This window comes from Polyodon spathula, chromosome 26, assembly GCF_017654505.1.
Source record: "Polyodon spathula isolate WHYD16114869_AA chromosome 26, ASM1765450v1, whole genome shotgun sequence".
NCBI classification, from domain to species: domain Eukaryota; kingdom Metazoa; phylum Chordata; class Actinopteri; order Acipenseriformes; family Polyodontidae; genus Polyodon; species Polyodon spathula.
Genome location: NC_054559.1, coordinates 5,212,851 through 5,284,939, shown reverse-complemented (window position 1 = coordinate 5,284,939; position 72,089 = coordinate 5,212,851). Strand labels below are relative to the sequence as shown.

Below are 72,089 nucleotides of genomic sequence, written 5' to 3'. Positions count from 1 at the left end.
TTTAATAACTTTTGTACTTGATAACATAAATAAAAAAAATCCAATTGATGCCTATGATATGATTAATACGTTCAAATTGAATCTATTAATGTGTTTCAGTATTAACTAAATCCAGTTATTAATCAAATTGATTCATCTTGTTACACAATTGAATTATTAAAATATTTGGCTCTACTGTTACTTGACTGATTATGGTACTACCTTGTTCACAGTCATCTTTAAAAAAAAAAAGTTAGAATATGTTTTGTGACCGATTGAGATTTTGTTGCTGATGTATTTATTTAAAATAGTTTTTCTTTAGGTTGTGCTGCAGCAGCACTCTGCTTATTTTTCGGGGAGGGTCTAGTCTTGCACCAGGACCCAGTAAATCATAGTGCCGGCACAGGTAGGGCTAAGATTGTCAGTTAACATACAACTCTCTACAGATAACACAAGAAACATCCATCATCATGGTTCACTAGGTGTATGAGGCCTACTGCCATGCCAGTGTGTTGGGGGGGGGCGTGTATATCTGGTCACTGCTTATGCAGGTCTAGTAGGAGACAGATGCATAATAGTGGCACTAACATCAGAGTGTACCTCTATGAATTCCTCTGCCATGATCAATGTCTAGTGTGGCATCACATGTTTGATGTGTGTCAGTTTGTTGGGTGGGGGGTGGGGAACTGCATGCTGGGCAACATGAGGGGAAGTATATATGTAGGGTAAATTGTGAGAGACAGGAGCATGACAAAAGGACTACCAATATTGCTGTAATATGAATTTATGTCCTTCCATAACTTTCTGTTGTATAGAATTGCAGATGTTCAATGGCGTAATACAGACTTTTGCAAAGGAGGAAGGGATGATGGGCCAGCATTAGCATTCACAATAACCTGGATAGGGGGAATGGGAGCACTTTTAGAACAGGATACACGAGACAGATGTGTGACACAATTATACTATCATACACTAACACTACACTGTTAGTGTATGAGGTATACTGTTATGTTTACATGGGCAAGTGGAATGTACTGTGTTATGTCAGTTTGAGACTCATTCATTGTTATACTAGATGAGCAACAGAATACAGTTTAATGGCCTCACTGTCACAGTTGTGCTGTATACTTTGTGCTGTAATACCAGTATGCTCTGTATTCTCCAGTGGTTTATGACTATGTTGGCAGATAGCACACACATGTGTTCTGTAAATATTCATCCTTATGCAGTGCGTCTTCCCCAACAATCTCAGCAGTCTCTGGTAGGTCTCTAGGGAGCTCTTAGAGGTCATTCACCTAGTGGACCATAATGATGGATGTCTGTTGTGTTATCTGCAGAGAGTTGTATGCTGTTTGTCTTAACTGATGATGGTTGTCTGTGGTTGCCTTGCCCCTTCCACTGCTTGTAAGGGGGTGGGAGGGAATGCAGAGTTATGGTTAAAATCCCTAATATCGCACATCCCTACTTTTGCTGTTTTAATATCAACCCTAACTGACGCATTCACAATGTTTTGCAAATATATATAATCAGTGCCGTGAAAAAGTATTTGCCCCCTGTCTGATTTTCTGCATTTTTGCATATTTTTGACTGTGACTGTTTGAATGTTATCAGATCTTCAACCAAAATCTAATATTAGATAAGAGACTCTGAGTGAACAAATAACACAACAGTTTCATACTTATTTCATTTATTTATTAAAGAAAGTTACGCAACACACAATGCCCCTGTGTGAAAAAGTAATCGCCCCCTTAGACTCAATAACTGGTTACGCCACTTTTAGCAGCAATAACTGCAACCAAACACTTCCTGTAGTTATTGATAAGTCTCTCACAGCACCGTGGAGGAATTTTGGCCCACTCCTTCATGCAGAACTGCTTTAACTCTTGACATTTGTGGGTTTTCGAGCATAAACTGCTCATTTCAGGTCCTGCCACAACATCTCAATGGGGTTTAGGTCTGGACTTTGACTAGGCTATTCCAAAACTTTTAATTTCTTGTTCTTCAACCATTCTGATGTAGACTTACTTGTGTGTTTCGTATCATTGTCTTGCTGCATGACCCAGCTGCGCTTCAAGCTTCAGCTCCAGCTCACGGATGGATGGCCTGACATTCTCCTGTAGAATTCTCTGATACAGAGCAGAATTCATGGTTCCTTCAATGACGGCAAGTCATCCAGGTCCTGATGCAGAAAAGCATCCCCAAATCATGACACTACCACCACTATGCTTGACCGCTGGTATGAGGTTCTTACTGTGGAATGCAGTATTTGGTTTGCACCAGACATAATGGGCCCCATGTTGGCCAAAAAGTTCCACTTTTGACTCATCTGTCCATAGAACACTGTTCCAGAATGCTTGAGGATCATCCAGGTGCTTTTGGGCAAACTTGAGATGAGCATTCATGTTATTCTTAGTTGCAGTGGTTTCCACCTTGCTACTCTACCATGAATCACATTTTTGCCCAGTGTCTTTCTGATGGTGGAGTCATGAACACTGACCTTAGCTGAGGCGAGAGAGGCCTGCAGATCCCTGGATGTTCTAAGGTTCTTTGTGACTTCCTGGACGATTTTACACCTTGCTCTTGGAGAGATTTTGGCAGGAAGGTTCACTACTGAAGAAAAAAAAAACTGAACTGGACTTTCTCTTTCAAGTGAATTAAAAATAAACACCTTACAAATAATAAAAAATACAGGCATTTTACGTTCAGTACATTTATAAATCGGCCAATATACAGTAAGTGGGAGAAGTGGCAGGGCCTCAAGAGCAATACAGAGCAATACAGAGATGCAACGATTTGCATCAGTGAGAACAGAATGCTAATATTAATAATGTTCATCTTGGAGAATGAATATCCGCACACATAATGTGATCTGCAGCTACTTAAGACAGGAAACATTTTAGCTGCATGTGTTGTAAGCCTGACTTGGATCACAGAATTTGACAACTGTAATTGTACCCATTACTAAGCTCTGCACACATAGCTCATTTTAGTGGATCGTGGAATACTGCAATATCTGTCGTGGCCGGGGTTCTGTCCGTTGCACTACCATTGCTTGCAAACTGAAATTTCGTACACACAAGCAGCACAGTACGGTACCATATTGTGTGCTTTCCCTGAGTCAGTAGTACCAACAGTAACACAAATATGCATTGACTTACATAGAGCATTTTATTGTGTTTTACCTGTAATATTTTTTAATAGTCTTGGAAAAGATACTGAACAAAAATGGGTTTTGTAGTACCGGTACTTGTCCTTGTTTACTTGGTCTTTGTGAAGTGTGATTTTCTGAACTCATACTAGAAGATATGAAAATTGTATCTTAATTGTGTATTTAAAAAAAAAAGAAAGGACTAACGATGGTTGTTTTATTAGCCATAAGGGATATGTTGATGCTTACACACTGATTTTCACTTCATTTGAGAGTCTAATACTTTTGACTTGTTGTACATTTTGTTTCATTCATAGCACACACTGTGTATCTACTACTTACTATCACAGTGACACACCTACTGTACCCTCGCACATCACACTATCATAATAGTTCAATAGAAACAATAGGCACTCATTAGTAAAAATGATAGACCACCTTTTTAAATTAGGCATCTTAAATAACTTGTAAAAAGTTGCCTTTCCTTTACTATTTTAAATTGCATGTGTGGCCTATTAAAGTCATCAATTAAATTAGTGTGAAGGATTTTACTTGTTTTTAATGTTCATTTTCCCTTTCAAGCAGACCCAGACATTTTTTTTCAAATTATTTTATAGAGAATTCATGGGTTGCTATAAGTGTTCCATAGTAACTATGGCCCTATCTGCACTCTGTAAGGAGTTATAATCAAGTTTTGCATTTGAACTTTAGAAGAGGTCAGAGGTCACTGGCATGGACATATTTCCATAGAGCATGTATGGCTTACTATATGTCTTACATAGTAACCATGACTCTACCTGCACTCTCTAAGGAGCTATAATCAACACTGGTCCATGTCGGCCATGTTGGATTGACAAGAAATCATCATTTGAATAACTTTTCATGCTCTTGTGTTTAATAAGATCCCTGGAAAGTTTCAGCTCAAACGGTCCAGCGGTTCTGGAGGAGTTACATTTTAAAGTGTGTAATTGCACACCCTTCCTGAACATATGTCAGAAGTTTGAGGGCAATAGCAGCAATAGTTTTTGTTGTTTTAGTGTCTTCAAAATGAGTTAATAAAGATATAAAATCCAATGTGGCTGCCAAACCATGTGACCTATTCGCTCCATTTTTTTTTTTCAGGGTCAACTAGCTATAGCCATGTACCACCATACCAAACTGCAATGGTTTTCATTTTATGGGCTGTTAAAGCCCTTGCCAGACGATAAGAAATAACAGTGTTAATTCTATCATGAGAGGTCAAAGGTCACAGGCAATGACTGTTTTTCATAGAACACATATGGGTTCCTATATGTGTTCCATTGTAACAATGGCCCTATCTGCATTCTATAAGGCCTTATTGACTACTTTCACTTTTGACCTCTGATGTCATAAACATGGCCACCATTAACAAAACCTTTTTCTTTCAATAACTTAAAGATTGACCATTCATAAACATGTACAGCAAGTTTCAGAGCTCTAGCATAAGCAGTTTCAGAAAAGAGTTTTGAAAATGACCAAAATTCTGCAAAACTCCAACATGGCTGCCAAACCATGTGACCTACATGCTACATTTTTCCTCAGGGTTAACTTCCCATAGGTATCTACCAATGTTCGACGAGTCTCTGCGAGCAACGATTTTCATTTTATGAGCTGTTAAAGATTTACCATTGTGGCGGACGGAAAGTATTATATAATAATAATAATAATAATAATAATAATATTTTGAAGAACAATAGGCTTCCAGCCATTCTGCTTGAAAACCTAAAAATCTAAACAAAAAAGCTTATCTCCAACATTAAGTACTAACTAAACTTTTTCTCATGGATCTACTAAAATCGGACAGCTAAGCCGTTTACCCATTAAAAACAACAACAACAACAACAACAAAAACAACATTTTACAAGCACACACAAAGAGGTTTACACGCTGTATTTTTCTTAAGAACCACACTGGTGCAATGACAGCTTCATGCCTTCTCACAGACTGCCTAAAACAAACTTTTGGCCATGTTTAAATAGCTGCCTGCTAATTAAAGGCAGGTGATACTAATTAATTAAATAAAATAATTACACCTGTGGCTGTAGGGACCAAAATTAACCCTATTCTTGCCAACCACCAACACATTTTCTTCAGGCAGGGATTTGCCCTGCCACTAGACAATTGCTTATTTGTTTATATCAGGGGCAGACAACCTTGGCTCTTCCTATCCATTCCACTGCAGGACTTTGTTCCAACCAGACCCTTAATTATTTAATTGACCCTGTTGGAAGTCAATTAAATCATTAAAAGGTCTGGTTGGAATACATTCCTGTAGTGGGATGGATTGGAAGAGCCAAGGTTGCCTAACCCTGGTCTATATTGACAGTTTTCCAAGATTTACAGTTACAGTGGTTTGATTTCATAAGCACAACAAATGAAAACTACTGAAGCAATGAGGTGTTCTAATCCATGTGCACATTACTGTATGCGTAGGTACTCCTTTTCCAGTGGATGAATGCATTACATGCGTTGCACTTGTTCTTGCTTGCCTCTCTCAAAGAAACCACAATATGACCCAATTCAATGACTTTAAAAACACAGCAGAACATTAACTCTACAACAAAATACCAGCTAAGGAAACACATTGAAAAAGTTCAATTATTTAAGTATTTGCATAAAATATTTTCTTTTCAATATTTAAAAAGTACCAAAGAGTTGATTCATTTAAAAACATCCAGATAATACACATCACTGAGATATGACACTGATAGCACTTGTTCTATATAATTTATTGATAAGTACATGAAGATGTGTGTTTTATTGGGCAGATTGGTATTGTTTAAACTTAATTCTGCTCTCTGTTATAATGCTGGGGCTCTAAACTTTTTAAAATATTTTTTAACTTACAAGGCCTGGGGAAATAAAATAAAAACCACAAGTTCTCCTTGAGCTCAAGAAAAGACTCCTTCAGGGCATGTTCTCAAAAGGCTTCGGCAGCCCTATATTCCTCTGATTTTCTGTTATAAATTGATACAAATGAATATATTTGTGAGAAAGAATTTACGTGTCTAACGTGTCTTACGTGTCTGTTTATCTAATGAACTAAAGTTTTACATCGGAAATCACTGACTTTGCATAGAATAAGTTACCATTCTTTGGATGAAAAGAATCTGAATGCTATAAAAAGTAGAGTGTATATTTACAACCTCCAGTCTTTAATTAATTATTTATATAATCAATGACATATATATATATATATATATATATAAAACAAAAAAAAACGTAAAGAAATGCAAGCTGTGTTGGCATGGTGACAGATATGCACAGGTTGGAAAACCTATTAGCCCATGAGGTTGCTCCCTCTGTTCTTGACATTTTATAAACTATTTTATATGCAATTAAATAAGAAAATATAGCAGTTAAACTGTGTTTTTAAAGGACATTTATATACGCTGTAAAATATTTGTATTCAAGTAAAAGCTCCCTCGTAATACTGCACTGCAGCTGGTTTTGTGTTTCCATAATAGCTGTTGCAGTTCAACATAGTAAACTGGTGAGAAACAGCAATGCTAAGTAATGGGTTTGTTCTGTGATGCTTCGGTATACCAGAAGAACCCACAATATACTGAATGGGAAGAAGCATCTGAATTGCATTGTGTTGACGAGGAACTCCTTTGTAATAGGTCGTTTGGAAGATGAATGTTAGGATCAGATATTTGAAAATCCTGCAGCGACATTTGTATCCGAGGTAGCGAGTTTAAGGAGGAACACTAACTGCGAGTAACAAAGGGATATTGTTGACTTGATCAGTAACAGTAGAGACATGATTGCATGGAGTAAGCGAGAGTAAGCAATTCTATAATAACATGTTTTTAGTTGTTGATATGATCGAGCATGATTGAACTGTGATTACAGTATGCAGCCTGACTGAAGTATGATAGAGTACAGAATCTGATAACAATTGCCACTCTGTATTATAGGATGCTCAGGTGCTTTGGAAAACTAATTAGCCATTAGGTTGGACGCTAAATCCAATAGGTGTTTGATTCCTACATAATGAGATCATTGAACAGTGGGCATGAAAACGGTAGATGGACTTGTGATGGAGAGCCAATACAGGCCGCAGAGCGAGCCCTGCTTGGGAGGCTGGAAAGCTGTTAATTATTGTCCCGGTAGATGCACAAGCTTCAAAGGGAATTGAACTAAGAGGGCTGCAAAATATAATAGATTTTCTGATCAGTGCAATTGATGGCATTGAAAAGTTCCAAACATGAAGAGTTACCGTTAAGAAATGGTTCATTTATCTTGAAGATTGGTGAGTGAGTGAGTGAGCGAGTGAGCGAGTGAGTGATGGATATGTTCTATGGCAAGCCAAATTATCATTTAGAGATATCTCAAATTGCATTTTAAGATATCTTGAAATTGTGCAGTTAAGGTATCTAAAATGTATTTACTATATCTGTAAATCAATTACAGATATCTAAAAATGAAACAGAGATATCTCAGATTGATTGACAGATATCTTTCAATGTTATAGAAACCATGTGCACTTTGCTAGCATGGTACGCCAAACTGTCATTTATAGATATCTTAAAATTAGGGTTTTAAATCTCTAAATCATTTGAAGATCTCTTGAAATAACTTCCTTTTCATTTAGAGATTTCTCTAAATCATTTAGAGCAGTGCTTTTCAAACTTTTTATGGCTGTACCCCTTTCCAAATAATCTAGTCTACTGATACCCTCCGATGGGAGTATCGGAGATAGGGTCATAATAGACCTTGGAAAACATGGTCTTTTTTAATTACTAGATTAAGTACTCACAAAACTTTAGACACCAGAAGCCGATAACAGCTTGTTTGAATGATTAGCCAACACTGTATTTCGATTTCAGATTTGTCATGTGTTGCACAGCAGTATTTCAGTAAAACTAAGTCCTAATTACTAAACAATGCAGCCATACACAGAGGGTATGTAATTCTGTATTTAAAAATTAACCAATATGACTTTAAGTTACAAAAAGCTTTAAGTGTGCCATTAAAAAAAAAAAAAAAAAAAAAAAAAAAAAAAGGTTTATCTATTTGCAGCTCAGATGGCACACAGGGAAGAAGGAGGGGCTAGAGTTCAGCCAAGTACTGTAAATGAAAAATTAGTTGATGACGGTGAAAATGCACCAACTGAAAATGCTATATATAATTATTTCAAAAAACTTTAGCAGTGTGCTCAGCAAGTTAAAGTAATATACAGCTGTGTCAGCCATTCAATCTTATGGATTTGTTTAACAAATGTGTATATTGTATGTTTAAATTGTAATAGCTGTGACACAGATGGCTCGTGTGGTGATGTGATGTCAGACCAGGAAGGAAGTCACAACAGTACTGTGAGTAAATGTGCTGTTGCGCTGGTTTATTATAAATGAACGAAATATAAAATAAATATACACTAAACAAACACGGCGAGACAACCCCAAAACAAGAAACGTGCTGATTTAGTTCAGCACGAGTAGCAATTGTAATTCTTATTTAATTCCCCTCACGACTCTTGTTCTCTCCTCAATGGATACATTAACCGCAGTGATTGATTTGCGCATCTATACAGCTGTGCCAAGATTCAATTACCAATTAATCTTTCACTTGAATCCCAGCACCTGAACTAATTTGTGCAATCCGTGTGCCCAAATACCAATACACATTTTATCTGCATGTGAAGTGAGTGCAATCCCCGTGTCTAAATACAACTCTACATTTTAAATCACTCCTTCTACAAAGCCCACATTATACCCCGTGTACCAATACATACACACCAGCAAAACACACCACATAAAACATAGAACACAAAAACACGCACAACCCCGCCTCATTGCTGATTATTTTTTTGTTTTGTTTTTGTTTTTTGGCACATTTAATGGGCTGTGTGTGTCATTGAGTTTTCTTTCATATCTTGACTCTTCGTAGGTTTTTGTGACTTTATAGATCTACCCGCGATGTATTAACTCCCATAACTTAGTTTCATCCCTGCTGCAGTAGTTTAGTTACGACTGTTCGTTTCAAACTACTTTCGTGTGCAAATGTATGAATCTCATTATAATATTGAAGTTTCGCGCTTAATGTATTAACATTTTTTTCCTGATTTACGACGTCGGTTTGCGCTTGTTATTTTACACATGCTTCATTGGCATAGATTCAGCTAGCTGATCGTATGTAAAACTTCCTGTTTAAACGTTTACTGGCTTTTAGTTACTTTAAAATAAACCTTAAAATATGAAATAATAAATATGCACGAATCCTGAATTAAAGCTGTACATTTATTCAAAATCATTCTGACACGAATAGTTTCAAAGTGTGTCAAATCTTAATCCAACATGCAAGAATCCCAAACTGAGTTTTCATTACAAATCATCTCGACATGAAAAGTTCACCAGATCTTCATTTTTTTTCTTTAATCAATTTTTCTTTGAACAAGCCAAAAAAGTGCTTTTTGACAACTTATATTCACGACAGAGATACTCCTGCGTTTTCGTTTTGAATGTATAGTTACACAGCGCGCACTTTTTATTAAGACAAAAGAGTTGACTTCACCGCGGAGGTCATCCCGTGCGTACAGACCGGGATGTTGACTGTGTGTTTATATTATCTTTTTAAAATTATTTTTTTATCTGGGGTCCAGGATCCAGGTTCATTATTGCTGAAGATTCGTTATAATGAAGGCTGTTACAGCAAGGGTGTACTGTATCTTAGAAAAGCAAACTATGAAGGTATGAAACAGAGACTAACAGAAGTAGACTGGAGTAAAATAGAGAAAACACCCACAGAAGAAGGATGGTTGTTCTTCAAAAATGTAGTACTAGAGGCGCAAAACAATTACATTCCTAAAGTAGACAAATCTAAATGTAAAACTAAATTGCCAAAATGGTGTAATAGATCAATTAAAAAAAATATTCAGCGAAAAAAGGCACTTTACAGAGCATTAAAAAAGGACCAAAAGGAAAGTACGCAGAAAGAGTACACAGAACTGCAAACGCAAGTCAAAAAGGAAGTTAGAAAGGCCAAGAGAGAAATAGAAATGAACATTGATAAGGGAGCTAAAACCAATTCCAAAATGTTTTTCCAATATTACAACAGCAAGCGAATATTCAAAGAGGAGATTAAATGTTTAAGAGATACAAATTGCAAAATCGTAGATGAAGAAAAAAAATAGCAAATATATTAAATGATTACTTTTCACAAGTTTTTACAAAGGAAGATACTGACAACATGCCCCACATGTCATCCAGTTCCTATCCAGTTTTAAATAACTTTAGCATAAGTGAGGCAGAAGTGTTAAAGGGACTAGGAGCTCTTAAAATAAACAAATCCCCTGGGCCGGATGAGATCCTCCCAGTAGTACTCAAAGAAATGAAAGAAGTAATTTACAAACCGCTAACCAAGATCATGCAGCAGTCTCTTGACACAGGGGTGGTACCGACAGACTGGAGAATTGCAAACGTAATACCGATCCACAAAAAGGGAAACAAAACTGAACCAGGTAACTACAGATCAGTAAGCCTGACTTCTATTATATTCAAACTTATGGAAACTATAATAAGATCCAAAATGGAAAATTACCTATATGGTAACAGGGTCCTGGGAGACAGTCAACATGGTTTTAGGAAAGGGAGATCGTGTCTAACTAACTTGCTTGATTTTTTTTAGGATGCAACATCGATAATGGATAATTGCAAAGCATATGACATGGTTTATTTAGATTTCCAGAAAGCTTTTGACAAAGTCCCGCACAAAAGATTAATTCTCAAACTGAACGCAGTTGGGATTCAAGGAAACACATGTACATGGATTAGGGAATGGATTACATTAATGATTTAGATTCTGGTATAGTAAGCAAACTTGTTAAATTTGCAGACGACACAAAAGTAGGAGGAGTGGCAAACACTGTTGCAGCAGCAAAGGTCATTCAAAATGATCTAGACAAGATTCAGAACTGGGCAGACACATGGCAAATGACATTTAATAGAGAAAAGTGTAAGGTACTGCACGCAGGAAATAAAAATGTACATTATAAATATCATATGGGAGATACTGAAATTGGAGAAGGAATCTATGAAAAAGACCTAGGAGTTTTTGTTGACTCAGAAATGTCTTCATCTAGACAATGTGGGGAAAAAAAGGCTAACAAGATACATTCGGATACATTGTGAAAAGTGTTGAATTTAAATCAAGGGAAGTAATGTTAAAACTGTACAATGCACTAGTAAGACCTCGTCTTGAATATTGTGTGCAGTTCTGGTCACCTCGCTATAAAAAAGATATTGCTGCTCTAGAAAGAGTGCAAAGAAGAGCGACCAGAATTATTCCGGGCTTAAAAGGCATGTCATATGCAGACAGACTAAAAGAATTTAAACTGTTCAGTCTTGAACAAAGAAGACTATGTGGCGACCTAATTCAAGCATTCAAAATTCTAAAAGGTATTGACAATGTCGACCCAAGGGACTTTTTCAGCCTGAAAAAAGAAACAAGGACCAGGGGTCACAAATGGAGTTTAGACAAAGGGGCATTCAGAACAGAAAATAGGAGGCACTTTTTTACACAGAGAATTGTGAGGGTCTGGAATCAACTCCCCAGTAATGTTGTTGAAGCTGACACCCTGGGATCCTTCAAGAAGCTGCTTGATGAGATTTTGGGATCAATAAGCTACTAACAACCAAACGAGCAAGATGGGCCGAATGGCCTCCTCTCGTTTGTAAACTTTCTTATGTTCTTATGTTAACAGCGTCAGAGTTGCTTCGGTGTCAATGTGTTGAAGAAGAAAACAAAGTCTACATTTTCCGTCGTGGAACTCTGGTAACCCTAGTCACACGGGCTTGAAGACAACTGATTTAGTTGTTTCATGATTCTCAAATGTTGATTTCAGGCAACATACTGTTTATTTTTTTAGATATCATTGTCCATAAATTTAGAGGATTAAGAAAGCAATATTTGGGCATGTTACAGAAATAGCAGGTTTGTGCAAGGTTAAAAACAACATAAAAAGAAAAGAAAAAAATAACTCAGCCATTTAAATGTTAATTTTTTTTTAAATTTAATAAACTTTTTATTATCCATTAAAATAAAACAAAAAACCCAGCGTATTATATATATATATATATATATATATATATATATATATATATATATATATATGGGCAAAGAAGAAGACTTCTACAGAGGTCAAAGGTCCTCCAATTATCCCTTTAAGAGAAATACCAGTTTTAAATCACAAGCTTCTGTGCTGAAACCAAGTAAAACTGCAGATGACTGAGACAAGAAATCACATTGCTGTTTGTTCAAAATGGTAGTTTAAAATAATGAGTCAGGCTGGTAAGGAAAGCTGTTAAGCCAGTATACATCATTTTGTGAAACAATATCAAACAGAAAGACTGGGGTTGAACCAGTGCCTTCTTAAGGAATGGAATTTCTACATTTGATTAACTAACAAACAGAATTAAAATAGAAGTTGGGAGGTAACCAAAACAAAAACAGAAGTAAATATTGACAGGTAATGTTGTTAAAAGTATGGTTTCTCTAGATGTTACCAGGAAGCCAGCCAGTCAACCCACCAGTTTTCAACTTCTTCTTAATAAGAGTGTTTCTCCATTTTTAAGATGGCATCAACTTTATCTTAGACAGATTAGCTGCTTGGGTTTAAAAATAAAATCTAGTAAAAATTCCACCTTAAAAAACACTGACACTTGCAATCGCAAGATGCAGTATAGAAGCTGATGATGCATTGCTATGGTTATGTCATGTGAGACAAGCCACAAACATCCCAGTGGTATCAAACCCTGCGGTATTGTAGATACAAAGGTTTCACACAGCAGGTCACCTGTGCCTTCCCAGAAGGTAATGCAAAGCATATATACTATAGGCTTGGGACACCTTCAAAATCTTTTAATCCTTCACATAACAGAGTTACTAAGCAGATTATTTCACCAGTACCACTATCTGGTAATTATTAGGCATTTACTCACCTTTACCTTTATTCATTTAAATAAATATATGAGTTATGTACATTTGTAATGCATCTCAACTTCGACTACTAAATTACTGGAAGCAGCAATTGCTAGAAGGGACCAAAATGTGTTTGTGTTGCCATTTTATTATGATTTGTAAAGTGCGTGTGTGTGTGGGTGCATATGTGTGCGTGAGTGTGTGTGTGTGTGTGCTTCACAGTTTCGTTGTAACTCAAACGGCTCTTTAATAGTTACAAAGCACTAGGCTTATATAATCAGTTATGTACACATCATAATCATAATCATCATCATACATCAGACAATTTAAAATGGTGTTGGGGGTCCTAGAGTTTGTAAAACTAACTAGATTGAAATGGCATTTCTTTTTATTTGTTCACCTCACCCTTACCTTTGCATGGTGCTTGCAATCATCCTAAGCAGTTCTGGGTTCTGTTGCTCCTGTACTGAGTTAGTGCATTACCTGCTTCAGCTTGCTTTGAGCTTGCCTGGAGGATTCTAACTGCCTAGCACTGAACAGACTTCCTCATTCCAGTAAACCACGTGACACCCTTTAACTCTGCTGGCCTAGCCTGCTATAAACATATAACAAGGGTTAATAGGTGGGAGCAGAGACATTGAACTGCCATTTTGACATGTACAGTAATTGGAATGGAATAGGAATCTGTACCCAAACAAGCTCACGTGCAGGTAAAGACAGAGAAAAGCAACATTAGATCAACAGACCCACTCAGAATGATTGCAAACATCATGTCATATTGGAGACGAGTTACCCATAAAAATAACTCACTTCTGGAGGTACTTCGTGGTATCACAACAGTGCATATATTTGACCTGTAAGAATATTAAAGTAGCTCCCAGTAGTGACTGCTATAAATATATAAAGGAGAGGGCTGATAGCAAAGATCTAACCTTTAAAAAAAGAGAGATCAAAGATATGAGAATTTGTCCCAGCCCTAAATACAGAGAAGTGCAGAGAAGTCAACAAAAACATTGGGTACATCACTACAGTTTCTTACAGAGCTGCTATTTATATGCATGAACAATTCATTAGATGATCATGTTATTAAAGAACACAGAGCTAACAAAATAATCCCATGAATTTAACCTGGTGTGTACTTTTATTTTTTAAATACCTGTCGGTCTCAAATGTCCAATTTTGAAAGAAACACATGCTATAGTAAATATGTATTTTTTTTATCGTAAAACATAATATCTGGTACTAGGTTAAAGTCTCTGTTTGCAAGCCATGCTTTCAGTTAGTGTTGCACTTCCTTGATCCCCACCCCTTCACTGGCTTTTTTCCTCTAATTAACCAACAATCTGGTTTCCTCTTTTAACATTACCCAGAAGACACTGCTGTGGTAAAATGACCCAGGAAGAGCAAGTGTAACAGTTATCCTGAGAATAAGGCACCCAATCTGAGCACTTCCTTTAACCTCATGTAGTACTAGATATCATGTTTTAAAATGAGAATGTTTCTTTCAAAGTGAACATTTAAGGCTTATGTTGCTAATGGAAGTGCAAACGGATAAGATGTATGGTTTTGTAAGCTACAATCACTTTAATGATGAACAGGTTTGCATGAAACTACCTGAATCGTTTCTCTAAACTGTTTCTTGTAAGGAAACAGATTCCATTTCTTGTTTATCTTTTCACATATAAATGAGGTCAACATTTAACCAACACAGTGAATAATAATATAAGATTGTAACATCAAGACACGACAAGGCAATGCTTTTTGGGTTTTCTTATTTTACACACTCAAAAAGGAAAATTCATATCAAAGGGTAAATTCAAAATGTATCTATCTAAATAACTTTCTTTGTAATATACAGTATTAAATAGCAAACTAATGTAGCAAATGTATTTCAATGGACAACAACTAGTATGTAAAGTCAAGTAAAGCCATGAACAGAATGACCTGATGTTTGCTTCAGTCTAGTTTCTTTTTCTGCTTTTCTAAATAGATTTGATATTATAAGAAAACACATTTGCAACTGCATTCCTGTAGCTACTGTCTCAAAAACATATACTGCATTCGGTATTGCTTCACATGACAGTAGTATTGTACACAGGAGTTGCTGATACAGTACACAATATGATGAAGTTATTTAATTAGTTCTGTGGTGAATTTATTGCTTTTCAATAAGGCATTAGGGAGAAACAGGATCCATGGCCAATCAATACTAAACAAGGCTTAATAGTCTGAATTTTAGCTGTAAATTAAATTGAAGTATAATATTGGTATCGTTCAAATGATTCCTAGATTTTTGTTTAACATAGATTTATTTATGATACAAGACAGTTTATTATTACTTGGGGGTAAGTGTTTGAATGTATATTTGGAAGTGCTAATAACCAAGGATTTATTTTTATTTTATCTAATTCACATTTTCATTTTCTATACACTTCATTTTGACTGTTGAAGTGGATTCATTCCCTGTGCAGCTGTTATGCTAATGATAGGTAAGAACATGTTTTTTGAATCCTTGGTTATACAACCCTTAATAACCAATGTGAAAATGAAGTTTCATTTTTAATCTAATTGTGGTTAAATGAGTTCAGCATTACAAGAGCCAATCAAATCATGTGAAAGTCGCCAAAAGGCTTCTACACTTACAGCATAATTCTGTAGCTATGGCTTTCTGTCACCTTAACACAAGAACTACTTTCACTAGTCGGAGTACAGTTACACTGCCCCGATAAGCACCAAACAGGGTGCAACATGTAGATACAGCACATACTGTACTATGACTTTTAAATGCTGTGAATGTAGAAGCCTTTTGGTGACTTTCACGTGATTTGATTGGCTCTTGTAATGCTTAAATTTGCTTATCCCGATTACCCATAATTAATATAAATATATTGATGACGGAAGAGAGTGGAATTCCGATACTATAATATATATATATATATATCTATATTATATTATATATATAGATATATATATATCTATATATATATATTATAGATAGTTCGCTATCAAGCGATTAAAAACATTAATCACTCAATCTCAGTTAATCTTGGTTTTAATCGCATATTTAATTGATACAATTACTGAATTCATCTCACAAGTTTGTTTTTATTATTATTATTATTATTTGAAAATTCTTCTTCTTAGAAGGTCCAAGACCATATTATCTTCAAGATCTGCTGACCCCATATACATATTAAGCCTTTCAGACAAACTGTCCTTCAGCTGGATGCAGTGCAGTAAGGGTTGATTTTCAAGGTAAGATTTTATGAATCTGTGTATGTACGTTTTAAACTTTACTTCTCTTATATATGTGTGTGTCTACCTTTAATTTGAGTTGCTCATCACCAATTATTATAATTCAACTAGAGGAATTGGAAAGTATTTGTTTCAATTGAGGTCTAAGTTCACTGCTTCCCCTGTATTCAGGAGCTCACCTGTGAATATACACAGTTATAAGTATTTTACAGTATATGGTAAGACTTTCTGTATGGTTTATTAATTCAATTTCTTAGAAACTGTAGAGATGAACCTCAAACTGCTCCCTGATAGTAACAATTATCCGTAGAACCTACATACAGGAGGTAAAAATGATCTATACAATATATTAACAGCAAGCTCCATTCTTAGGACTATACATTATATAACATGACACTCCATATCCAGGCCTATGTTACAGTAGTTTACAATAGAGTCCCACCTAGCTAGGACTGTACAGTACACACACACACATTATATATATATATATATATATATATATATATATTATATATATATAGTATATATATAGATATATATATATATATATATATATATATATATTCATTGTTTTAATTCCTTGAAAATCTCTTTGAGAGTTTTTTTATATATTCACTATGATAGTAAGTGATACTATCACAGCATAGTGTTCCCTTTACCTGGGAAGCAGAGTGTAGTGCACCAATCCAATAAAAGTTAAAAAAAACTTTTTTTTAGTATAACCCATATTGGGATTGGGTAAATAATAATAATAATAATAATAATAATAATAATAATATAAATAATAATAATAATAATGTGGTGCTTTTGATCACATTTATTTTGATTAATTCACCAAGTCTTTATTTCAAAATTAATTCTGATGCAGACATGATTTTAACTTTACAGTCGGGTATTTAATGACTTGCTACACTATCAGTGTTGTACCCCATTTTTTTTTGTTTTTTTGGATTGAATCAAACATCATACACAGGTAAAAGAAATGACATTAAGTAATTCACAAATTTTGCTTTTGTGTGTAAATAGTGTGTATTTATTGTAATTGTTGTAATTAATTAATGAAGTACCTGATGCTCCTGGGAGTGATTGCCAGCTGTGGAATCTAATCAGCAGGTAGGTGTGTTCCAGCGAGGCGTCTGGGATAAAAATGTCCTGTTTATTTACCTCAGGGCTGATGCAAAGCCAAAGGGCTAACCATCGTCCACGCTACCCAGACAAAGAGAGCGAAACATCTTGTTGAAAGCCTCACTCTCTTTGTCCAGGTAGCATGGACTAACCTTCTCTGTTCAATAAACAAACCCCAACTCTGGCTACTTGCCCTGGCATCAGCGTGTTTGGTTTCTTCAGCTCCGACCCAGGTTTACCCTCGCGGCTTTCAGCAAGGTGTTTCGCTCTCTTTGTCTGGGTAGCGTGGACGATGGTCAGCCCTATGGCTTTCCAGCAGCCCTGAGGTGAATAAATGGAACCATTTTATACCCAACGCCCCGCTGGAACACATTTACCTCCTGATTAGATTCCACACCTGGTAATCACACACAGCAGGCAAGCTCTCCCAGGATCGTCAGGACTTCATTAATTAATTACAACAATTACAATAAATATACACTATTTACAGTATATACACACAAAAAACCCTCTTCATGTGCAGGGCTCCTCTACTGCACCTGGAAAATGCATATTTAGAGAAAAAATAAGAACTCAGTACTGAAGCAACCATAAATAAATAGCAAAAACCAAAAAGCAATTCAAATTACATTTGAAGCTACTTACTTACTTGAAGACAACCTACAGTTCAGGGCAACCCTAGCCCCATCTTAAATTTAAAAAATATTTTATTAAATTGCAGCATGTGTTTGATGAAAATGTTGGAATCAAATCTTGCTTGATCTTGTGGCTATTGCCAGGTATTTGAGGATAGACCAGTTAGACCAAGTGGTCGTTGGAACTTAGAGGAGGCAATTGGAAACACATGAAAAGTAAGCAGCTGTGTTTGTTACAAGCTCAATATAAAGACTCACCCCTCTTTCCATTTATTTAGACCATTTACTTGGGGGTTGCAATCGTGAATTTCGTTTGAATTTTTATAGTTAATTAATAATGTCATGTGATGAGGGCTGTCCCTTTTCCTGAATTGTAATAAAATATACAAATATTTATTCCAACACGTATAAGCCAAATATAGCAGCTTTCTAGGGATTTTTTGGAATAATGTTATTTAGATGTACTGGTTAAAATGATTGATATATTTATGGCAATATTGCTTTCCTGTACTAGGATGTTGTCTTTATTTTAATAAAATGTCCTTAATATTCACCAGCTTCCATGTCATTTTAGAGGTGCAAAATAAATGTAGTACTCAAAGGGTTGAGCCTGTTTGCCATGTCTGTTTTGTCAAGCCCTTTGCACCAGTAATTTGACATATTCTGCAGTAAATTGTGCTTACCGACATCATAGTCACTCAGAGTGTGTGGCTCATTTGCTGTGCAATGTTGAGAGCGGGTTCAAGGAAATTTGCATGCACCACAAATCTATAGCTCCTTTGTGTATATGCCCAAGTTTTCAATAGGGATAACCACATTATTATCTGTTAATTGTGGCAATACTAATTTCACGCTGGTGTCCTAGAAGCCTAAAAAAGCAGGCAAAAAACCTTGCAATACCAATTGTTAAGTTACAATATATAACTTGCCTAAGCAACCTATTTACAGATCAATGCTAAATAATCTCTTTCATTTCTATATTACATTTCTTTGTATTATTTTGTTTAAAGCTTTCATGTTGAGCCATCTTACAAAAATAAAATTCAAGTTTTCATTAAGAAACAAGGTAATTTTTCTTGACTATACTTCCAGGAAACCATATTTATTGTTTGTTTTTCTTACCACAGCATTTGTTAATTGTATTTTGCTTCAGCATTTATGCTTACCCTTCTAGATTCACAAGAATCTTGCCAACTGATTTTGTCACTTGACCTCTCAATGTTATTACAGTAGTTAAGTTGTCCTATGGCACTTGCATTGTTCTGCATGTATTCATTAAAACACACAAAAACAAAACAAAAAAAGCTGATTCAAGATCAATGGTTAGGGGTCATATCTCCGATTCCCGCCTGTACGACTTCTGATCCAGTGCTATGGTGGCTTGTAGTCTATCAAATTCATGCCTACTGTCTGGACTCAAGGCATCCAGCACACGGCTGTCCTCATCATCTTCCTCATCTCTGCTCATAAAAGCAAGTTCATTTTCATAACAGAAAGAGTTGGTACTGGGAACCAAGAATTTATTCTCAATTATGTCCTTGGCACTACAGCGTGGAGTTGAGGGCACCTCGTAGGTTTTGTGGAAGTGGAAATAGTCTACTTTGTATTGGTTTTTCTCCTCAAAGAGGACAGGTTCAAACCTGTTGCCCCACAGAATCTCACTTGCCAGGTATGAGCTACGGGCTTGGGTTGTCATAGCAGTGGCTTCCACCATCCCTTCAAGTATGACCACAATTTCAAAATCCGCTGTTTCTAAATCTTGTTTGCTTATGCCATATAAAGGACTCTCTTCATCAATTTCATGAATAATTGTTATTGGGGAAACCAAGAAGATACGGTCTAAACCTTTATCAAACCCAACGTTTATGTCTATTTGGTCAAGGGGTATGTATTCTCCTTCTTCTGTGATACGTGGCTTAATCAACTGAGCCCTGACATGGGCCTCAACAATGTGACTCCTCCTAAGGTTCCCGACTCGCCACATTAGACAAAGCTTCCCATCCCTCATCGCTATTACAGCATTATGGCTGAAAAGTAAGGTTTGGGCTCTCTTCTTCGGCCGTGCCATCTTTGCCATGATTGCACCAATCATGAAAGAGTCAATAATACACCCAACAATGGATTGAAAGGCCACCATAAAAACGGCAACAGGACATTCCTCAGTGACACAGCGAAACCCATATCCAATAGTGGTCTGAGTTTCAATGGAGAAAAGAAAAGCAGCTATGAAGCCATTGACTTGCAAAACACAAGGCTTGAAGTTTTCATCGCCTGCAGGGTTTTCTAGATCTCCATGGATGAGGGCGATCAGCCAAAAAGCAAATCCAAATGCCAGCCATGATATCAAAAAGGCAAGGGAGAAGATCAACAGCATGTACCTCCAGCGGATGTCCACACATGTTGTGAACATATCAGCCATGTATCTTTGAGACTTGTCATCCATATTGGTAAACTGGACGTTGCACTGTCCATTTTTCTTCACAAACCTGTTCCTGCACTTCCTCCGGGTGTGAATTTTGCCATTTCCGAAACCGTTTACTCCACGCATCGTGGTCAGCCTTAGGCCGTCTTCTTCTGAGGAAACAATGCTGTAAAGGTTTATTCTGCCAACACTCATCTCTGTTTAGTGCAAGAATCGTGGCCCTGGGTATGCTGTAGTCCTGTGTCCCTACTTAATGTCCACAAAACATTCACCTTGAAGTCCAAGTTTTTCAGCTCTTTCAGTTGTCATATATAAATCCAGTGAGACCCTGTGGAAAGATAAGACAAAAATCAGCCCACAATACAGATTCAGCACTTTGAATAACAACTACAGCCCTAATCGTGAAGTTGTATCTCATGAGTTATTTAGACACTTAAATATAGACTGATATTCTTTAAACTCCTCTTGACAGTTATTTGACAACAGGCAAGAACTATGTCATGAATATGTATTTATTTAAATTAACCAAAAGCTTTGTGAATAGGGCCTCACATTTTTATTGAAGCCTTCCATCCCTAAAACGAGTTTCCAAGGTCTTCTATCCGTGCTCTGTTGATTGGGGTGGGAATTTTGAATAAAACCCTGTTTGAGAAATTTTGAGTATTGTAGTATTTAAATGCTATTCCACTGGCAGGCAAAACTCAGCAGTTTGGTAGCAAAGTAGAGCTGATGAGGATCTGAAATTGCTGAAAATTTCTCCAAAATGTTCTGCTTTGTTTAACTTTAATAAGCTGTACTGTAGTCACTGGTAAATGCTAATTGAATTAAGAATAGTCCAATAAATATTATTGAACATACATTTTTATCTATGGTTATGCTGAATTCATATCATAATAAAATAAAGTTTCATCTACATCATCTGTCAGAAACTCAGAGGCAGCACATGTATTATTCATGTCACTTGTGTTTGGTATTTATTTAAATTTATTGTGGCATTGATATTAACATTTTATTAGCTTTGCATCCTGGATTTAGAAAGTCATATTAAAGGAAACTCAATTTAAGACAGTCAACTCAAAGTCAGGGAGGAAAGGCATTTAAAATAAAAGTCATATCGGTACAACATGTATTAAACTATATAAAAATAACATTCACTCTCATTTTAGGACCACATATTTAATGATAGACATGTTGTGCAATAATGTGAATTCTAAAGTACTTTTAATAACTAAAAAGGGAATCTTGTTCATTTTGGCTAGTGTGTTATAGAGAATGTCCTGAAATATTACTGCAGTCATGGACATTTTGCATGTTTAATTTTGAGCAAGCAATTTCTATAATGGGACTAGTAAAAAATGACCACTACCAATGCACATCAGTAATTCCTACCCCCCTGAAACAGTGAATTTATTAAACATTTGCAAAATCTAATCACAGGGAAGAAATAACAACTCAGTGCAAATCATGGAGCTCAGCAACAATGATTTAAAACATGTATGATGGGAAAATAAACAGAATAAATCTTACTCTAATTCAGACTGTATTAATGATTCCTTTAAAAATGATTTCTAACTGGTTCTTCCTACAGTATGTGCTGGTTCCTGTTGGCTTTTATTGTTTAAACCCTGTTCTCTGCATTGCCATAGCAACACGTCAGTGCACACATTAAGTAGAGAATAGTCTGCATTCAAAAACCTGTTCATCATGTAACTCCCCATTAACTCCTCCAGAGGAAGCAGCACTGAATTACTGCAAGAATCCTAGAAGCTGTTTTTCACAGTGCCAAATGGCAGGGTTGACCTCCTGGAGACAGTTTTGCCCCAGCATCTCACCTTCCGGGGTGCCGGAATAAGACATTGACACTCAGGAGATGGAAATCTAAAAAACTGCAGGACATTTGTAGGTGTTTTTAAGCAGTCATTCAAACAATGACAGTAGCAAAGCAAGATTGAAGCCTTCAATATTTTTATCCTGTCTATTGGGTAGGTATTCTGGGCCAATTATTATAACATGCAATCAGACCAGATTTGAAGCCTCTCATATTAAGAACATAAGAACATAAGAAAGTTTACAAACGAGAGGAGGCCATTCGGCCCATCTTGCTCGTTTGGTTGTTAGTAGCTTATTGATCCCAAAATCTCATCAAGCAGCTTCTTGAAGGATCCCAGGGTGTCAGCTTCAACAACATTACTGGGGAGTTGATTCCAGACCCTCACAATTCTCTGTGTAAAAAAGTGTCTCCTATTTTCTGTTCTGAATGCCCCTTTTTCTAAACTCCATTTGTGACCCCTGGTCCTTGTTTCATTTTTCATGCTGAAAAAGTCCCTTGGGTCGACACTGTCAATACCTTTTAGAATTTTGAATGCTTGAATTAGGTCGCCACGTAGTCTTCTTTGTTCAAGACTGAACAGATTCAATTCTTTTAGCCTGTCTGCATATGACATGCCTTTTAAGCCCGGAATATTCTGTTACTTCAACAAATAGAAATATATACAACAGTGCTAATTGTTTACTGAAAGTCTAATTGAAATAGACCTTTTTCTCAGGATACAAATGAATAAATGGATTCTACCAAACAAGTGCCAAGCATATCATGCCACCCAGAGCCACACACATTAAATATATGGTCAATTAATTTAAAGAGTTCTTTGAATAATTAATTTAAAAGGCCACATGTACAAAATAGGTGATGCAACAGTTAACAGCATCTAATTAACTGGAAGGAACTTCTGCAAAGCTTATTTTTCCTGAGATGGCACAGTTGTTGAGTTAATGAGAATGAATGTGTTGGCAGTGTTTGGGAACAAAAAACAAATAAGTGACTTCTTATAAGAAGAAATAAACAACTTCGCCCCAGAGCAGAATAGACAAGTATGAGCGAACCAAAATCTTAAAGAGCTTTAAATGAGTAAGTGGTATAGTCGTTATGTACTACAAAGTAAATTTAATTAGTTGCTTAGAAGCTAGAAAAAATATGGTTCAGGTTACCAATTAGAACGATGGAATGCAATAAATATTGGACACACTTTTAGGCCCTTTATTCTTGGTTTGCATTCATGAAGAATACAAGCGGGGGAGTTATTACCTCAGATATTTATCTAGAAAACCCTTTCACTCCTGTTAATGCGTTTTTTTTTATAAACACTGGTAAATACACAGGGAATAAAAACTAAATTAAAGGACATCAGTTATTGATTATCAATAAAGATTCAGACTTTATTTACACAGCTTTCTAATGTAAAGCTTCATGTAATGTTATAAAGAAAATAATTAATTAGTTATTCTTATAACGATGCATAGATAACTGGCTAATATTATTTCAACATTCTTTATAACATATTTTCATTATTATGCAAAAATCATTCCATATTTTTTTTAATTTACAGCTTGAAAAAAGAATACAAAGGTATTGTATTCTCATGCAATACATGAGTGAAAGCATATACAGTACAAGAGTGCCGTGTTGGATCTCAGAGGCAGCTTTGTAGTCCTATGTCAGCTAGGCGATACAGACACATTTCTGCATGAACTGCTATGTCGCTTTGTCTTGTTCATTTATATATTTAGTTCTCTTTATGAGAAAATGAGAGCAAAAATGAAATGCTATAGTCCCCAGGATATTTCTGATGAGTAACTTGATCAGTACTCAATCCATATATACAAAATATTAGAATGCCACACCACTGGATACTGTAAACCACATGGAGCAATTAAGAAAATGAGTGTAGTGAACTACAAAACTACACATCAGTGCTTATTGGCAATCATGTAACAACTGCTAATGGTAAATCACCATCAACCCTTGAGAGCAAAGCTTCAGAGGTTTATTCTTCTGTGAATGCCAGCATGGAGACTGTGGGTTCAAGATTTCTATGGCATTACTCAAAGTCTATTCTGTTAACATTGTTACGAAGATTGTAAAAAGGTTTTGACCTCAGAGTAAATAATGACAATTACTAAAAGACAATGATAAAGCAGTGCTACATTTAGAAATACTAAACAAAATACAATACATTCAATGACATGTTTTGACTAAAAGTATTTTTCAATAGTTTTGAAAGGAATGAAATTTAACGGTATGCAACTATCAAGAAACAACTTGGTTGCAGACAGGAGATGTTAAATTATAGTTTGAAATTATCTGCCTGGTTTTATAATGTTACAATTATTTATACTTCCTAATATGTTATAGTCTTAGTTAAAGTTTACATACCTCAATGGAAATGTATAATTTCTAGAAATTTCTCAAACAAATAATTATAGGAAACATCTTTTGTAGTTTTGCTTTTGCAGATGAGAAAAAAAATTACAAGAAATAGATGTCTACAATTATTTATTGCAGCAATTATTTTGCAAAACTCCACAAATGCGAATTCAAAAGTATTCATACCTGACAAGAAAAATGAAATTAATAGCTAATTGAGTCACCTTTAACAATACTAACCTCTTTTAAACAATTAAGGTATTTGTCAATGAGCTTTTGGCATGAATCTTTAGTGATTTTTGACCATTCTTCAACACAAAATTGTTTATTCAAATTCTGAGGACTTCTCTTGTGCACAGCCTTCTTTAACTCATACCAAAGACTCTCAATTGGATTTAGATAGGGAATTTGACTAGGCCATTCCAGAACCTTGATTTGATTCTTCTTTCACCATGTGTGCTTTGGATTGTTGTTGTGTTGGAACAACCAGTTGCGCTTTAAACCAAGTTTTGCAATGGAGGGTTTCAGATGATTGGCCAATATCTTTTGGTTTGCTATGGAATCCATTTTACCATGTACTGGAACTAAATGTCGTGTGCCAATAGAGGAAAAACAGCCCCTTAGAAGGATAGTATCACCTCCATGCTTGCCAGTAGGTATGGTGTTCCTTTTTTGTACGCCTCACCAGACTTTCTCAAAATGGAATGACTTTCAACATCACCAAATAGCTCAACCTTTGACCAGAACACATAACCATCATTCAAATGCTGTTTTGTTATGTTTTCCTAAGAATGGCTTTTACCTTGGCCAGTAACCATTGAGACCTTCACCATCAATACCCGACCTTTGATTGAAATGGAAACCCCAGTCCCACTTGCAGACAGTTCACTTTGAATGTCTTTTGCAGTCAATCTCGGATTGTTATTAACCTTCCTCACAATTCGTCTGCTTGTTTTTGGTGAAAGAACCTTCTGTTCTTCCAGACTGAGGGAGCGTTGTGACAGTACAACGAAAATTGTACTTCTTGATAATGGAAACAACAGTTGAAATTGGGATACTCAGATGCTTGGAAATCTCCTTGTATCCTTCTCCTTCTCTTATATATATATAAAATTTTCTAACTAAGGTCTTCAGATAGCTCTTTACTTTTTCCCACATTGACTTATTGGTAATGACAGCAATCATCATATTCCTAACCCTTTTATACTCTCACCTAGCTGTGTTCATTCCTACATACCAGCATTTTCTAGACTTTACTAAAATTAGGTTCTGCATTATCATATTGAACGTTCTAACACCATGTAGACAATGCTATCATAACATCAAAGGGTATGAATACTTTTGAATTAGCATTTTTGAATTTAGCAAAAAAATTGCTAAAATAAATAATTGTAGACATCTATTTCTTGTAACTTTTTTTCATCCACAAAAGCAGGAGTTTTACCACTATTTTTTTTCCCCCTAAGAGTCTTTGTTTTCGAGAAACATTTTTAAAATTACTAGAAATTATAAATTTTCATTGGGTATTAGTCCAGAGATGGAGACAAATAGAAGGATATGTGATACCTTTTATTGGACTAACTGAACAATAATCAATCACAAGCTTTCAAGACCACAAAGGTCTCTTCTTCAGGTAAAAGATAAGGAAGAGAGATTGATGTTTACATTCAAAGGTGGCACCAGAACTTTAACAAAAATAACCCATTTTGAATCACTGCAATTATAATTGAAGGAAAAACACTGTGTTGAAAAAAAAAAAACAGGAGAGTGGCTGCATTGGGGTATGTAAGCTTTTGACTACAACTGTATATGATTCTTCGTCTTAACAACTGTAACATCTGCAGCCATTACCTTACAGAGACAACTTGTACATGTAACTGATTACTTCTTAAAAGTAACTTCCCCAACGTGTGTTTACGTGAGTGACAATGACCGCCAAGACCTGGTTAGTGAAATACGGAGTGCAAAGGACAGGTAAAAAGAATACTATACTGTGTATTCTTTTACATGACTACTGGTCAACAGAACGGTTTACCCATTAACTGAATTGTGACTGTTACATTGCTCAACACAGCTCTAAAATACAAATAAACATACGCCAAGGGTCAGAGCCCCATTGCATCACCCTATAGAATTAACTAATTTTGCTTCATAAAGACGATTGAAACCTGCTGAATAATGTTACGTTAACATATTGAATTACATACCATTTTGTAGTTTTCCATTTACTAAATGAAAAACTAAAATTCTAGGTGATGCAAAACACATATATATATATATATATATATATATATATATATATATATATATATATATATATATATATACTTCCATGGTAAGCCATAGCTGGATTATTTTAGTTGGTTAAAGTTTTTATTTTAAAAAAGATGTTTCTGATACTTAAAAGATGTATTCCTAGATAAGGTAATTAAGAAATGATTACAGTACCTGAACATTGTTCAATAAATCAATGTTTCTTGATAAAGTATTTTTAAACTTTCATCTGATTAGTGCCTGATCAAGAAAGCAACTTATTTCAAACGGTACATGAAAGCTTGCTAGCCGTGTTGTCAGGGCCCCTCCTTTTCATTTTTAACCTCTTGCATTATTTTTTGTAATGAAGTTATTAAGATGATCAAAATTGATATATGGAGGTTCCTCTCCATCGGACTACATTTGTACACAACCAGCATCTAGAGAGTCACTTACCCAATTGTACTGAAACTTGATTAGGAAATTCACACTTTATTGAGATTCCAATCTTTTTTATGCGTGTTAATAGATGTTACCTTCGAGATTACAGTTATGTATCCAATTATATTTGAAATTCTACCCAATTGGATCATTATCTTAACACACTGAATTTCAAGTCGTATCCGTACTGGTGCAAACTGCAGTTTGTGATGTTGTGCAAATTCAAATCCCATACAGAATGTTTCCCTACTCCGTGCTGGCTACAGAAATGCTTGGGCCCGGGACAAGTTAGGACAAAATGATTGACTACTGACAGAATATCCACTCGTACTAGTTGAAATCCAAACTTCTCCAGGAAACTCAAATCCTGATATGTATCCTGTATAGTGGAATTAAAAAAAAAATCCTAGTAAATTCAGTTTGCAAAAAGGTTTGGACTAAAGGTTTAATAAATAATTTTATATTTGTTTTTAGCAGTTCTTAAGTGTTTTATGCATTATTATAATATAAGTATTTTTAACAGCTGAATTTTACATGTTAATTGTAAAATAATAACTTATGGTAAACTCCACATTGAACCACAAAATGCCAGAGACACACATGCAGTAAATAACTCTGCTGACAATGTATACAGTAGCATGTAAGTTTGCAAGATGAATCTTTGTTAGTGACAAGGAATTTTACACTTATTTATGGGTATTATTCAAGGCATCTGTTGCACAAATGGCTGTTGTTCACTTTTTAGCACTACAGTGCATTGCTGTATTTTACTCATCATTCTTTTTTGTAATTTGTGTTTGTACACTATAATTTAAAAAAGTTAAACCTTAGACATAAAAATATATTGTTCCTTGGACTTCTGGAGCCAATTTTCCAGAAGCAACAAACAAACAATTATAACTTTGTTTTGATAAACCTTTCATACCAAACCTATTTTTGTGCAAGCATTTTTATCCAGAACACAACATTAAATCAGTGAAATACACATATTAATGAGAGATATCTAGGGTTCATATATTTATTAGAACCCAGCACATTGCAAAACCAAACTGGACTAATAACATACAGCAGTAAGATATTTTTGTAACATGGTCCACAGGTCTTAAAAATGTGAAAAAACGAATGTGCAAGTCTTTGATGTTCTATTGTCATTTTTGACAGGGATAGAAGGAATCATAATATTAAGTATGTGTGATGGTTTATAAAAAAGAAAATGTTAAAAAGCAACATTTCTATAAAAAAAAGTTTCCACATCAGTTAATCTCTGGACTAATACGGCTACCATTTCATCTATCTAGCACATCACTTTAGAAATCTTATTGTACTGACATAATAGGGTTATAGGTGGAACATCAGCGAAGTAGACGTGAACAGACTGAGTCTGAAAGCCCAAGGTCCGTTAAAGCAATACAAGTGTCGATATAACCCATATACAAACGCGTGTAGTCTGGTGAATCAATTACATGCCTGTTTATTAATAATATACCATTTCAAATTCCAGCTATATTTGTTTTCTAATCATTACTAACCTGTATTTAATTTGCTATCAATTTAAACTTTAGTCTAGTGTGGTTTGAGGGGTGGAGCTAGATCCAACTGCATCCTGTCATCTTCTTTCATCAATTAAATCTTCATTATTTAATCATCATTCACCCCTATCTAGCTGCCTTGTATTTTTTCGTTTTTTGGTGTAAGCCTAAATGAATTTTAAGACTCTCAAGTTGTATCTAGCATAATGGAGAACTTACACTAACAGTAAATACAAAAATACATGAAATCTGGTTTAAGTACAATTTATAATGGTAATTAAACCATATGCATGTGTGTATGTATAATATGGGTTTACATAGTTATCTGTAGTTCAGTTATTATTTCTAACATTTAAAAAAAACAGAACCAAATTTGAGACATGTGTCCAGATGTGCAAAGTGGTAGAGACTTATCCAAAGAGACTCGTGGCTGTAATTGCTGCCAAAGGTGCCTCTACCAAATATAGACTCAAGGGGTGAATACTTATGGAAACAATTATTTTCTGTTTTATATTTAGAACAATTTGGAGATTTTATTTTTCACTTTGACATTATGGACTTTTTTTGTGTTGATCAGTGGCAAAAACTCCTAATTAAATCCATTTTGACTCCATGTTGTAACACAATAAAATGTGGAAAAGTCCAAGGGGGGTGAATACTTTTGAGAGCCACTGTAATCAGATAGCCTATTTAAACCTAATCCAACTTTACCAAAACAATTCCCTTTTTCTGACATGCTTCTGAACTGTTTATTTTCCTGTCCATTTTGTATGCAGTAGATATGCTTCTATTATGTTTAATAATCTTTTGATTACTGAGAAACCTGTTTTATTGACTGAGTTTAACAGCTGGAGAAAGCACTCAATTTTTAGATCCACAAGTCTGGCTAATGCGTTTTTTCCTAGCAGTCCTAATTACAAGTCTATTTAAGTCCATTTAATAAAATGTTATACCATGTGTGGTCAAGGCAGGCAATGGTGTGAATAGCAGACTTCAGACAGTAATTACAGTGAAGTGCAACTGGGCATATTTATTATTTACAAGGGCTTTAAACAAACAAAAAATAAACAAAACAAAAACCCAACTCCAACTAACTAAACAGTTGTTTCTAACTTAACCACAGGGCAGCTGAGCTGTTTACCTGCATTAAGGTACTTCAGTGTTTCCACCGCAGCAAAATTACCCCACACAGTTGTACTATTGCTAAATGATCAGAGACCTCTTCCACCACAACTCCTGGATCTCAATACAAGTGAGCATGTTTGGGAAGAACTTGAAAACCCAATTCACTATCACCATCCTCTGTCTACCTCGTTGCACCATTTGCATGAAATACAGTTCAGTGAGAAAACGTATGCGATAGATTACACTATGTAACACAATTTTTGTTCCTGGGTAGTAAGTGTTATTTCCTAATTGCTTATGCCTCAAAAGTATAGAAAATGGCTATTATTCCCCACAAACTTTGCTTTTGTGACCAGGACAGTGATATTTCAAAATATCACTATTTCCAGTGGGAAAACGGGCAAATGTGTGTCTTTTTGTTCAATTAAGTCAGAAAAAAACAACATATGAATCAAAATTAACATGTATTTATACTAAAGTAATACAAAAATGACTACAAAAGATTTAGAAGTGAGTAGTTTTTCGAGATTTACAATTATACTGTAAATACAGTATAATCGTAAATCTCGAAAAACTACTCACTTCTAAATTTTTTGTAGTCATTTTTGATCTAAAGTTAAAGTGATTTCCCTGCCAGAATCACTGCTTTATTTATTTATTACTGAGCAACATCTCCTGAGACATCTTCCAGCACCTAATGGAGTCTTTGCTACGTTATGTCAAGGCTGGGATGAAAGGTGGCCCAAGCTGATATTATTTACTGTACCTAATAAAGTTGCAAAATAATGTTTGTTTCAAATTGGCTGATTTTTATATGTTGGTTTTCTAATCCCAACTGTGCCATAGAAATCAAGGGAGAATCAATGGACGGGACGTTTTTAGGAAAGGATGGCCGTAATGGGATGGGCATGACCAAATAATAATATCCACAAAGACTTGACTTGGGATTTATTTATATACAGGTTTGTATGAAAGAAGCCAACAGCAATTCATGAATAAAGAACATATGATTCAGAACTATTTTAAAAACTCCTGTGTTAAAAATTGACTCATTGTCTTTAAAAAAACTATGCTGTCTGATAAGTCTGGGCACTGGGGGCATGACAGCCCCCTCTCTCTTTTTCTGCTAGGGTTACAGTACAAATTATCCAGCTAATTACTCACACTGACTTTTTTCCCATTTGCCTGCATTCAAATATACCTTGAGAACAGATATCATGGACTTGCCCCCTTACCATTTAAATCAATAGATTATAAACATAATCCATAACCTGTGTTAATTACAAACTATCCTCCACCCTTGCAGATACTTCTGTGATAATTCTCACAATAAAAAGGACGGGGGAAGGAACAGCCATGGCACCTGCACAGGTACTTGAATGCATTAATTTGTAATTCAGTTGTCGATGTCCTCAACTACTGCACTGCTTTAATTTGTAATTAAATTTTGAGGGCTGTCGCTGTCCTCCCTCTGTTGGTTTGGATAATATTTGACAAGATAATTGTTACAAATGACTGTACTGCAGTTTAGCAGTAACTACAATTTAATGGCACTGAAATTACACTTTAGATACACTTACATAATAATATCTAGCCTAAGTTCTTAGATAAAACTGCAATCAGTGTTTTAGTATAGGATGCATATTTAAATACACTGCTTAAAATGTATTAAATGGCACAAATGATCATGTTCATTGGCGCCCGCAGCCATAGGCATGTTACGCACAGTGCGCACCTTTGGTTTGCACAATTTCGGCTTCATAAGTGTGAACTTCTCCTTTGATGCCGAAATCTCTTCTGTAGTCAAATCCTTCTTCTACCACCTCTGAAACATCTCAAAGGTCAGTCCCTACCTTTCCCTCCTGGATGCAGAGATACTCTGTCATGTATTCACCTCCTCTCGACTCGGCTACTGCAACTCTCTCTATGGTGGTCTTCCGTCATGCGCCATAAACCAATTGCAGCAGGTTCAAAATGCTGCTGCTAGGATTCTTACCAGATGTAAATAACATGATCACATTACCCCCTGTCTTGTCCAGCTGCACTGGCTACCTGTAAAGTTCAGGATTACTTACAAAAAAATATCCACAATGTTTAGAATTCACATCCTAGCCCTATATTTAATGTAATATGCATTGGTTTTTATGTTAGTTTTTTTTTTTTTACTGTTTATATTTAATGTTCTATGCCTTGTATTTCACTGTGTTTAATGTATTATGCATTGTTCCTCACTATCTTGTAAAGTGCTTTGTGATGGTGGTCCACTATGAAAGGAACTATATAAAATAAAGATTGATTGATTGACTCACATATAATCTTATCGGTGTGATCGGTTGAAACAAAACAGTTATTTTAAGCTTAGAGGATTACACTGTTTATGTAGTGATAAGTGCATATTTATACAAGTTTCATTTGTATTTTAATTTTATCAGTGCCTAATATTAAAATGAAGAATACCCATTTTTCAATTTTGTTCCAGATTATTATTATTATTATTATTATTATTAGTTAGTTTTAGCACACGCTCCAAAGTGACTTACAGAGACTTGGAGGTGAACTAAGCATCACAACTGCTGAAGCAGAGTTCCTTGTTTGTTTTATATCTCATCCGAAGGATGAAGCACAACAAGGGTAAGTAACTTACTCAGGATCACACACAGTGAGTTAATGGCTGAGCTGGGATTGAATCTGGACCCTGGTAAGAAGCCTCTTTTTTGAACCACTGGACCACCAAGCCTCCTACGACATAGGTGTATCATTTTGAATTCATATTTGAACATGAAATACCCATGTGTCTCCCAACACTGTTTCAGCTCATACCTCCATCAGTGTTATGCATGTTACTGTATCTTTATTGGAACTTCACTGTAACTGAATTAATGAGCACTGTTTCTATATAAAGAAGCTTCTGGCTGCCCAATAAAATACACAGTGAAGTTTAATTGCAGTTGAGGTTTTTTTTTTCTCAGCATGAAGTGAAATGTTCATCACTGAAATATACTGTAATAACAATTTGTATATCGTATACTTTAATATATCACAGGGAAAGAACAACTGTAATGTTAATTTAGTGTAGGAGACAGCAACTGTGTGACTTAAATGATGAATGAAGTTAAGGATTTTAGCTTGATTGTAAAAATGTATTTCCCATACCTCCAATAATGTAATCTCCTATTTCCTTTATTCCACACTTTGAACCCATTAATGCTTGTCATCATTAATCAGAATATTTTGTATAATTTCAGTGCCTATAAAAGCTCTGCAAAATTCAGATTTCATCAGTAAGCAAAAGTGGTGAAAATGCTGCAGTATGTGTATCTAACCAATGAAATTCAATTCAGCCAATACAGAGCACATAGAAACATTAGCTCTATAACCACAGTCTAAAATGAACCTATTGTTCAGCTGCTTTTAGAACAAACTATTTAGTTATTGCCTCCAGCTGCATTTTGTTTCCAAGTAATAAAACCATTTTACTCTATTTTAAACTTCTGGTACAATGAGTATGCACTTCTCCAGTGAATAAGGAGTTCTATCAAACCTCGATATTTTAGAAAAAGACAAGCTGAGTGCCAAACAACTCTATCTCCAATGGCAGTCACTGCAGTGACAACTCCACCCTGGTCCTTTACTAAGGAACAATAGTAGCGGCTTCACTGGTACACTATGTGTCATCGCTTGAATGGTACCACAGTAGTACCATTTCCCTATGTAGAGGTACATGTGGTGTCACACTGGTATGAATGATATACACTGGTAATCCATTGCAGTACTATGACCTGGCTGCGGCGTGTCCCTTTAAATAATGTATATTTGGTGGTAGTTTATATTATAAATATGGTTTGTGTGATTTTCAAATACCAATATATAATTTGCTAAAAATAATGTGTCTGCGAGTTATGGCAGAGCTGGGAGGTTAGTTTTCCCTCCCTGCCTACTTGAAATGAAAGGTGCAGCAGGTGGCAAGGTGTTAGTTGAACAATTGATAATCATAACCCTGGTCATCTGCCTTTAAAAAGTTCTATGCTGGTTTTGTGTTTGGTCCTTTGTCTGCACAGCCTCCAGGTAAAGGAGACCCCTCACGACTGCATGTGGAACCAGGGTGAGCTTCAGCACGATCATGGTGTGTTTAACTGGGATCAAGGACTTTATGGTAGGAATTATTTTAGGGGATTTTAATCCTACCAGTTTATTTAGTTTGTTAGGAAGAAGGTTCCAGGGGTGGAACCTCCCTGTGTAGCGGAAGTAGCGCCTGCCTCGAGCTTTACCACCTTTTACTCTTAGCTGTTTTTGTATTCTGTACACCCAGGTGCATGTCCTTCTGCACTAGGGACACCATTGCTGGTACCCTAGTAGCGGCCACCAATCCCTGCAGCTGCTGGTTTGTTAATAAAGCCTGGATGCCTGAATGGCATTTCAACTGCAAACTCTCTGTGTCTCTCTAATCTCTTAACGGATACACACATTGTGACAGGACCCCTTGTTATGATTTAAGTACCAATATTGTATCAGAGCCTCTATGCATCGTGTTCAATCTCTTGGCTGGCAATGCTGTGGTACACTTCAGGTCCTTGTGGCAGTGTGCCCGCCCCTGTGCATATTTATGTTTATATATTGCGTGTTGTGTGTTAATGTTGGTGTATAGTCATTGGTACATGGGATATAAATGGGTCTGTGTAACACAAGTGATTTAAAATGTATATTTGTATTTAGGCATGAGGATTGCACAGCACTTCATGTGCAGGTAAAATGTAATAATATGTTAGCACAGGAAATTGCGCTAAATTAATTCATGTGCAGTTGTACCGAGACTCCAATTGAATGATTGATTAGCAGTCTCGGTACAGCTGCATAAAAGCAGCATGTTTTTACTCACTCGGCGTTGTGTGTTCGTGCATGGAGAACCGATGAGAGAGAGAAGAAATATATATAATAATTGCTACCAAGTGCTGGAGAAGCACCACTGAACTTGTTTTCTGTTCATCCATTGTTTGTTTGTTTATCTGTCTGTCTGTTTGGCCACAGAGCTGTTTTGTTTGTTCAGAGTTCTTATTACAACCTTTTATTTTCTGTCTGATTAAATAAATTGCGCAGCAGCGCATTTCATTCACCAGTTCAGTTACAGTGCTGTTTTCTTTTCTGGTCTGACGTCACAACCTTCATCGTCCTGTCACAGTCCTACATAGGTTTCTTTAGTGGAATGAATACACAGGTTTTGTAATTTTATGAAATTATACAGTTTTCTTAAGCAATCAAAAAACTAAAGCTCTCTATTGTTACATTTCTATCTGCCTGTGGAATTGATTTGAAAATGATTTGAAATTAGACTTCATTCATTCCACCAGCAGCAGATCGATTGTGGGCTGGGAGAATACAATCTCTCCAAATCACAATGATGCATGGAGTTGACTAACGAGTGTCCAAGGAAGCAGGTTTTAAATCTATTGTCTGAACACATTATACTTCTCTCTCACATTTTTTTTAACAGGGCAATGCAATGGTATAGTATGTAAACTTGTTAAATTTGCAGACGACACAAAAATAGGAGGAGTGGCAAACACTTTTTCAGCAGCAAAGGTCATTCAAAATGATTTAGACAAGATTCAGAACTGGGCAGACACATGGGAAATGACATTTAATAGAGCAAAGTGTAAGCTACTGCATGCAGGAAATAAAAATGCGCATTATAAATATCATATGGGAGATACTGAAATTAAAGAAGGACTCTATGAAAAAGACCTAGGAGTTTTTGTTGACTCAGAAATGTCTTCATCTATACAACATGGGGAATTTATAAAAAAGACCAACAAGATGCTTGGATATATTATGAAAAGTGTTGAATTTAAATCAAGGGAAGTAATGTTAAAACTGTACGATGCATTAGTAAGACGTCATCTTGAATATTGTGTTCCGTTCTGGTCACCTCGCTACAAAAAGGATATTGCTGCTCTAGCAAGAATGCAAAGAAGAGCGACCAGAATTATTCCAAGTTTAAAAGGCATGTCATATACAGGCAGGCTAAAAGAATTGAATCTGATCAGTCTTGAAAAAAGAAGACTACACGGTGACCTAATTCAAGTACTCAAAATTCTAAAAGGTATTGACAATGTCGACCCAAGGGACTTTTTTGACCTGAAAAAGAAACAAGGAAAGGGGTCGCAAATGGAGATTAAACAAAGGGGCATTCAGAACAGAAAATAGGAGGCACTTTTTTACACAGAAAATTGTGAGGGTCTGGAACCAATTCCCCAGTAATGTTGTTGAAGCTGGCATCCTTCAAGAAGCTGCTTGATGAGATTTGGGGATCAATAAGCTACTAACAACCACATGAGCAAGATGGGCCAAATGGCCTCTTCTTGTTTGTAAACTTTCTTATGTTCTTTTGTTATATATATATATATATATATATATATATATATATATATATATAGAGAGAGAGAGAGAGAGAGAGAGAGAGAGAGAGAGAGAGAGAGAGAGAGGAGAGAGAGGGAGGGAGGGAGAGAGAGAGAGAGAGAGGGGGGAGGGTGTCAAAAGTTAAAAATTTATAAGAAATAGATTTCTACAATTATTTATTCCAGCATTTTATTCCAAAACTCACACAATGCTAATTCAAAAGTACTCATACCCTGATATGGAAAATTACATTAATAGCTAGTTGAGGCACCTTTAGCAATAATAACCTCTTTTAAACGATTAGGATATTTGTCAATTAGCTTTTGATATGACTCTTTAATGATTTTTTTACCATTTTTCAATGCTAAATTGTTCCAGTTCATTCAAATTCCTAGGACTTCTCTTGTGCACAGCCTTCTTCAACTCATACCAAAGATTCTCTATCAGATTTAGATCAGGACTTTGACTAGGTAATTCCAGAAATTGATTGTATTCTTCTTTAACCATTCTGATGTAGATTTTGATGTGTGCTTTGGATCGTTGTTTTGTTGAAACATCCAGTTGCACTTTAAACCAAGTTTTGTAGCGGAGGGTTTCAGATGATTGGCCAACATCTTCTGGTACGCTATGGAATCCGTTTTACCAAGTACTGGAACTAAATTTCCTATGCCGTTGGAGGGATATTTCCTATGCCCATAGAAGGATATTACCACCTCCATGCTTGACAGTAGGTATGGTGTTCTCTTGTGCACCTCACCAGACTTTCTCCAAACGTAATGACTATCAGCTTGAGCAAATAGCTCGATTTTTGTTTCATCACTCCACAAACTTTTGAGCAGAACTCATATCCATCATTCACATGTCGTTTTTCAGACTGTGAAATGGAAACCCCAGTCCCACATGCAGCCAATTCACTTTGAATATCTTTGGCTGTCAATCTCTGATTGTTATTAACCTTCCTCCCAATTCTTCACTTGTTCTTGGTGAAAGAACCTTCTTTCTTCCAGACCAAGGGAGTGTTGTGACAGTACCACGAGTCTTGTATTTCTCGATAATAAAAACAATTGCTGAAAATGAAATATTCATATGCTTGGAAATCTTCTTTATCCTTCTTCAGCTTTATGACAATAAATCATTTTCTGCCTAAGGTCTTCAGATAGCTCTTTACTTTTCCCCATATTGACTTATTGGTAATGACAGCAATCATTCTAGGCCTAATCCTTTTATACTCTCTAAGAATGTTCACCTACAATCCAGCATTTTTTAAACCTTTCTACAATTAGTTTCTGCATTATCATATTGAAATGTCTAGCATCTTGTAGACAATATTGTCATAGCATCAAAAGTATGAATACTTTTGAATTACCATTTTTTTTTGTAAAAATGTGCTGAAATAAATAATTGTAGACATTTATTTCTTGTCACTTTTTTTCTTCATCCACAAAAGCAAAACTTTTGCTACTTTGAGAAATTTCTAGAAATTATACATTTCCATGGGAGTATGTAAACTTTTGACTGTGTGTGTGTGTGTGTGTGTGTGTGTGTGTATGTATATATATATATATATATATATATATATATACACACACACACACACACACACACACACACACACACACACTGTCACTCGATTACAAATTTTAATCGGTTAATTTATGGGCATTAGTTGATTAATCAGTAGATTAATCTGTGAACATTTTTAATAAAGCTAACGATCTTATAGTGGCTGTCCTGCACAGTAATACTAAAAAATCAATAGAATCAAAAAAAAAAAAGCCCAATGGGAATTTGGTCATTTTAAAAGCATTTTTATTTTAGTAAATTTAACACATTTTCACAGAACAACCACTCTTTCGGGACACTGTCAGTTACATACCTGAAAACACAAGACAACTGAGCTCCATTGTCAGTTGCTTAATCTACCATTGCAGCTTCGTAATTGGCTTCCTGTACTTCTGCTTTTATTTGTTCTGTATCTTGTTACAGGTACCCCAGAATACTGTGGCTATTGACAAGCGATTGCTTAACATGCTGTCGTAGTCAGAAATCAGAGAAAGTAATGACACATAATTAACACTATTTGAGGAATTGGTGCCTTCATCATGCCCTCTGAATGATTGCTTGCCAAGGTAAACAAAAGAATCAATCAAGCGTTTAAAAACCTCATATTTTTTTCTTACTTGCTTGTTGTGATGTATTGTATCCCTAAGCTTCTGCTCATCCAGTTGAACATCAATCCGGTTTGTTCAAAAGTTTTGAGTGTTACACTTACACTGGCTCACAAACACTCATGTTTTTGTGCTGACAGTTAGATATCCTAGATTGCTGTAGTCAGTGCTGTTCCGTATAAAATTTTCTGTGCTGTACAAAAGATTTCCAGCAGTATAATTGTTTTAATTAACAGCCACAGGTAAGCCATGGATGCCTTTCATAATTTGAATGTTGGAATTAGCAAGTCCCTTCCTGTCAGTTCAGGTATTTGTGGTGTATACCTCCCTTTTTTTTTTAACAATCTTTAATTTTCTGCCTTGCAAAAGTATTCAGACCCTTCCTATGGTGTCCCATTTTGTGAAATTACAAAATAATGCATACACGTTTTTTAAGCTTAATATTTTATTCAAAACTTGAATGCTCAAACTGAAGACTTCTATGGGTAAGATAAGTTACATTAAATGTCAGCAAAAACTACCTGAGACCTGTGAACTCAATATTTGGTGGGAGCACCTTTGGCAGCAATTACAGCCACAAGTCTTTTTGGGTAAGTCTCTACCAACTTTGCACACTGGCTTGATGAAATTTGTGGCCATTCTTCTTGGCAGATTTGCTCAAGCTCTCTCAAGTTGCTTGGGGATCGCTTATAGACAGCAGCTTTCAAGTCTTTCCACAGATTCTCAATAAGATTCAAGTCAGGACTTTGACTGGGCCACTCGAGGACATTCACTTTCTTATTATTAAGCCACTCCAGTGTAGCTTTGGCCTTGTGCTTTGGATCATTGTCCTGCTGAAAGGTGAATTTTCGACCCAGTTTTAAGTCTCTAGCAGACTGAAACAAGTTTTCCTATAGTGTTTGCCTGTACTTTGCTCCGTCCATTTTTCCTTCAATCCTAACAAGCTTTCCAGTCCCTGTTGAGAAGAAGTATCCCCATAGCATGATGCTGCCACCACCACGCTTGACTGAGGGATGGTGTTGACTGGGAGATGTGCTGCATTGGGTCTGCGCCCGACGTAACGCTTGGCATTTAAACTCAGAAGTTCCAATTTGGTCTCATCTGACCACAACAACTTTTATCACATTTTTGCAGGATCACTCAGGTGCTTTGTTGCAAACTCCATGCGGGTTTTGAGATAGCTTATTTTTAGCAATGGCTTCCTTCCTGCCACCCTGCCATACAGGCTACTTTTGTGGAGTGGTCTGGATATTGTTGATTGATGCACATTTTCTCCCATCTCAGCCATTGAACTCTGTAGCTCTTTCAAAGTTGTCTTGGGCTCACATTGGCATCCCTCACCAGTTTCCTCCTTGCCCGGCTGCTCAGTTTGGAGGGACAGCATGATCTAGGCAGTGTCTGGGTGGTACAATGCACCTTCCATTTCTTGATGATTGAGTAGATCGTGCTCACAGGGATATTCAGAGACATCAATATTTTTTGTACCCTTCTCCTGATCTGTGCTTTTCAATGACTTTATCTCTAACTTGCTTTGAAAGCTCCTTGGTCTTCATGGTTGAGTCTTTGTTTGAAACTCACTACCTGACCAAGGAACCTCACAGAGACAGGTGTTTTTATTCTGAAATCATGAGAACCACTAATATTGCACACAAACAGAGGCCATTCAACTAATTGTGTGGCTCGTTAAGGTCATTTTATGCACCTGAATTAATTTAGGTTTGCCACAGCAAAGGTTTGAATACTTATGCAATAATGACTTTTCCATTTTTATTTCATATTAATTATCTATTTACTACTTTCTTTTTGTTTTTGATTTGAGTGTGTGGAGTAGGTTGGGTATATAACACATATTAATTCCTACTTCAAAGTGTCATGACTGCAAGCTTTAAAGCAACAAAATGTGAAAACTGTGAGAGGGTCTGAATACACACACACACATACATATATATACACACTGTATATACATACTGTATATGTCATGTTGTCGCCTTCATTACCAGCACACCGCTTGAGTACTTTGTCAAGATCATCTTCCTCAGCTTTGGATATGATGGGTCTGTTTTTATTGCTCTGCTGTCTTTCGTCTACTTTGCAATCTTTTGCATTTCTTAGTTCTTACCATTTCAGGAGGTTACCCTTGAGCATTGTAGGCACGGCTGAGTGATTGCACACTTCCATCTAGATGTGTGGTGTTTGGTTGACCAGTCAGTTCATAAGTTTGGTGTTCGTAACTCTGAGGCTCTACTGTATGTCATATTTAAAACTTTCTGTAAGGACTGTTAATGCATTTAAATACATTCAAATAGTCATATTGGTGAAATATTTTATACTGCACTGATTAATTAACTGGCACCTATTTTTAAAACCATTTGATATGGAGGAGAAATATAGTAGGACCCACATTGATTCTTACTACTTTTTTGTATTGTTATATTAGTTATTGTTTAGGATTTGGGCTCATGTACTGCTGCTAGAGTATTAGTTAAAACTGCAGGAATGTTCTGAAGTTCTTTGAAAATATACCTTTAGACTGTACTCCGCAGAGTGGATTTAATTAGATGTTTCCATGGCAACCTGTGGCACAGTGCCTGCCCCTGTGTGTATTTTGTGTTATCTGTTGTGTGTTAATGTTGATGTATAGTCATTGGTACACGATATAAATGGGTCTGTGTAACACAAATGTTTAAAATGTATATTTGTATTTAGGCACGAGGATTGCGCAGCCTTTCATGTGCAAGTTAAAAGTAACATGCAAGCACAGGGAATTGCACTTTATTAATTCACGTGCAGTTGTACCAAGACTCCAATTGAATGACTGATTAGCAATCGAGTCTTGGTACTGCTGCATAAAAGCTGCATGTTTTCACCCACTCGGGTTGTGTGTTTGGTGAGTGGAGAATGGGATTGGAGATGGAAGAAAAGAGAATAAAACTAATAATAACTTAAAGTAAAAGAAGCTCACAGTGTTTTGTTTAGTCCGTTTTGTTTGTCTATTTTGGCGAATGTGCCATGTCCTGTTTTTGTATTGTTACAACCGTTTATTTTCTGTCTGTTTATTTATTAAATGCTGAGCAAAAGCATTCGCTCAGCTCCACCAAACTCCACCTCTCTCTTTGTTTATTTTCCTGTTTCTGGTCGGACGTCCCCCACTCAGGCCGTCTTTGTGACACGTGGTGTTAGCAGTGAAATTACCAGTGCCACCTAGACGCCGAACACAGCAGGATCCGCAATTTGTTGTTTTTTAAAAAAAAAAAAAAAAACCCAACAGCAAAAATAACAAAAAATAAATAAATAAATAAATAAATAAAAAATGGAAGGCTGGAACTGAAGAGATGGCTGCCAGGATCTGGAGGACTTCCTTGGTGGTCTAGAGGACCAAAGCTGGTGTCTTGCCTGTGGGGAGTTTGGGCACCCGGTGGTGCGCTGCCCCTACCAAGAGGGAGAGGAGGAACTGGCCCAGGAGAGGAAGGTGAGGAGGAGGCAGAGAAGGGGAAAGGGGAAAACGAAGGCAGAGCGTCCACCGCTCCCATCTTCACCAGCAGAGAAAGAATGCCTGCTGGTTTTACCTCCAAAGCCAGGAGAAGAGCCGCACCAGTCCCCTGCAAGAGAGGGAGAGCCGGCCCAGTCCCCTGAAACAAGGGTAGACTACATGCCGCTCCCACCTCTGCCGCCAGGAGACTATACGTCGATCCCACCGCCACTGGCAGGAGCAGAGCAGCAGGAGCTGCCTCTGCCTCTGCCACCTCCAACGGCAGGAGCAGAGCAGCAGGAGCTGCCTCTGCCTTCGCCACCTCCATCGGCAGGACCAGAGTAGCAAGAGCTGCCTCCTCCACCAGCAGAGGGTGAATGCCTGCTGGGTCCCTGTCCCCCAGCAGAGGGTGAATGCCTGCTGGGTCCCTGTCCTCCAACAGAGGGTGAATGCCTGGGGTCGCTGGAACTGCTTCGCCAGGGGTCACAGTCGGCTCTGCTTGGCCGCAGGGGTCAGTGTGGCCGGAGCCCCACCAGAGGGAGCTGCTGGCTATGAAAAAGGGGGGAGAGGTCAGGAGACCGCCTTTCCCCGCAGCAATTTCTCTGCAGGAGTTCTGGGGGCTGGAGTCCCCCCAGAGGGAGCTGACGGCAATAAAGGGGGGAGAGGTCAGGAGACCACCTTCCCCCACAGCAGTTTCGCTGCCAGAGATCTTGGGGGAGGTCTGGAGACCACCAACTCCAGCAGCTTTTCTGCTGCTGGACTTGCCCAGGCTGAAGGATTCAGTCTGGGAACTGTCAGCGCGTCTGTTGACAGCCGTACCATTGGCAGCATTTCCGCTGCCAGTGGTACAGCGGAAGGAGAGATTAGCCCCACGGTCAGCACATCTGCTGACAGCATGGCCAGTAGCAGACTGGCTACTGGCAACAATGCCACCCATCAACCCCTTAAAGTCCCTGTTCTTGGCCCAGGACTTCGAGAGAGATTTGTGGGATTTTAAGGGGGGAGGTGGCCATTGAGGCCATATGTGCTTTGCACGGGAGGGGTATATGTGGCAAAGTGCCCGCCCTGTGTGTATTTTGTGTTATCTGTTGTGTGTGATGTTGGGACTGGTCGGACGTCCCCCACTCTGGCCGTCTTTGTGACACAACCTAATACACCTGTAATATAATACAGCCACACAGAGAAAGTCCACCTGAGCAGGATTATTAGAATAAAGGAGTGTTTGGATTGCACTGCGATTTGCATTAACTCTGTGTGTCAGTCAGTACTATAGCATTTACTGTAAGCACATTTGTGTTTTTGCTAGATTGATTCTGCACTAATTGTAAACCGTTAGGGTTCTGACATTTTGCATTTTGAATAAGAGTGGCTCTGCTCCTTAAACAAATAGATTTAAATGCCACTGCTCTGTGGGGATCAGTTTTAAAGGCCAGTTTAATGAGAAGAGAGCTGATACACAAAGGGTTATCAGCGCTCATTTTACATTAGTACAAGTCACTGTACTAATGACATATAAATACAAAGGGCTGTATATATTGAACACAAAAATATACAAGAAGAATAAAAACAAACCTATACTGCAACATTAACATACATTCTGCATTATAAAATTAATTCTTCACGTTAATTCTAAAGGTTTGAAGGCGTCCCTAGTATGTTTTGGAATCAAGTTTCAGAACTGAGGTGCATAGTTTGCGCAACCCATTAATGCTACTTTATACAGTAAAACATCTTCATGGTCAGCTGCTTTTACCAGCCAGCGAACCCCAGGCTAGACCTACTCAGGTACCTTGAATATGCAGCCACATGGTTTTTACCCAATGGAGAGAGTCTCAATGTTATGTTGTTTCCCCTTCTAGACATTTCATTTGTAGGTTTTGCAGGTCAATAACACTGTAATTAAGCGTAAGTACACTACTATGTAAATACACAGTAATTGAGGACACTTACTGTAAAGGTTACTCACAATGTGAATGCTCAGACTATATACAGATACTGGCTTCAGTTTATTTACTTATTTGAGCCCTCACTTCACATCCTGAACCACATCAAGATTTCACCATCAATAACTATTAAACACTCAATAGTCCTGAATTTAGAACTACTAAAAGGAGCTCAATAAATTCAGTGACAAACGTTCCGACTAGAATGAATTTTTGTTATTTAATAAAGTTAATGGTTGAACTTGAATAGTGGGGGTATGGTGATGGGAGGAAAAAAATAAACAAGAAAAAAACCTAACAAATAAGCGAATAACAGACCAACCGGAAAGATTAAAGATGAAAACAGATGTGCAGTGTTAAGAAGTGAGAATGCATCATCATGATATCATCTTAGCTTTGAGTTTAGTGCTTGCGAGTCATAAAGAACTAGAGCCAGTTTATGTTGTAGACAGACAAAGAGAGAAACTCATGTCAATTTCTGCATAATTTATCATAGAAGGTCTGTGGTTTTGGCTCATAAATTGTATTAACTGTTCTCAATAATAGGTTAACATTTCCATGTAGGGTTTTTCTTTTGTGGATTGGATCAGAGGTATCTGGTTAGCTGTCTGCCAATTCAATCTGAAAATAGTGACTACGCTTCCTGGACATGATGCCTAATGTTTCACAGTTAGGTGCACTGTCAAAGAAATGTGGGAAGGTAAATCCAGATAAATGGACAAATAAAACCAGGACCAATTTAACAGTGTGAGAAAGCTACTTTGTATTTCCACACTAGTCTCAAAACCCTGAGCAACACAAACGATTTAACTAAGGAACTTGCTGTTGTTAACCAATGCCATGAAGAAACGTAAAAAAAAATGTGACTGTACTTACCAGCGGGGGATGCTTGCCTGGATTTAATCTTGAGGGAGCACGTACCTGCAAATAAATAGCAAAACAGAAACAAATAAGTAACTGTTAATCGTGTTTAAAATGACAAATCATGGCCATTAAATCTGAAAAGGGATCCGTTCAGATGTAATACAATGTTAGTTTATTTTATAACTTACCTGTCTGGTGACAGTTAATGTGTGTGTTTTTAATTTGTGTCTTGGAGCTTTGAAAGAAAATACCATGCTTGGTTATGTGTAATGTCTATGTCAGGGGGGCCGCAAGTGGAAGCTCATGCATGCTATTTTTTAGTACGGGAGCGAGCCTAATGTATTGTACATTCATGCATGGGGGGGAAAGCATACATGTACTGCATTGAAGAAGAAACAGCAGGATTATTATAAATTAAGCTGTGCTATCTGTATGTGACTTATTGAAGTATAGACTACTACTGATAAGAGTATTTAACTATGTTTATGGTTATATTTTTAATCTAGATATATTGTTTTTAAAGTGAAACACTGTATTGGTCTAATACTTAGCTTACCTGGGGTAATGGTATAATCTAAAGGGGAGGAACCTGGGGCAGGTATAAAAAGGCAGCTTTGTGTCTTAGTAGGGAGTTAACGGTTGACAGCCATGAGAGGAGGGCACCCTGGGCTGTGTCTTTAGTGAGCCAGTGTTATTTAAAACAGCAAATCCCTCTCTGCAAATTGACCTGGAAGTTGATGGTCCAGTCTGTGGTTTATTTATTTTTTCCCTTTTTTTTTCTTTCAGTAAATAGTTTTTATAACTGTAAAGTGTTCATGTGTTCCTGTTGATTGGAGAAATAAAAGATTGCAATGTTGTGGAATTCCTGCTGCTGATTTGCCTGCTGTTTTCTGCACCTTTACACCCGCCACCACTCTTGCCTTAGCCTACACAATCACAATAATACAAACAGGAACAGAACTTAGGCTCTATAGCCTAAGTGATTGAGGAAGAACTCAATCACTTTGGCCCTAATGATGTGCTTACTATTGAACTATTTTGAATGACTAACTGGGGAAACACATCCTTTTAAAAGCATTTCACTGCATAGTAAACACCTTATTACCATGATATTTTGGTAGTACCTTTCTGGTAATTTGAGTTTACATTAAGTTTTCTTGTAGGGAGAGAAATCCTCCTTCAAAATTTAAATGATATCGTGTATCTTTCTTAACCCTTTGAGTAGTGAGTTTTAGAATGTTTAGATGGGCCCACTGGAGTAAGTTTTTTTCTTTCATATTTACACTCCTCACATCGACACATTTGTTAGTAGGCCTATTAGCAATTTATTACACAATGAAAGTATGTAAACAACTATTTCTTACAGTAAATAAACAAAACAGATAAATATTAATCGTTATTTTGTCATAGCGAAAGGTTTTGATAATAATAGGCAATCAATCAACAACAATAGGCAGTGAGGAGAATGTAGCTCAGTGATCCTTGTCACGTTGTTTGAGCTTGGGCCACTCAATGTTGTAGGTAAATATTCTTCACTGATATTTTCATTAACATCTGATTCAGTGAAGAATTTAAATCGGAATTCAGTATAATTTCTAGTACTTCTTTCCCACAGAGCATTTCTCGCCATTTTCCAGACATTGTTGACATTTTGTGACGGGTTTGTTGCGTGTAATTCCAGAAATATCTGGCAGATGGCGCAAGAGACCACTACAAGGTGTTACGGACACATAGTGTTGCAATAACAGATTACCAGCAGTATTGTAGACTCTGTAATTCAAGTTCAAAGTTCAAGTTCAAAGCTCAAAATTTGCAGAACGTACCTGTTTGTTCGTACTCCCTAGGGACCATTAATTCAATGACATACCGGTATGTTCGTACTACTCAAAGGGTTAAACTGGTTTTAAAATACGTTTTTTGAGGTTGTGTTGAAGCACTACAAGCGCAGCCTGTCTCATTCAGCTACCAAAACAATAAAATCTAATAAGCACGGGAAACAAAACAAAATCCCAGACATACTGCTCCACTAAGGTTTTATAATGCTAAACATGTTTTGACTGCATATATATTCATATACATATTAAACCTGTGCATATATAAGGTTTCCTATAGAAGCGTAGCTTCAGCAATTCTGATCCTAGAAGAATTCCACATGAACAGTACAAGGCTCTCACCATTTCAATGTTTGATATCGTTTGCTATTAAGAATCCAGTATACTGGTAGCCCATAGGAATTCAACAAATTCCTCAGTAGATTATATTTTTTTAACTTTCTGGAACTTCATTCTGTAAGCAATTTGAACAAATTAATTCTTGAAACACAAATCTTGCCCTAGGTTTAAAACATTTTACTCAACTCTATACTTAGTCACTCAAGTCTAGTGCCCACAACGATAATACAAGAGACAACTAGCATGAATTCTCAGCTAGGCTAATTTAATACATTCTGGGGTACAAATGTGGCTTTGTTTTTAGTAGTTACCCATGATAGATGTTACTTAAGGCAATTGTGCAATTAATTGCTTCTTATAGCTAGGGATCAGAAAGGTCTAAGCTTATAGCAATTAAAAAAAAAATGGGTAAAAAATACATATTTTTATAAATATGCATTGCAAAGGGCTTCATTATGAATTTATTTATTTTAAAGAGCTCAGTATTTTTTGTATTGCCTTGATTATAAAACAACTGTATACTATAAAGCCCTACAATTTTAGCAGTACCGTAAAATGACATCTAAAACAAAACAAGCAAAAAAAACAAAACATACTGAATGAAGAGGTCTCATTTTTTTCTATTAGGTTAAAGCATTTTTGAAATCAGAAAATCTACTATATGTAACTAGACTCTGTTTCTTGTACAAAACGCCTTTTATTTTTCTTGTCCGGCAACATATAAGGATAGATGTAAGTATAGGCACAGTGCAAATAATTGCAAATGCAAGATTCAAATTGCATTGTGGCCAGTTAGGCAATTATTTGTCACTGCGCCCTATGTAAGCTTAAGAGCAATGCAAATTACTCAATACGTACAAATAATGATCAGTAATTATGATAACAAGTGTCTCAATGTGCTCATCTATCTATTTAGCGGCCACTTTGCAGCCCAGAGGTGACGGAGTTACGAGTACTGAGGCGCTGTATGACATTTGTAGAGCTCGAAAACACAAACCGGAAAAAAAAAAAACTGTCAAGGGAAGGGCAGCAAAGTCCTCTTAGCAGATTCAATTGAACAATAGGCAGGTCATTTGGAGAGGCAATGACACGTGTTGACTAAGTGTCTTGACTTTATATTATATTACTATAATATGACGGATAAAATCAAATATACATAATGAAAGATATATTGAAATGAGTGTATAACAAGTTTGAAACAAGTATTGAGCTATAACTTCATCCTCAGGGAGATCAAAAAGGGTAATGCACAAACTGTTCATTTATGGACTACTTTAACACTAGAACGGCAGTCGGCAGTCATTATCACGGTACATTTTAAACATCATCAGTATTAAAATGAAAGACAAACTATCAGATAGAAAGTCAAAAGTTGTATTCAAGCACATCAAATATCTGCACAGATGAAACGTTGTATTTATATGAACAATTAAACATAAAAGGGTTCATTTTCTAAATTACCAAATATAAAGCACTGCTTAAAAAAAATGAAAAACTATATAAAATAAACATTTACAAAGAAACTTGTGTGTATCAGGTATATGCACATACAAAACTGTAAAAAAAAAGTAGTTTTTAAACTAAAATGAAAGTAACATATGATTTATCCTGTGTGTGTGTCACTTGCAGCACAGAATCCAGCTTGAGCTTCAGCAGCCTGCAGCTTTGTAGTGTTCTGATCAAAATGTTTCTGCTGAGGTGCTGTGGCTAGCTTCAAGATGAAATCTCTCCTAACTTGTACAAAACAAAGGAATTGATGGCTGTTAGGTCCAGTTGAGATAACAACAGACTTGCAGATATAGAAAAATTGTAGGTTGTATAAAAACATGTATTGTAAAAGGCGGCTCTAGTATTAATGAAATGCAACTTTTGATGCTCCACAAACACACACAGATATAAATTGTAAGTAGCAAAACTTGTAGAAATTATATTTTATATAATTTTGTGTGTGTATGTGTTGGAAAATGTTTTTATCTTCATGGCAATGCATGAAGCTCACCTCACACTATTCAGTCGTTCTTTTCCTACTTAATAAGCAGACATGTACATTTAAATATCCCCTCCCCTAAATTACTATGAATTGAGTAATTTGCATTGGTACAGACATTTTCTTTTCCTAAATCAGAACTGGATAGCAACGCATTTTATGAAAAGAAGGTAAACAGGTTGTGAGGAAAACTGTCATGACTTGTGCATGTAAACACCAGCAGTGATAACACATTTTAGGCAACTTACATCAGTGGAATATAATGTAAATAGAAAATGTGTGTGCTTTTTTGTTTTGTTTTGTTTTGTTTTTTTGTTTTGTTATATATATATATATATATATATATATATATATTATATATATATATATATATATTATATATATATATGTATAATATATATATATATATATATTTCACCACTCTTGTTCTTGTGCTACGATTTGAGGTTCTACAACCTACAGCTATGGCCGAAGGTTTTGCATCACTTTATACAATAAACAAATTTTGCTTCATAAATCATAATCCTACAATTCCAGGTGATGCAAAATGTTTGGCAATAGCTGTACACATACACAAAATTTATGAAAGGGCACTAAACTTTATGGTGCACAATTAGTGTACAAGTTAATGAGTTCCATATTTACTATTTCAATTTTATTCATTATCATATGCAATACTTGGCATATTTGGCACACATTAAATTTAATGCTACTATGGTAATCAGAATTAATATGTGATTTTTATTGTAATACATGCTGATGTATTTTAATGAGCATCCAGTTCAGAATAATAAAATGAGCTGTATTCACATGGTATATACTAAAGGACATTAATTTCAGTGTGTGCAAAGTGATTATTTATTAGTGCATAAATGGAAACCAGGCTTTAACCACTGATAGGTGCTCTATTTTTCTGGCCTGGAAATTAGTGATGTGCAGGTCGTCCAGTTTGTTTTGCAAACAACAAATTCGTTCAGTTTCGTGAATCAATTCAAGAGATTTGTTTGTTTGATTCACTAATTCACTAACCCAAAATAAATACATCTTGCTGAATTACTTGGTTATAAAATATATGATTGACAAAAAAATTTGTCTACAAACAATGTTTCCGGTAGTTAAAACTTTTCACTGTAAAAATTATATATATATATATATATATATATATATATATATATATATATATATATATATATATATATATATATATATATTGCTGTGCAAAAGCCTTAGACATGTTACTTTTTCTGCTCTGATGCATTATGAACATTGACAATTTACTCAAATCCTCTACTAGTGTTTTCTACTAGTATTTTCTACTACTAGAGTGAAAATCTTGCATTACTTGATTTTCAAGGTGTGGTATCTGAAGCATAATCAACAAGTACAGAGAAACATAATCCGTAATTAACAAACTCAAGACTGTAAGACCCAGAAAGCTGTCTAACAAGGATGAGTAATACCTGAAGATAATATCCTTAAGGAATAGAAAGAAGACAAGCGTTGAATTGACAACAGAACTGGCAGAAGACACAAGTATTGTTGTCCATCCATTAACAGTCCAAAGCACCTCTGACCATTGTTCCATAGTCCAATTTCTGTGTTCTTGTGCATAATTTAACCTTTTAGTCTTGTTCCCCTTTCTTAACAAAGGTGCAACACCTTGAAGTCCTGATTTCAAGAGTAACCTTCATACTGTTGATTTGATGGACAACGACACCTGTGCCTTCTGCCAGTTCTGTTGTCAATTCAATGCTTGTCTTCTTTATATTCCTTAAGTCAGGAATCAGAGAAAGTAATTCCACATAATTACCTCTATTTGAAGAATTGGTGCCTCCAGGTATTTCTGGTGTACACCTCCATTTTTTTTCTGAGAAAGTTCTTAAAAATTGATTTGTAACTAAGTCATTCTCAATATAATTCTCCATAACTGTCTCTATAATAAGCAGGGCAGAATTTTGACTTTCCTGTTGGTTAAACTCCCAATTATGTGTTCATTCATGATGGGACACCAACTGTTTTTGTCCCAACTCTGCTCACTTATGAGTGGACTGCCATGGACAAAATGCAGATATTCTATTGGTGATTTTATTTGCTAAAAATAAACTACATAAAAAAAAAAAAAATAAAAATATATATATATATATATATATATATATATATATATATATATATATATATATATATATATATATATATATATATACATGCCACATCAGTCAATATTTGTCAAGGTTCAGAACAATGAATGAAATAGGCATTGCACAACATAACTTTTATTGTATATGCATTAAAGAAGAAAGGAAAAACATTTTTTTCATCTTTTTTTCTTACATCAAAGATTATATTTTAAAATTAAAAGGTAAAGCAGTGCAGTTTCACTTTACATTGTAAATAACCCTAATAATAGCTGCAGAATTCAGAATTCAGTTTACTAAAACTCTCCCACCAAAAAACAAGAATAGTGGAAAGCGTACGTGACTGTCTCAGTCCCACATGCACACCTTTAGGGCCTAACACCTACACACACAGGCAACTGAACTCCAGCCAAAACCAGAGGACTGGCATCATGCAGCTAGATAAATGAATGCATGATAAATCATGCTTTACAGCAGTGGTTATTTCTCTCATCCCCCTTTCAAATCAGTATGCAAAATAACATTGGAATGTGTGTTTCCCGTCAATAATTCTTAATAATAATAATCTTAGATCATAACGAGCAATGTGTAACATATATATATATATAGATATATATATATATAGATATATATACTATATAATGATATACATTGATTGATATAAACTAATAGTACTTTAAAATGTACATTGATATATACATATATATATATTATATATATTATATTAATGTATACTTTAATGTAGTATATATATATATATATATATATATATATATATATATATATATATAAATATATATTATATATATATATATATATATATATATATATATATATATATATATATATATATATAATATTATATGATATACAATATACTATATATATATATATATATGAATAACAAACTATATGAAATATAGATAGATGTGCTTGGGGTTGACAAGTTGTTACAATGTAACCTTCCAACTTTGTTGAAGCCAGAAAGAACCTGCAGTAAAATGTTCATTGTTACTAAGTTTACTTATTTTAGTAACTATATTTAATTACAGCTGTAATTAATCTGTTAACATTTGCTGTTTGATTAATAAAGGTATTTAAAGGGTGGGTAGGTTTTTTCACTAGTTTTATGTTATACTCACTTACTTTTATTGCCTGGATCATTTTCATCCCAAATGGAACTTTGGAACCGAGCATTCCAGGCAGGTTTATGAATAAAGGTATGATTTGTATCATAAGGTGTGTAAAATAAAGGTCAATTCGGGTGGGTTTTCGTGAGCACTATCTCTTCTATTTGTAATAATAATTTATTTGGCTGACTCTTTTTTCAAAAGCAAATTACAATTAGTTATTTCACATAAAATTTCTGGTACCCATTTATACAGTTCGGTTTTTACTATAGCAATACATTGCTCAAGGGTACAGCAGCAGTGTCCTGGTATCGAACCCAGGGATCAACAGTCTAGTGCCCTAACCACTACTCCACACTGTGTACATTTACATGTATAACATGAGTTCAATTGTAGTTTATTTATGTTTAAGAATATATTTGCATTTTTCTCAACATTTTTTTTTTTATTCAGGTATTATTTTAGAGGTTGTATTTATTTGTTAGTTTAGTTAGTTTGTTTATATATATATATATATATATATATATATATATATATATATATATATATATATATATATATATATATATATATACACATTAAAGTAGTATATATGTATTTGTATGTTTTCAATCAATTTGCATTTGTTTGGTAAAAATAGATATTAATAGTTTAATAAATACGAGGGTATATTAAAATAACATTAATGTATTTGTGTCCGTCCCCGTCCCCCGTCCCCCCCTGATATCATACACAGCTCCTGCTGCCTATACTCAATGCTTTTCGGCAGCATTCAGTGGGCAGAATTTTTGCCTGCGCAAAATCCTTGTCATGAATATTTCATGAATGTATGGCAGCTCATTATCTGTATTTAACATGCTGCTTTGCATACGTAAACATCATTAATGGTATAGCTTTACGCAATGTCAGCCAACGTTGTAGATGCACAGTGTTATTAATACACAGGTGCACAGCTTTTCTGTACACCGTTCTCAGCAAAACCAAGCCTGTCCACTAGAGGGCTCCCCTGGGGCAAAGTGGACTGACAGGGGTGAAGACCGTGTAAGATTTTGTCAGAAAGTTTACAGTTATCTTCAACGTGACTTTTAAAAAATAAAAAATAAATAAACAACCCGTGTCTGCTTTCATGCTAATTCTAATGAATAATTCCATTAGCTTTGTGCAATGAAGGGGTTGCTGTCCCATAAACACAATCAGGTGCAAATCAGCAAGGCTGAACAAAACACAGAGTTAACTGAAAAGCTAAATGGAGTGTAAGTGAACTACATTTTTATCGTTCCTTTAGCATACAGAGCATGATATATGTTTTTAGTCATATACTACTTAAGTGTTTGATTCTGTATCTTAGAAATTATTTTCTGTGCATCTGTTTTTTAAACAATTTACAGGAGTCTGACTGCTGAGTCACTCAGTATTGCTAACGTTTCAGAGCACAACAAGAGCTTTATATAACTAATTATGGGCAAAAAACAGACCCCTTTGATAATGTGTATGTGTCAGAAACTCTAAGCATATTATACACATTTTAATGTGTTGTCTATAAATAGGAGATTAACAATACTACAATATATGCATTATTTCTGTGGTTGCTACATATATATTTCATCATAAAATACTATTTATACAAAGAATGTGTTAAACTGCATTTTGTGTTTCTAATGAAAAATGATGTATATTAACAGAACTCCAAATTGATGTAGATTGTGTCAAATTACTCTGTGTATTCCACTTTTAAATTTTATTTTTAAATATAAAACTTCACACTGAAATTACAAACTCAACACGTTTAATTACATGTTACTTCTACATTATTTTTTTGCATTGGAGAGTGCAGATCGATTACATTTTAAAGACAGACGAGAGAGGAAGTGTGACAGGCATATCAGATTCCTAAATTATGTTTCATTTGCGTGTTCTTGTTATTTTGTATTTAATAATAACTTACCAAATGTTCTGCTGCTAATTTTCTTTCATGATGGATCATCTTATATAAATATTTATTTATTTTTGGAGTAAAAATATAACTCAGACTCGCACAAGAAAAGGAGGCTTTATTTTTCTTATTTTTATGGACAAATCAGCATAAAATAATAGGTAATTGACACTAATGGTTTAAGTCTCCTTAAACCATGTTCTTATTACAAAGTGTTAAAATAGATAACAAAAATCTACCTCTACCCACACACGAAATCAAAGTGTCACCCAGAAACAAACATTTTCTAATATATTCAAGCCACAGCACAGTAACTGAATAACACTTTATAATAACACTTTATATGAATTCCAGGATCTGACATGTATATAAGAAGAGTTAACTCCTGTTCAAACATATTTCAAACACACACCTTATAAATGTTCTCTATAAAGAGTTTGTGGAAAACCCTAAAGAACATGCTGGCATATTTCACTGATTTATTGGAATTACAAGGGTTATTTTCAGTAACAATGCTCTACTTTCGCGTTTTACTTCCTGCAGTTGCTAGGATGCCAGTTTCAGAAACTCACTGTAAATCCTCCAAAGCTTGAGAAAGCTGTTTAAAAAATGAGACCTTTTTTTTTTCTTTCATAGAATCAAAATGTTGGTTACACTGAAAATGCAAACATGCAAAGTTCCATGAAGTAAAACTCAAATTGCTTACCTTTCAGTTACTTCGTATTCCCTCTTCTCTGAAGCTTCCCATTTTCCGTTTGGCTTTATAATTGTTTTTGTTTTAAACACCTATGGATAAAACCAATCCATCCATTTCAAACAGAAGCATAAAAAAAACCTGAACTTGTTCATCTCCATCAGTCCACTTGTAGTGTCTTCTAAGGCTCCCCCGGTAGCAATATTAGTGAAGCAAAAGCAATCTACAACTATAGCTCAATTCTTTTCTCCCCTCCCCCCGAAACAAACTAAAAAAAATTGCACAGACCACTACCACTGCCAGACTTGGAAGAGGTGGATAAATAACAATTTTCCAGTAAAAAAAAAACCATGATATCCTTGCCTATTTTAGATCCTGCTTGGAGTTGTGCAGGGTCGTCTACTTGTTGTGTGTTGGAGGCAGTTCCATCTCGTTCTCCAATGTTTTAATTGGTCTCTCTCTCTCTCTCTCTCTCTCTCTCTCTCTCTCTCTCTCTCTCTCTCTCTCTATCTGATCCTGATCTGCTGCAGTTTTCTCTCTCTTTCTCTCTCGTTCCTTCACCATGTCACAGTAGCTGGAACTCAAAGCCACTGTGGGCTAACATAATCCAAACACTCCCTCCTACAGCACTGCCAATGAATAGCAACTTGATGTGCAAATAAGTGCTCCTAAACTCATACATCAGCACTTGTAATCTATTTTTGGTAACATCCATGTATTGCTCCCCATTGATGCTTATGATTTTAGGATTTATTGAAGTTTGGTTGTCTCTGATAAGGCACACCATGCTTGCATTAACTACTGTTACTTTACTGGTGATTAAACATTTATAAAATGTCTGCCTTGAAGAAAGAAATGTCCTCCCAGCTGCCTGATTTATTTACCATTGTTTTTTTTTAGATGACACATACCAGGTATGTAAATTTTAATTGATTCAAATAACCATGTTTTCTGTACAGCTCTCAAACGTCTGTATGGAGGGATGAAATAGTATCTCTTTTTTAATTCTTTGAAAAATAACTTTTTGAGGAAGAGGTTGATCTAAACATATTAGGCCATGCTCATAGCAATTGGTATGTATGGCAGCTGTTTTTGAATGATTTTAGTGCATTTCAAAATTTACAGTTGCGAGTCTTGATTACCAAAATCTTGTCGAGTGTTAGTCATAAATCTCAATTCAGGCAGGTTTTTAGTTTTTTTTTTTTTTTTTTTTTGGTAAACTACATTTTATGGTAGCCTTTAATGTGGTATTTGATGTCAGTACATGGCAAACAAGCTTCTCTTTACCTGTGTCAAGTACACTGGATTGAGTGGATTCAGCAGATTATTATTGATCATGGCAGAGATATTATTACTTCTAGAACAGGCTGTGTAGCAGGGAAAGACATACATTTATGAATTGTTCGTCTTAAACAACCCTTGGAATCTAAAATTATTAAGACCCCTGAATGCTTCCTGAGTTGCCGGTAGGAAAAATCGTTAAGCAGCGGCTGTACTGTGCATGACTGTACCATGCATGCTAATGGAAACCTGCTAGAGAAAAACATTGCATCGCAACGGTCAAATGAATGTGGCGTTGAAAAGTGGGATTCTGGAAGAATATTATCAAAGGTGATAAATGCACTAATGCAGTCTTCTGACATTCACTATGTCTTGATTAACATTTTTATCAGCAAAAGTGTTATCAATGAATTAATATGCCATTAACAACAGTTTGCTGATTTTATGAAGGCTGTTGCTTAGCCATTTAATTTAATTATAATCAGATTTTGTTATTGAATGCATAATTTAATGTTGGAACATTGAACATGGTTTATTTAGATTTCCAGAAAGCTTTTGACAAAGTCCCGCACAAAAGATTAATTCTCAAACTGAACGCAGTTGGGATTCAAGGAAACACATGTACATGGATTAGAGGGTGGTTAACATGTAGAAAACAGAAAGTACTGATTAGAGGAAAAACCTCAGAATGGAGTGTGGTAACCAACGGTGTACCACAGGGATCAATATTAGGTCCTCTTCTATTCCTAATCTACATTAATGATTTAGATTCTGGTATAGTAAGCAAACTTGTTAAATTTGCAGACGACACAAAAGTAGGAGGAGTGGCAAACACTGTTGCAGCAGCAAAGGTCATTCAAAATGATCTAGACAAGATTCAGAACTGGGCAGACACATGGCAAATGACATTTAATAGAGAAAAGTGTAAGGTACTGCACGCAGGAAATAAAAATGTACACTATAAATATCATATGGGAGATACTGAAATTGGAGAAGGAATCTATGAAAAAGACCTAGGAGTTTTTGTTGACTCAGAAATGTCTTCATCTAGACAATGTGGGGAAGCTATAAAAAAGGCGAACAAGATGCTCGGATACATTGTGAAAAGTGTTGAATTTAAATCAAGGGAAGTAATGTTAAAACTGTACAATGCACTAGTAAGACCTCATCTTGAATATTGTGTGCAGTTCTGGTCACCTCGCTATAAAAAAGATATTGCTGCTCTAGAAAGAGTGCAAAGAAGAGCGACCAGAATTATTCTGGGCTTAAAAGGCATGTCATATGCAGACAGCCTAAAAGAATTGAATCTGTTCAGTCTTGAACAAAGAAGACTACGTGGCGACCTAATTCAAACATTCAAAATTCTAAAAGGTATTGACAGTGTCAACCCAAGGGACTTTTTCAGCCTGAAAAAAGAAACAAGGACCAGGGGTCACAAATGGAGTTTAGACAAAGGGGCATTCAGAACAGAAAATAGGAGGCACTTTTTTACACAGAGAATTGTGAGGGTCTGGAATCAACTCCCCAGTAAATTTGCTGAAACTGACACCCTGGGATCCTTCAAGAAGCTGCTTGATGAGATTTTGGGATCAATAAGCTACTAACAACCAAACGAGCAAGATGGGCCGAATGGCCTCCTCTCGTTTGTAAACTTTCTTATGTTCTTATGTTCTAACAGTATTTTAAAATCATAATATCATAACTACGGTCCTGCATGTCTTTAATTTACACTAATTTACATGTATTCATTATATTAATGGAACACCTATTTAAGTAGTTATAACTCACTAAGGGTTGCCCCTAAGAATTAACCTTTTATATAATGTACCTTTCGAAACACCTCTAATACTGTCTCCTGCATTGTGCGCATGACTGAAAAGTTTCATTTAACCTACCTTCTATAATACTCTCCCCTTGTAGAAAGCACTCCCCTTGTAGAACCTCAATTGTAGGACTTTCACATGAAAAACACATGTTTTGTTTTTTAAAGTGTATTTGTTTACATGTTTTGCTTTTTTCAAGCAATACAAAGGCAATAATCTAGTTTAATTCCATCAAGAAAGCTATGTTATTTGAAAAAAAAAAGAAACTTTAATCTCCATTGATATTTAAGATGTGCTGCTATAGAAGTTATACAAGTCATTTGACCCAAGATCTAAACATTGTACAGAAAGTTGATCTATACACTAATTTTACAGTTCAACTGTATAACATATCTGCTTTAAGCCCCAATTATTTCCAATGAAATTAAGCCCCAATTATTTCCAATGAAATATAATTTCTTATATATATATTATATATATATATATATATATATATATATATATATATATATATATATATATATATATATTTATGTTAGTATATTTGTTACCAGTTTAACTAGAACATTCACAGAGAATGCATTTCCAGCCATGAGTGTTAGCCTATATACATTTATACTTGCATCTCATCTTTTTCAATGATGCCTTTACTCTTCGAAAGTGTACAGGAAGCTCATACAGTCTCAGTGTGATAAGACTGAGTTTGTTCATTTAATTAGGTCACAAAGCAGGTGGGGACACAGATACAGCGTTCCCGGCCTGCGGTGCCAAAAAAGAATCTGGGCCTCTTTAAAATGAATAATAACTTTTCTGTAAGACCTAAATGAGAATGTAACAGAATTCACTTTACTTAGATATTATAACTATCTTTGAAAAACAATGTGTTCCTTTTGTGTTGTCATCATAAACTGATAAAGCAATATAAAAAAATGATGAATTAACAAATTAAATTAAAAAACACGACAACTTCTTGTTAAATAGTTTGTGTAAAACTTGTATTCTGCAACTCTTACACAGATAACGTATTCATAGTAGACACTGTGCCATGCAAGAGATGGTGGGTATGACTAGGGTTGCTAGATGGCCTGGGAAAATTACACCAGGATTGTCCTGGTGTAATGTAAATTTTTGCTACTTTATCAAAATTTCAGGTGTAAAAGTATCAAAATTTGCTACCTTGTAAAAATCTCCTACCTGATCAAACACTGATGCCTCTACCAAAATGCGTAGCTATAAATGTTATTTTTTTGGTTTAGTTAAAACAGTCTAACTAAATTAATGTCATATAATTAACGTGACTTATTTTCAAATTATATAACAATAACACATACTATCGGAACTCACAACAGGCAAATTACTGTATTAATAAACACAAAACATATAATAATAATAATAATAATAATAATAATAATAATAATAATAATAATCAATATAGTTCCCATATATATGAAATCATATGTGTTGTGACAATGTAATACAGTATTTTAGTAATTATTCTAGGTCTACCAAGTGATAGATGGCTAAAATATATCATACTTTGATAATGTTCTTTATTGAAGGTATAAAAATGTCATACTGTCAAATTTTCAGACCTTGGCAATTCTCTATTGAAGGTAACACAATTTGATGGGTGTGTGCAGACTGTCAAAATGTCAGACCATGGCAATTCTCTATTGAAGGTAGCAAAATTTGAGTATATAGAGAATACTATATTGGAATATATTCTCACACAATAATATGTTTTGAGTTGGTTTTTGAGCCGTAATGCACAAGTGGCGTAGGAGATACGTTTAATAAGATTAGGAGTCGCCCGACTAATAAGGAACGCCTACGCTTTGGGAGATTGGTATGGCCAGATCATGAAGATAAAAAAAACTAAAAAAAAACTTGCCACTCATCGACTGGCAGGGCATCCTTTCCTGGATAGGGGGCGGGGGTGTGCTGTGAGATAATGGTGAAAGCTCCATAGAATATTGAGGCGATCTGCTTCCAGATACAGACTGACATTCTGCTGTCTGGCTAGAAAAAAACACTGCAAAGAATATTTCTATTTTTAGCTGTAATATTCTCTTATTTGTTGGTGAAAGACATATGCAGACATAATGAAAGACCACAGGACCCTATGCATTATACCATATGTGAGTCTGAAACAATTCTACACCCAGGATAAATGTCTGCTTATCAAGCTGCATTTGTGAAAATATATGAATTACCTGGTAATTTAATCTTTGGTGCAGATGGAAGGATAGTCTTTTTGCAGCATTCTTGTTCTGAATCTGATGCTGTATCTTCATAATAATGCAGATTGGGTCTGTAGATAAAAAAATGAATGCTGTTATCAAAAATACAAATGTATATAGGATGTATATCTAGCTATTCAAGACTGCAATAAATATAAGCTATATGTATGCATAAAGTGATAGACAGCCCGAATCACCTCATTTTCTTATTGAAGTTTTCCACCTCTGTTGCAAGCTCTGAAGTGCTGACACTAGGGTCAACAGCCTTCCTCAGGTAATAGTGAGCTTTTTGTATGGATTCTGCATGAAAAATATCTTCTTTTTTTGTTTTTTTTTGGAAAGCAAGTTTAGAAATTTGATATGGGATATGGGATATTAACCACTTCAACTCCAGATGTAAAACCCCTTCCCAGGTACTGGATTTTGAAAATAATAACAATGTTTTCTAACCTGTAGTTGCTATAAAATGTTAACATATGATGAATAAAACACAAATAAATGACCTAAACTGTGTTTTTCATTAACCTTTTATGCTCCTGTATACTGCATACCCATGTTCAGTATAGAGATAAAAACATTATTAAAGGCCACGTACGTTTAGCTTTCACTAAAAACTATATAAACTACAACTAAACAAGTAAAACTAATAATAAAACCAAAAATAATAATTTAAAAAAATATATATATATATATATATATATATATACACACACACACAACACACACACACACACACACACACACACACACACACACACACACACTGAACAAAAATATAAACGCAACATGCAACAATTTCAAAGATTTTACTGAGTTACAGTCCATATAAGAAAATCAGTCAATTGAAATAAATTCATTAGGCCCTAATCTATGGATTTCACATGACGGAATACAGATATACATCTGTTGGTCACAGATACCTTAAGAAAAAAAAAGGTAGGGGAGTGGATCAGAAAACCAGTCAGTATCTGGTGTGACCACCATTTGCCTCATACAGCGCAACACATCTCCTTCGCATAGAGTTGATCAGGGTGTTGATTGTGGCCGGTGGAATGTTGTCCCATTCCTCTTCAATGTCTGTGCGAAGTTGCTGGATATTGGCGGGAACTAGAGCACACTGTCATACATGTCGATCCAGTGCATCCCAAACATGCTCAATTGGTGACCTGTCTGGTGAGTAAGCAGGTAGCTTCCAGGAATTGTGTACAGATCCTTGCGACATGGGCCCAAGCATTATCATGATGAAACATGAGGTTATGGTGGCGGATGAATGGCACGATAATGGTCCTCAGGATCTCGTCACAGTATCTCTGTGCATTCAAATCGCCATCAATAAAATGCAATTGTGTTTGTTGTTTATATTTTAGTTCAGTGTATGTGTGTGTGTGTATATATATATATATATATATATATATATATATATATATATATATATATATATATATATATTTGTAAAAGTTGAATGGCTTCCCGCAATATATCTCAGTCTTCTAAACGTCCAGAGGTAGATTGGAATCGCTACATGACATGCAATTGGATACAAATGTCACCTGACCCTCCCCTGACCTTCACTGCACATTCCACAGTACTAGCACTACCTTTGGGAATGAAATCTGAAACGCTAGACTGAGAAACTAATCATAGAATAGAATGGTGTTGAAGTGGTTAAACGAACTCACACTCCAATGTCCATTAACATACAAACATAAATCAAATACTTTACAAGACAACAACTTCTTTCAATAAATTTCACAGACATATATTTCAAATAAACTTGAATAAGCAAATTAGAAAGACTTTTAGACATTTTAAATGCAATACTGCAAGCTATTATGAACAACGCTGTTGTCAGCGTGGGGTTGGACAGTATACTGAACACTTTAAAATAATAAATTTGTTTACAACAACCAGCATTAATCTGTATTGCTGTAAATAATCAAAACAATCTCTTAAAATAATAAATCTGACAAAATCTCTTCATTCAATGAGGAACCGTGTGAGCTGATTCGGTTAACCACAGACACATTGCCATTACACATACACACGATCACGAGTCCATCAACACGATAGAGTTAATCTAACCTATACTGAAAAATGTAGACATACACTCTCAGAAAGTAAGACGCGGAAAAAAATCATACTTATCTTGCTGAAAAAATGTTTTCCCGCACAACGAAACGAAAAAGTGTTTGAGTTCATAGACCGTTGTGACACAGCTGGCTGGGTGGGTTGACGTCAGACCAGAAAGGAATACATGGCACTACGAGGTGAATGGTGAATGAAACGTGCTGTTGCTTGTATTTAAGAACATAAGAACATAAGAAAGTTTACAAACGAGAGGAGGCCATTCGGCCCATCTTGCTCGTTTGGTTGTTAGTAGCTTATTGATCCCAAAACCTCATCAAGCAGCTTCTTGAAGGGTCCCAGGGTGTCAGCTTCAACAACATTACTGGGGAGTTGATTCCAGACCCTCACAATTCTCTGTGTAAAAAAGTGCCTCCTATTTTCTGTTCTGAATGCCCCTTTGTCTAAACTCCATTTGTGACCCCTGGTCCTTGTTTCTTTTTTCAGGCTGAAAAAGTCCCTTGGGTCGACACTGTCAATACCTTTTAGAATTTTGAATGCTTGAATTAGGTCGCCACGTAGTCTTCTTTGTTCAAGACTGAACAGATTAAATTCTTTTAGCCTGTCTGCATATGACATGCCTTTTAAGCCCGGAATAATTCTGGTCGCTCTTCTTTGCACTCTTTCTAGAGCAGCAATATCTTTTTTATAGCGAGGTGACCAGAACTGCACACAATATTCAAGATGAGGTCTTACTAGTGCATTGTACAGTTTTAACATTACTTCCCTTGATTTAAATTCAACACTTTTCACAATGTATCCGAGCATCTTGTTAGCCTTTTTTCCCCACATTGTCTAGATGAAGACATTTCTGAGTCAACAAAAACTCCTAGGTCTTTTTCATAGATTCCTTCTCCAATTTCAGTATCTCCCATATGATATTTATAATGTACATTTTTATTTCCTGCGTGCAGTACCTTACACTTTTCTCTATTAAATGTCATTTGCCATGTGTCTGCCCAGTTCTGAATCTTGTCTAGATCATTTTGAATGACCTTTGCTGCTGCAACAGTGTTTGCCACTCCTCCTGCTTTTGTGTCGTCTGCAAATTTAACAAGTTTGCTTACTATACCAGAATCTAAATCATTAATGTAGATTAGGAATAGCAGAGGACCTAATACTGATCCCTGTGGTACACCGCTGGTTACCACACTCCATTCTGAGGTTTTTCCTCTAATCAGTACTTTCATACATGTTAACCACTCCTAATCCATGTACATGTGTTTCCTTGAATCCCAACTGCGTTCAGTTTGAGAATTAATCTTTTGTGCGGGACTTTGTCAAAAGCTTTCTGGAAATCTAAATAAACCATGTCATATGCTTTGCAATTATCCATTATCGATGTTGCATCCTCAAAAAAATCAAGCAAGTTAGTTAGACACGATCTCCCTTTCCTAAAACCATGTTGACTGTCTCCCAGGACCCTGTTACCATATAGGTAATTTTCCATTTTGGATCTTATTATAGTTTCCATAAGTTTGCATATAATAGAAGTCAGGCTTACTGGTCTGTAGTTACCTGGTTCAGTTTTGTTTCCCTTTTTGTGGATCGGTATTACGTTTGCAATTTTCCAGTATGTCGGTACCACCCCTGTGTCAAGAGACTGCTGCATGATCTTGGTTAGCGGTTTGTAAATAACTTCTTTCATTTCTTTGAGTGGGAGGATCTCATCCGGCCCAGGGGATTTGTTTATTTTAAGAGCTCCTAGTCCCTTTAACACTTCTGCCTCAGTTATGCTAAAGTTATTTAAAACTGGATAGGAACTGGATGACATGTGGGGCATGTTGTCAGTATCTTCCTTTGTAAAAACTTGTGAAAAGTAATCATTTAATATATTTGCTATTTTTTTTTCTTCATCTACGATTTTGCCATTTGTATCTCTTAAACATTTAATCTCCTCTTTGAATGTTCGCTTGCTGTTGTAATATTGGAAAAACATTTTGGAATTGGTTTTAGCTCCCTTAGCAATGTTCATTTCTATTTCTCTCTTGGCCTTTCTAACTTCCTTTTTGACTTGTGTTTGCAGTTCTGTGTACTCTTTCTGTGTACTTTCTTTTTGGTCCTTTTTTAATGCTCTGTAAAGTGCCTTTTTTCGCTGAATATTTTTTTTAATTGATCTATTAAACCATTTTGGCAATTTAGTTTTACATTTAGATTTGTCTACTTTAGGGATGTAATTGTTTTGTGCCTCTAGTACTACATTTTTGAAGAACAACCATCCTTCTTCTGTGGGTGTTTTCTCTATTTTACTCCAATCTACTTCCGTTAGTCTCTGTTTCATACCTTCATAGTTTGCTTTTCTAAAATTGTAAACCTTAGCTTTAGTCATTACTTTTGGGGTTTTAAAAAACACTTCAAATGAGACCATGTTGTGGTTCTGAGTTTGCCAGTGGTTCTCTGACCTCTGTTTTAGTTATTCTGTCTGTTATTTGAAAAGACTAAATCAAGGCATGCCTCCCCTCTAGTCGGTGCCTTGACAAATTGTGTTAGGAAGCAGTCATTTGTCATTTCCACCATTTCTATTTCATCCTTCATGCTACCCGTCGGGTTTTCCCATTTTATTTGGGGGAAGTTGAAATCCCCCATTAGTATGGCTTCTCCTTTGCTACACGCATTTCTAATGTCATTGTATAACAGATTATTTTGCTCACTGTCTGAATCTGGTGGTCTATAGCATGCTCCTATTATTATGCCCTTTGAATTTTTGTCCGTTATTCTGACCCATATTGATTCGGTTTTATTTTCTTTGTCCAGGTTTAACACCTGGGCTTCAAGACTGTTTCTTATGTATAGCGCTACCCCTCCTCCTCTTCTGTCCTGCCTGTCTATACAGTGTATACCCACAAATATTATATTCGTCCCCATCACTCTCAGACAACCACGTTTCTGTAACACCTATCACATCGTATTTACCTGTTAGTGCAGTAGCTTCAAGTTCTAGAATTTTGTTTCTGATACTTCTAGCATTTAGATAAATACATTTATTTAACATGCAGAAAATAAATGGTTGTACAAGACAAAACACTGGACAAAACAAACATGTTGAACAAAACAAACTAACACCAAACAAATGAATTGGACGAACAGAAAGCAAGTATCATGCTGTTGCTTCCAGCATGAAATAACAATTGTTCTTTTTAAATATAACTCTCCTTCTCTCACCCGTTTTCCACTTACCGAACACACAACCCTGAGTGGGTGAAAACATGTTGCTTTTATGCAGCTGTACCGAGACTCGATTGCTAATCAATCATTCAATTGGAGTCTCAGTACAACAGCACATGAATTAATTAAGTGCAATTTCCCATGTTCATATATTATTACATTTTACCTGCACGTGGAGTGCTGTGCAATCCTCGTGCCTAAATACCGAAAAAAGCATTACAGTTGAGATGCATTGAAAATAACCAGAAAATACATAGGATCACACACTGTAAATCAATTTCAAGTATGGAGTGTACCAATAATCATACTAGTACAACATATGTTAACAGCACGTGCTCATTAGTACAGTAGCGACTGAGTGCTCAAATCCACAATATAGCAAAAAGGTTATCTCTTTAAATCGGTCCTGTATCGTTACCAGACTTCTGACACTTAACTGTTTTTTTTTTCTTTCAATGGTGCACATTTATTAATTAATAAAGAGAATATCTATTTTTTTTTTTAATATTCACATTCTTCATGCACCCTCGTTCTCAACGTTAATTGTACTAATCTGATTGCTGCATGCAAGGTCCCGCCCTTTTTCTCTTACTCCCTAATCGGATTCACTGGGAGATTTTCTCTTTGACCCCACTCAAATGGCATAATGGACTGCTTTTATTATTATTATTATTATTATTATTATTATTATTATTATTATTATTATTATTTTGCCTTCAATTTAATATTTTGTAATTAAATGTATTATCACAAATTTATTTTGGTGGTTTTGTAACTTGTTAAAGGACACAATTATTTGTAAAGGGTATGTACTTTTATTGTTATGTGACAGCAGATGAAAATAATATTAGAACTGGGTTGACTTTTTTCTTTTTTGCTAATCCAAGCCGAGAAAGAGAATTAATTTTGAAACACGTTGAGTACAATATATTTAAAATTACATTGAATCAATGTTGAATCAATGTTTGACACCCAACTAAGAAAAGAGCTTGTGGGCATTGAAAAGGTGACGTCTGTTCGACATGGTATCAATGGCGGCGATGATCTCCGATGTTGTTGACATTTTTTCAATGTTCAATCAACAAACACAGAGTAGGGTGGAGCATAGAGAGGTATGGCAGAGCCCACCAAACAAACACATATACATTTATACAAGCTAGGGCTAATTACTCCTATAAAAGTTTCTCACAATCAAAGAAAAAATAAATGTAACAATGTAAGGAAAAGCCTGGCAATGCACAGGGAAGCACAGACAGCAGAAATGAAAAACGACAAGTGGGGTCTGCAACGCTGCATGACAGTACGCAAATGCAAAAAGCAAAACAGATAATGAGTGTTCAACCCAGGGCTTAAATAAGGAGGTTAATTGATAGATTAGCTGGATGAACTAGTGAGGAGTCCCTACTCCTGCCCTCCTAACAACAACCAATGGTTACAAGATGAAATTCGAAAGGTGTATGTCCAGCTCTTTTTCAGTAGCTGGTGAAATTCTTTCATTTCTCCCAATGACAGCAAATAAGGCATTATCAGGTTTATGTCAGTGTGTTTTTCTTCTTGTATTTTCATTTTTCTGTCATTGGTGTGAAGGTTGGCCATATTGTTGTTTTGAATGTAGACTATTATTGTCTGCTTTACAGTACTTGTTTTAATTAATTAATTAGGCGGCTGTTGACATAAAGTGGCCCCGACAGGTGTGTGTTGAAGTGTTCATGTATATCCATTGCTACAGCACCAGTGGACTGTGATGATGGATGTCTCTTGTGTCATCTGGAAAGAGTTAAACCCTAACTGCTGCATTAACTTAGTTTTTTGCAATGAATATATATATATATATATATATATATATATATATATATATATATATATATATATATATATATATATATATATATACACACACACACACACACACACACACATACAGTGCCTATAGAAAATTGACACTCCCTTTCAACATTTTCATCGTTTGTTGCCTTATAGCCTGGAATTAAAATGCATTTTTTTTTTCATTTGTCTAAACATCCTACCCCACAACTTCCAAGTGAAAGGAATAGCTTGGTTGGATAAGTGGCCTCCCCCTTGTAAGAGCAATCCTAAATTAGCTCAGGTGTAACCAATCACCTTCAAAATCACACACCAAGTGGCCTCCACCTGTGTTAAATTGTAGTGATTCGCATGATTTCAGGATAAATTCAGCAGTTCCTGTAAGTTCCCTCTGATGGGTAGTGCATTTCAAAGGAAAGACTCAATCATGATCACCAAAGTGCTTTCAAAAGAACTCCACGACAAAGTTGTTGAAAGGCACAGATCAGGGGATGGGTATAAAAAAATATCAAAGGCCTTGAATATTGCTTGGAGCACGGTCAGGACGATTATTAACAAGTGGAAGGTGTATGGCACCACTAAGACCCTGAGTAGATTAGGCTGTCCCTCCAAACTGGATGACTGAGCAAGAAGGAGACTGATCAGAGAGGCTACCAAGGGGTCAATTGCAACTTTGCAAGAGCTACAGGCTTGTATGGCCAAGACTGGTCAAAGTGTTTATGTGACAACAATATCCCAAGCACTCCACAAATCTCGCCTGTATGGTAGGGTGGCAAGAAGGAAGCCATTACTCAAGAAAGCTCACTTTGAATCCCATTTGAAGTATGCAAAAAAACACTTAGGAGATTCTGTAGCCATGTGGCAAAAAGTTTTGTGGTCTGACGAAACTAAAATGGAACTTTTTGCTGCCAAAGGTGCTTCCACAAAGTATTAACTCAGGGGGGTGGAGACTTATCCAATTATGATCTTTCAGTTTTTAATTTTTAATATATCATTTTTTTCTCAATAAAAACTTTTTCCCCTTAACAGAATGGAGTATGGTGAGTAGATAAGTAGAAAAAAAAGTTTTTTTTAAATTTAAATATAAATATTCACACAACTGTGTGTGTTTTACACTTTTTTCAAGTTCCCCCAAATCTGAAGATCTCCGTAACACACACATATATATATATATATATATATATAGAATATTATATATAATATATATATATATATAGATATATATATATCACCGTTTCAGTATCTAGGCTCTATATAAATTATAGGAGGTTAGGGTTAGACCCTCCAGTTAAATTTAATTTCTATAGTGTAGTGTGCATTATGTTTTATTTTTTATTTTTTGTTGACCCACCACTAGTGGCTGTTAGTCAAGAGATAGGCATTAAAGTGGGTTCTAGAAGCTTATGAGCTAGCCTCTGTTTGGTTTGGAGGAACAGGAAGATTCTGTGTGGAAAGGCCTCTGTCAGGACTAAGACTTCTCTGAGAGACAAAACAAAACAAAAATAATTGGTTTCTTATTTTTCAAAGCTAATGCATGTGCTTAGTTAGTAGTATTAAATTAATTAAACAGCAAGTTTGTCAGGTTTTTTATATTTAGAGAATTAGTGTACAGCAAAGAGCCAAACAAAGACTCCAGCAAGTTGGTCAAGCTGGAGTTTATTGGAAAAGAGGAACAACACAGAAGACCTGCTTTACGTTGATGCTTCAAAGAGGAAACACTGTTGCAGATTCTTACCAAGAAAGTCAATGTGAGTACCACTCTGAACCTCACTGTGATTTTAAAATGTTATGGGCAGAGCAGAATATTAATTTGTCAGCAAGACTTAACAAACTTGTTGACGGTTTAGACAAAGAAAGGCAAAACACCACTGTAAGAGGTTTGATTTGTTGTCAAAAATAATTAATCTTTTTTCAGGTAAAGTCAATCAGAAATAGTTTATTCAGCTTTCAAAATGCAAACAGGAACAAAGCAAATCAAATGTGATAAATCAGTGACCTCACACACAAGTCTCAGTTGATGGTTTCCTGAGCTGGCATTTTGTTAGGTGTTGGCTGAGCTGAGCTTTCATGGCATCAGAGATGTTGGCTTTTTTCTGACCCGGCATGGCACAGAGATGTTAGTTTCTGAGCCACCGTCAGTGTAGATGTTAGTTTCTTAGCTGAACCAAGAAATTACTTCATACAGCACAGATATACAGCTAGCTTATGCAATTTCTATTTCCCTAGCATGATGCATGTTGTGAGACAAAGCACATTGGCATTTCTTCTTCACTTTACCAATGTCAGCAGAAACCAAAATAACAAGAAGTAAAATTTTAAGAACAATGCTATGAGTTTTGCTTAGTTCTCACAGGCAGCAAAGCACTATACCCATGCACCACAAGGTCAAACAACAAGGCTGATGATTGCAAACTACTGATGTGCACCAGTTATGTGCAACTTAATTAAGAGTTCATTAACTCTGTGTTGATTCAGAGTTTACATTAAACACAAGGAAAATCACACAATGTTTACAGACAGTTTCAATGACTTTTTTACCATTTAAATGGGAAGCTGTCACAGGGAGAGTGCTGTGGGGTGCTGTAATGGCCCTCCCGAACACTGGCGGTGCTGGAGAGCTGCCAGCAGCGGCCATGTTGAGCAGCATGACTCAGCATGGCCAGGCAATCAGCTGGCTGATTGCAGGGGCGGGGCTCAGCCCTATTTAAGCAGCGCCGTTTCCCCTGCTCACTCTCTCTGTCCTGGGATAGCAACTTATAAGGAGCCATGCTGTTGGAATGTGTGTGTGTTGCCATTTTGAGTTGTCTTCCAGAACCCTGAACAGGCAGCTGCCTGCATGGAATGCCTTCACCCTTCTTCTCTTCCCTACCCTGGTGGATCAACGAATGTCTGGAGCCTTTCCCTTCCTGTCCCATGGCATTGAGCGCTGGTGTGTGCTGTAGCGGACCAGGAGGAAACCAGGTCCAACAAACACGACATCACTACCACCGCAGCTGGAGCTGGTATTGCCACGACCACTGGAAATTATTGTTTGTGTGCAAGTGTTCGGGATTGTTTTGTTTACTTTGTTTATTTTAACCTAGACTTACCACTGCTGGTATTTCCGGGGGGTTCTTTTGTTGAATTTACTGTTAATAAAACCCTGCCCAGCCCTGCCTTGCTGGTGCACAGGTGGTACCTCACTTCCTGTTTCTGTGTCGTCACTTCCGGTCCCACCGGCGCTACACCCACCAACCCCCATCACAGAAGCATAATGGAAAGGAACAAAGGCTGATGATACAAGAGCTTGTGTCATTTAACTGAAACAAATGTGTACACTGCCCCACACAAGGTGTGTGTTTCTCAGAAAAAGCCTACGTGTTCCAGTAGTGTGTTATTATGTGTTCTGTGACACTTGCCTAAAGTTATGGCATGTCACTTTTAATTCATGGGGCGGGAACCAGGGCTGTGAGAGGGAGTGATTTACAACTTAGGAGTTGAGGCTCGGCCTCTAGAGCAGTGGAAAGAGAGTGAAAAGGATGGGACAGACTCCAATTGAGAGAGCCTTCCCTATGGAAGAAAAGAGAATCTGAAAGAATGCAAATAATTTAGTTACGGAACTCGAGCACTAAGATGAAATAAAACCAAGTCTCAGGAGGATAAAAGAGGAAGTAAGAAAGAGACTTATTTCATGAGGCAAGATAAAGCACATGAGCTGTGAAAGAATAACGTGGCCGAAGATGTGAGAGAACACCAGGTCGGGGATGTGAGAATCACTATCCCCCCAAAAAGATGGACCACTGGCTCCCCGCTGAACCTGCACCTCTGAAGACAAAGAAAGATTGTGTGCCAATGTATAACATAAAAGCAAGACGAGATAACATTGACAAACAAAATAAGTAAACAATGAAATGGTTAAGGGAAATAGCTATGTGATGGCCACTCACTTGGCAGAGAGGAAAAAAAAAACCTCTGTTAGGAAGAAAACCTGTGGTGGTCCTGGCGGTGAGGGCGTCTCCACTCCGTGCATGCTAACTATAGACTGATCTGCTGCAGTGATATCGGATGGCAGCGATTGGATGTAGGAGCTGACTTCTGAAGTGGACCAACGCCCCATGGCCTTGATCAGGCGATGGCTGATGCGGGCTCTGGCTGCTGAAAAGGCTGTGCCAATCGTGTGGTGTGGAATTGGAGAGAAAGACCTGATCTGGTGACAAGAGCGGTGAGGTGAGAAGAGAACCATTGTTTTGACTGATGCTTTTGGAGCAATTATAAGAAGTCTGGAAGTCGATGCAGGGGGTTACTGGTGTGACCAGGAGGCGGTGAGGGGCGTATGTGTGTCTCTAGTGTGGAACTTGGTTTTTCTTCTATTACTTCCCTTTGGATCAACGGGGAGAGGGCATGATATTGGGTGACAGCTGCTGATTGGGAGCCTGAAGCAGATGCTGTAAGATGGGGGTGGGGCCGGAGCTGCCTGGGCTGGAGAACTTTACAGTGGGAGGCAGATTGTGGTCGCCCGACATCACAACCAGACAAAGTATGACGTCGCAAACATACCGTGGCTCAAAACCACCTTTTTCTGACAAGAATATTTAAAAAGTCAGTACATTAGTCAACCGCCAGATGGTGCAGGGTGCAAAATAAATCTAAAATGCACCTCTTTAGTGTGACATCAACTAGCAGGCTAATCTATATAACCAAAGTAATT

At 36.1% G+C, this 72,089-nt stretch overlaps 1 protein-coding gene across 1 annotated transcript; it reads right to left on the bottom strand.

Moving 5' to 3' along the window:
- Positions 1–17,402: 17,402 nt before the first annotated feature.
- Positions 17,403–55,386, bottom strand: LOC121300603 (ATP-sensitive inward rectifier potassium channel 12). Its single transcript, XM_041229210.1, has 3 exons — positions 54,958–55,386; positions 44,908–44,952; positions 17,403–20,834 (listed from the first exon to the last, which is right to left on the bottom strand). Exon 3 carries the CDS (start codon positions 20,699–20,701, stop codon positions 19,415–19,417), a length of 1,287 nt encoding a protein of 428 aa, XP_041085144.1. The 5' UTR covers positions 20,702–20,834; positions 44,908–44,952; positions 54,958–55,386; the 3' UTR covers positions 17,403–19,414.
- Between the last annotated feature and the right edge of the window lie 16,703 nt (positions 55,387–72,089).

Bases quoted from the DNA above. Each gene is read 5' to 3' on its own strand.
- LOC121300603 (XM_041229210.1), bottom strand. From the start codon at position 20,701: ATGAGTGTTGGCAGAATAAACCTTTACAGCATTGTTTCCTCAGAAGAA.